The sequence below is a fragment of the Lactuca saligna genome, chromosome 1 (assembly GCF_052625555.1).
Source record: "Lactuca saligna cultivar CGN05327 chromosome 1, ASM5262555v1, whole genome shotgun sequence".
Lineage (NCBI taxonomy): Eukaryota > Viridiplantae > Streptophyta > Magnoliopsida > Asterales > Asteraceae > Lactuca > Lactuca saligna.
The window spans coordinates 165,051,018-165,123,106 of NC_136417.1; positions in this window are offsets into that span (position 1 = coordinate 165,051,018).

The window sequence follows — 72,089 nt, forward strand, 5'->3', positions numbered from 1 at the left end:
GAAGGTAGTATTAGGCACGTACAACTGAAAGCACATGATACATACTCGGATCGGAGAGAGTTTTGGAGATTCTAAGAAGCTTGTGGGATGAGAATTCTTGTGTATATTTGGATCTTATGCATCCTATTTAATATTCGGTATTGAGCACTTAGGATTGGGGGTCAAGTTCTGGTTCTGGATCAGGTCCATGTACTGAACCGGTCAATGCATGGATGCGGGAGTTCATCTCATCGGAGATTAATCGCGGTATTTTGGAATGGACCTCAGTGATCTTTAGTTCAGTCAAGGAAGGAGGGTCATATTTTTACTTCTTGTCATTGGGATCGGAGGGGATTTTTCCACCATGTTCTGACGATGATCAAGATAATTCAGTAGGAGGAGGTTAGGATTCCTTTAGGTGCTTTTCCGGATATGTTATCTTATGTCTTCTTCTGTGTTGTTATCGGGAATTTGTATTGCTTTGGAATTTTTTCTTAGGTTTGACTAAGTTATATCTCAGGTTGATTTTCTGCTATTGTCTTAGTTATACTACCAAGGATTGTGATATGTCATTCTGCATGCCAAGAGTCTTCAATGAATCATTAGTAGGTCGTATCTTGTTGAGCGGGTTTCAGTGTGTTCAGTTGTTGTTTCGGGTCTTTTTCGGGATCAACTCAGGGGTATTGCTTGGAGGATCTTTGGTCAGGGTTAGCGGGTTAGTTCTCTAGTAAAGTCATGGTTTATTTTTTTTCTCTTTTGATCTGGTTGGATCGGCAGTCGTCTATGAAAGAACTTTTGGGGTTCAAACACTAAAGTTGCTAGGAGAGGAGCGGTAGCAGGAAGATCATGGTGTATGTTGCATGATTTGTTTGATCATTAGAAATGTCACAGGAGTTTTATATTCGCATTGGTTGTAGATGGTTAGAATTCAATGATTCCTTTAGAATGGAATTTGGGGTAAAGATTCATCAGCCAGGGAAAGGATTATGGTTTTTAGTCACCAGCATAAGAACTCAAGGAATTGGTTTGGTATTACGAGAGGTGATTGGATTATCAGACTGGTTAAGATTTCAAGAGTACTCTTTAGGACTTTAGGAGTTGGGCGATCATAGAGTTTGGCTAGTAATGGAATGCTAGTATTGATTAACGCAGGTTATATGCGGTTCATTCTATATGAGGTTAATGGGTTGGGAATCCATCGAATTTAAGAGATGAGAGAGCTTCGTCGAATTCAAGTGGGGGAGAATCGATAAGGATTTTCGGGAATTAGGAAGGGTGTGGACCTAGGGCAAGTTTCATATCCTGGCCAGGAGGAGAGAAGACCTAAGTGGCTGTTTAGATCGAGGTTGTGTAAGTGGTAGTTTAGGAAACTTTCATGTAACATCCATAAAATTCAGGAAAATGTAAAACTTTTTCAAGCATTCAAAAACCATTAATTATTACAAAATGTTTTCAAAATAGTTTCATATCATAGTATCCCAGAATTGAAATCATAAAAATGCAAGGAGGTGCACGATCACGCCTTCGCCTTCCGCGATCATCCGAAGTACCTGAAACAAAATCAAAAACTGTAAGCCCAAGGTTAGTGAGTTCCCCCAAAATACCAATGCCATAAACCATAACCATATCATAGCAACTAAGCAGCACGCATACTGAGCCATCAGCCTGATTGGACCGCCTCATAAGGCTATCAACCTATTTGGACCGCTCTCTGAACTATTGGCACGTTTGGACTACTTCACGGACCTTCAGCCTATCCGGACCGCTCGTCGGGCCTCCGGCTTGACTACTACGTCCTTACCAGGTCTATAGTCTATCCAGGCCTCCCTAGTTATGCTATCCTAGAGCACAAAGCAGAGACTACCTCAACCTATCCCCAATCACACAATCAACACATAAATACCAAATGCTAGCATATGCAAACAGTCAAACCGATCTAACACATCACTAATCATAGCATCGTCGTATATACCAGGATACTGACCTAACAGGTCACTAATATAGCATCATCCTATATACTAGGATACCGATCTAACAAGTCACTAAGCATATAAAAATGTAATAAACCCAGATACAAATTCGAAAAGGGCCGGCATTGGTGCCTTTGAACCTGTTAGTATAGTGAGGACAACTCACCTCATAATGTCAAACTGTAGTGAAAGATCAAACTCCCAAATCACAGCCACCAACTCCACCCCCTATAACCACCATAGGACCAAGTCCATCAACATCCCAAATTACCAAAATACCCTCAGAATTCCTACCACTCAACCCTTGGTCAAAGTCAAAGTCAATGGTCAAGGTCAACAGTCCATGTGGACCCAACTTATCGAGTGCAGCTTACTGACTCATCGAGTTCCTTCAGAACTCAAGGAATCATGAAAAACCCCAGTTGACTCACTGGATTTCTAGACAACTCGTCGAGTCCATGTAGTGCTCAAAAAGTTGGTAAAACCCTAACCAACTCATCGAGTTATCTCCCTAACTCTTCGAGTTCATGAATAATCTAGAAAGCGAGAAACCCTCATCCGAATTTTCAAGTTGGCTATGCAACTCATTGAGTTCCTTCAGTCATTTTCTCATTCAGATGCTTTTTAGTGAAACCAAGGATCCAAACTGTAGATCTAGCCTTCTAGGGTGTAGTTACCACGTAAAGTTGCAAACTTTACGTGCTCCATGAAGCTAAAACAATAAATAATATCCTTAAGAAGAGATCTTGGACATGGAGGATGGCCAAAGCTTCATAAAGCTTGAGGCTTTATGTCCATAAGGCCAAGAGAAGTCCAGATCTAAAACCATGCCCTTGTGTCAAGCTCAAATCCGAAAGTGACTCCAATTTTACACCAAAATGCCCATATACTAACATAAGAATAGATCTAAGAAATGGAAAGCCAAAGTAAGGACTTTTTACCTTCAACTGGATGCCAACACAATGTAGATACTAGATCTACATGCTTCTTCTCATTCCAAGCCTCTTTAAGAAATGCACCAAACACACACTTTTAGCCTCACACACACTCAAAATTGGCTTAGATCGATTAGGGTTTTCTCTTGGACGTGAAAAGTGGCAAGGGTGCATGGGGGAAAGTACTTAAGGTCCTTTAAATAGGGTGCAACCCATAAAAATTAGGGTCTTCAAACACAGCCTCTACTCGTCGAGTTGGGACCTAGAATCCATGAGGCTTTAACCTTCTCCACACGACGAGTTCAGACATCCAACTCATCCAGTTGGTCTAAAAACATGGATATAAATCTTTAAAATTTATACCTGGGACTCGAGGTGTTACATTTTAACCTTTGGTCGGCGTCTCCTTTATTACATATAAAAGGCTTGTGGTTGAGTGTAGATTGAGGGCTTTGGATTTCGAAGCATGATCTGAACAACTGATCGGATGCAGTTGGATGCAGGTTGCGGCTCAGGACGCATGGGGTTGTGATGGTTAGGGTGTGGTAAGCCGATGGTTGATTATAAGTTTTTTAAGACTGCAATGATATCGTAGAATTCACTAGTTCGAGATAGACTATTATTGGAGGTGGTCTTGAGTGCAACGGGGGAATCATTTCGTTCCATGGGTATGTCGATCAGGAGTGTCGAGGAGTATTACTTTATTTTACATTGAGGACCATTCGGGTCTGAGGCGGAGTCAGGCCTGTGTAGCTCTAGATGGTTAGGACCTGTGGGCGAAGCCACTCCTTGGTATAGTGGGGTGGGACCTGTGGACGAGGCCCATGTGACTATGGAAGTACAGGTGGGAAATGGCGGAGATCTTTGGGTCAAGGTATTGGATCTTGATTTGAAGGATTAAGTGGGTGGTCAATGTGTGATGTTGACGGGTTTATAGGTTAGGTAGCCTTGTTATTTGGACTCTTGGGAACCTGGTTGTTGGAACAGGTGCAAGACTGGTAGTCTCAGCAATGGTTTCGGAACCTTTATATATCAGTCTAGTGGGGGGTTTCCGTGAATCATAAGGTTTTTAGTGAAATGCAAGTGTAGATCCACAGATCTCGGGTTATGAGTTGAGTATCAGGTTGGTTTTTGGGGAAGATCCCGATTTAGGAATCGTGAGTGTCTAAGTACAGGATTTTCTTTTCGGTGGGATAATAATTAGGATATCTATATGCCGAGGGCATCAATCAAAGGGTTCAGGGGTAAGGAATAGATTCCGTTTTGATGGCAGATCAAGCCCTTGTGATCCTGTCTTGGATTGGTTCTATTTGTGAAGGGTATCAAGATAAGTCAAGGCGGTATTATTGATTTGGAACTCTTGTGTGGAGTCACTTTTTATTCAGATAATATGTTAGGTCACTTGAAGTTTAGATTAAATAATATCAAATTAAATGATTTGACACTGTTGCACAGCTCTCGTCTAAGTTTAACCGTTGCAGGAATGAGTCTTCTACACGAAGGATTATCTGAGCCTTATGTCATGTATAAGTGTTTTGCAGCAATAATTGGTATATGATTATGTTTTCTGGTAGGAACCTCAAATTATCAAATGTTCAGTAGTTAATTGGGAGATAAGTGGACTGGATTTAGTAATGGTTCAATATGGGCAGTCTGTCAAGGAGTCAGACCATCTCTAGACTTCAGATTTCAGGTTGTGCAAATGTGGTTGTTTTGCAAGGGATTATTTTAGGTTGAGAAAGGATTTGTTCATCTTCGGGTTAGAGAGACCTGTTAGAGTTGGCTTCAGTTTCCATGGGAAGGATGTGGTATGCCCATGGTTGTGGTTGTGTTGGTCATGTTGTCTGGTGTATTGGGAATTGTAAGGAATGATTTCGAGGACGAAATCTTATTTAAGTGGGGGAGAGTTGTAACTCCCTCTTTCGTATCGTTTCCCGTTTTGGGGTGGTGATCACGGAATGGGTATTAGCAGACTTAGGACCCTTGAAGAATTGAGATATGGACTCATTATGAGGTGGATGATTCAAATTGGATGATATGGGTATTCGATTTGTGTTTTGGGGCCAAAGGGTATTTCGGTATTATGTCAGCTCAGGCTTTTATGGAATTTGGATGTTTGTTCGAGAAATTTTAATGAAACTATGAATGGATTAAAGTGTAGAGCTTCTCGTTACCATGGATATAAGGATCGGTGGAATCAGATTTATAATGAGGAATTTATGGCCTTCGGAGTGCTTTAGGGTTTAAGAGGAAACTCTAGGGAGTATGTGTAGCATACCTAAGGAGTACGCGGGGCGTACTAGTGTGAAGGTTGGTACATGAGGCATAATGTGGTGTATGCTTAACATACTACGACGGAAGGATCAGGGGTGCGAGGCCTCGTACGCTGTGCGTACGAGGAGTACGTGGGGCGTACGAGGTGTAAATCAAAACCCTAATTTAAGATGATGTACCCTATATAAGCACTTTAAGTCTTTAGTGTTGGCCTCTTTACCAACCTCCAAGTCCCGAAAACCCTAGAAATCGTCCCTTAGCCTCCATGGTGGTGTTTTTGAGCTTATTGTGTGCATCCTGGTGTGTTTGGTTCATATTCATGAAGATGGAGTTTGGTGCAAGATTGTGGATCAAGGAAGAGCTTGTGGATCCTGATTCTCTACTTCATTTCCAGCTAGTTTGAGGTAAAAACCTATGAACTTGTTCATTAATGGATTAGATCAATGATATATGAGTTTTGGGTCCTTTTTGGTCCCAATAATGAGATCTAGTGGTTTGATACCACTCCAGGAGCTATGAGTTTCCACTCTTGGTTTTTTTGAGCTTCTAGATTGTGTCGATTTTGTGAAAGTATAATTTTATATCATGAATTTGGGTTCTTTTGGGGCATGAAAAGTCACCAAGTGAGTGCCTTTATGGTTCTAGACATTTATTAAGAATTCGATCTGTGGTTTGGGCTTTTGGTCTTAAGCATTAAGTTCTTAAGGAAGGATTTGGCTTTTTGGATGAGTAGGTTGGGTGTACAAGTCTGTACCCATAGCGTACAAGCCATTTAGCCTATACACTTAACATATAGCTATGTACACCGCGCATACTCAGTAGTATTGGATTTCCATATTGGGCTTTGGTTTGGGCGATCTTTTGGGCTTGGTTGTCTTAGGCCCTACTGGGCCATTAGGTTTTTGGCTGATAATTATTTGTGACGGCCCATAATGGGATTTGGGCACAATTTGGAAAATTAGGCAATGAATTGGGCCATGGATGGCTAACTTGGTATATGGACCTTTTGGATTATTAGGTTTGGGCTTAAGTCCTCATCCAAACTAGGTAAGGGCTAAATTAACCATTTACCCTAGTAATGGTTTGATGGTTTGGATGGGAATCCAGTTATTAATTGAATGTTATTTGATATTGATAGTTCCGGGATCTATCAGCCAGCAACCATGGATTATATGTGTGATTTGGCAGTGTGAGATGAGTTTCCTCACTGGGTTTAACGGGTCGAAGGCACCAATGCCGGCCCATGGTTTATATTTTAGGATGCTAGATGTTTTCTTGACTCTCGCACTTGGTATATATGGTATACTTATCGGGCAAGGACCGATGCTAGGTGGGGCCTGATTAGTCTATTATATGCTAGTTATCAGTGTGTGTTTTTATGCATACCGGGCAAGGCCTAACGTCGGGCAGGGCTTGATGATTGTATGGTATGCTATAGTCTTTATGATTATTGCATGTGATATTAAGGTTATACGTTTATATGATTATATGGTGATATTATTAATTGATTATGTGTCTACCGAGTGGGGCCCAATGTCAAGCGGGGCATGGTGATTGACAGATCTCTAATCTGAGCGGGGCTCGAGGCCAAGTGGGACTCGAGACCGGGCGAGGCTGATGGAGGCCGAGGTCCAATATGTGATTTATGTATGTGCGATATGTGGTATCTTGGGGAACTCACTACACTTTGTGCTTATGGTTTTTAGTTTATGTTTCAGGTACTCCGGTTTTCAAATGGAATAGCTCAGGACGATTGCAAAGCACACACCACATGCTTCCACATTCTGTGATTTACTCTGATTTGATGATCTTTTGATAAATCTTGATTACCTTGGTTTATGGAAATGATATGTTTTAACGAATTATTAATCTAAAAAAGAAAAATCTATGTCATTATTAGTGGGACGTTATAATGTACTTGTGGTTCCAACTTATCTAAAAAACAAGCAGGATAGTGAAACAAGCATTGGAGTCTTCAATGTAGCCTTGAATTTTATGAAGGACTAGATCGTTGAGTTCGGACAATCAGATATCAAATTTACTCCTATTTTTAAAACCAAAAAACTCCTTGCTCCAGATAACACCTCACTGCAAGAAAGCGACTTGCTAGATAAAGGTCCCGTCTCTGAACCAGAACTTGGATAAATCAAAAAGAAGGAGAATTCAGATAAGAAATATTTCTTCAAAGCTGGACAAAAGCACTTGGTTCACACCACTATGCTTCAGAATACAATTTCCAAGATAGCAAAGTCAAAAGGTTTCGAACAAGCAAAGCAGCACTTGATCAAAAAACTCAAGTGGAGGATTGAAGTCTAGAACTGGATGGGAACTGCTTATTTGTTTGTTTTTGGATATCAGGTCTAGAAGTTCATTGATTGAAAAGATCACTTAGGGGGGACATTTTTTATTCATATCAAGTGATCCATGTCAATCCGAAGTTCCCCAAATCCGAGCTAGTGTTTGCCAGAGGTGTTGAAGATTCAGATATGATTGGCTTTCCGAAGATGTTGAGCAAAATATGTTGTCAGAAGATTGAACGATTTTGTTGTACTATTTTGTCTTGTTTTTTTTGTATAGTTGCATGAAGTCCATAATGCAAAACCTTCATGCGTCAACTTGATAGTAACTTGTATTTGTATTTGATTGGTCTTAGGTTAGTATAAATCGGACCACCCCATGTTTGTTGAAAAGAACCTTTTTCATCTTTTACCTTGTGATATCAAATTAAGAATCATTCAAGTCATTTCTCAACATTCATCTTGTTCTTATTATAACTTATCATATCATCTTGAATACTTTGTTGTTTTATCATCTTCAACGCTTGTGTAACATCCCAAAATTTAAGACCAAAAATTTCATTTTTAGTTTAATAATTATAAAACCATTTGTCGAAAAACATCCAAAACATCAACTCATAACAAAACCAATGTATCAATAGTCAAAACATGTCGTGATAAAACCACATCAGATTATAATGTGATGCGCTGCAATCATGTCGGTTCCTTTCCCTTCGAAGAGGAAGTAGCTGAAACCAAAACTATAAACCATAAGCACAAAGCTTAGTGAGTTCCCCCATCATACCACGTACTACACAATAACATACTTCCAATCATATATGGATGTTGTCCTACCCCTTCGGTCTCTTTCAACCGGTAACCACCTAGCATATCAGGGTGCTTGCCTACCCCTTCGGTCTCTTTCAACCCGTAACTGCCTAGCATATCTGGGTGCTAGCATACCCCTTCGGTCCTTTCAACCGGTAATGGGGACTATTTCACCCCTATCACTACCACATATCATCCTAGGACATAAACACATAAGTCACATACTGCGTATCATATCTGGGTGCTAGCCTACCCCTTCGGTCCTTTCAACCGGTAACGGGGTCTATCCCACCCCCTCATACCACCTATCAATTAATATCATAGCATAATAGCACATAAAGCATAACAGATAGGGGCATACCAGGCAATTATCACAAAGACAATCATCTCTACTATATTCAACTACTAGTGGGCCGGTATTGGTGCCTTCGACCCACTTCTACTAGAAGGTAACTCACCTCGAATTGCGGAAAGTATCTGAAATCCTCAGATTCGACAATCAACCCAACTCAAGCTCCTATACATAAAAGATTTCCTTAATTAACCTTTCATACTCATGACCCTTTAAGGGTCCACTCTGGTCAAGGTCAAATTCAAAGTCAACACTCTGGTCAAAATCAACCTTCTAGGTTGACTCAGCTCGTCGAGTTGTTCCAACAACTCGCTGAGTTCCATAAATCATAAAACCCTGAAATCACGATCCAATTCATCGAGCTCTTTCACGAAATCATCGACATCATCCAATAAACAGAATCGGGACTTCCCAAATCAGCTCGTCAACTCCGTCCTAGAACTTGTTGAGTCCTTCCTTTTTACAGAATTGGGACACTCCGACCCAACTCGTCGAGTTCCTCTATGAACTCATTGATTTCTTCAATATGGTAAGCTTTCTTAATGTATTAAGCCATTATTACGTTGAATCTAAGTCCCATATTCCTGTTTTAGGCCGAATACACCTCTAGGAGGGTAAAGTTTCCGATATTACCCATTAAGATGCATCCTAAAAGAAATGAGCCCTAACTCTAACTCAAAATTGCTTAGTTACAACTTCAAAATCCATCAAAACTTCAATATAAGCCATGGGATCATAGATCTGGACTTTGGGGAAAAATTAGTCTCGTAAAGTTCCCATCTTTACTTGCATACATGGACTACTTGGCTCAAAAGACCGAAAAGATGGTCCACAAGTTGCATGGGACTTCCGTGGCCATAAAGTTAGCAGCTTTATGCCATCAAGTCCCCTAAAGACCCTAGATCTGAAGGGTTTACTCACATGGGACATCCAAATCCAAAAACCATCATTCTTGGACCAAAACATGAAGAAAGCAACCTAAAACTAGATCTAAGCATGCTATAGACAAGGTAGGAGCTTTATACCTCAGATGAACCAGAAATGAATCTCAACTTCTAGATCTACTCTTCTCCTATACTTCCTTGCTCCTTCTACAAGTATCTTCTTCTTCAAAATCACAAAGAATGCATAAAAATGCCTCAAAACTCTCAAAAGTGAATCAGGGTTTTGTGGTTAGGGTTTGGGAAAATGGAGATTGTAAATGAGGTCAAGTTATGGAGGTTAAGGTGTTTAGATAGGGTGCAAAACCCTTAAAATTATTGTGTCATTATGCCAGTTCTAATCGTCGAGCTGAGGCTTCTCAACTCGTCGAGTAGACTTCATATCCCGTGTCCAAATCCGTCTCTACTCAACGAGTTTGGGGCCTTCAGTTAGTCGAGTTTTAATACAAAAATGAATAAATTAAGAGTTAAATATATACCAAGATTCATGGATTATAAATAACCCGAACTTATCTCATACTTCGTCTTAGAAGTTTTTTGCATCTAGAAATAGATCTGGGTAGTGCTCCCTTATCTCCTCCTCCAGCTCCTATGTCTATTCATAGCCCTTACGGTGTTGCCACTACACCTTCACTAACTCCACGTTCTTATTCCTCAGATCCTTCATCTTCCTGTCGAGGATGGCTACTAGTCTCTTGATGTAGTTCAGGCTATCATTCACCTGAATATCCTCTAAAGGCACCACTAGGAAGTCATCTACTGAGCACTTCCACAGCTGGGAGACATGAAAGGTGTTGTAGATCTGACTAAGATCGGCTTGTAGATCTAGTCGATATGCAATGCTTCCCACCCGGGCAAATACCCCAAATGGACCAATATATTTGGGGCCTAACTTTCCCTACTTAATGAGCTAGAGGACACCTTTCCAAGGTGACACCTTCAGTAGGACCATGTCTCCTACCTGAAACTCTTGGTCTGATCAACGAGTGTCGGTATAGCTTTTCTTCCGACTCTAGGCCATCTGGAGTCTACTCTAGACCTGTTATATCTTCTCTATCATCCTGAGTACCACTTTCGTACTCCCCATGAATCTTTGTCCAACCTCACCCTAGCATATCGGGGTCTGCACTTCCTCCCATAAAGCATCTCGAATGGAGGACGGTCGATGCTAGCATGGTAGATATTACTATAGGAAAACTCTGCCAAGGGAAGGTAGGTATCCCAGCTACCACAGAAGTCTAAAACGCACATCCGTGACATATCCTCCAAGGTCTGGATGGCCTGCTTGCTCTGACCATCGGTCCGTGAGTGAAAGGTCGTGCTAAAGTGCAAACGAGTACCCAACTCATCATGAAATTTCTTCCAGAATCTAGAAGTGAACCGTACATCCCAGTCAGAAGTCACGGAAACTAGCACCCCATGTCGAGCTACTACCTCTCTGATGTAGATGTCATCCAACCTCTCAGCTGAAATGATCTCCTGAATCGGAATGAAATGGGCACTCTTGGTCAACCGATCCATGATGACCCAAATTGAACCTACTCCCTGTGCAGTCATGGGAAGCTTCGTGATGAAATCCATAGTAATATCCTCCCATTTCCACACCGGGATATCCAACGGCTGCATCTTTCCATGAGGTCTCTGGTGCTCATCCTTGACCTCCTTGCAAGTCAAGCACCTCTCAACGTACCAAGATATCTCCGACTTCATGCAAGGCCACCAGTAAATAGGACAAAGATCTTTAAACATCTTCGTCGCCCTGGGATCGATGGAAAATCTTGAATTTTACGCCTCCTCCACAGGATCTGACACACACCGTCAACGTATGTGTCACACACCGACCGTCAACAGAAACACCGGGCAGTGTAACGTCACTTCTCGTATCATAGTTATCAACTGTTGGGTTATGAGAATTCTAACACTCCTAAGTCTACATGCAACCCTAAATACCTTGGATCTATGTTTTCTCTATTATACATGCAAATATCAACTTTCCAAGGTATTGTTCTATTCTAGCATACTAAACTTTGAATAACACAAGTTAGAATAACATACCTTTTGTTAGTGCTTGTCTTCATGAAGCTTGAGTTCCTAGTGCCCCAAGTGTGACACCTCAAATGGTTCACACAACACCATAAGCACTTGGAATAACTTAGAGAGAATTCTACACTTCTTGAAATCAGCTATCACTCTATAGAATGATACTAGTACTGATTTTGTCAAGAATAATATCTTTATATAGTGTTACAATTAGGGTAAACCCTAATTGTCATTACTTTCCATTTCCTTGGATCCATGGGTTCAAATACACCATGGAGCATCCATGGACCATCCTATGGGTTTTAGCCCAACTTGATTATCCATGGAGCATTAGTCCACTATACAAGTATGGATGATTTACACAATCAACCCATATATTTAATTAGTCTTCTTTTGATCACTTAATTAATCCTAGATTAATTCTTGATCAATACTAATTAAATAATCTTATTATTATTATTATTAATATACTAGAACTTATAATATATTAATAACCATAAGTGTCTTATTTCTCTCATTATACTCTATCCAAGTGCATGATGCCATGCAACCCAAATGGACCATGTCGGGTCGGGTCAAGTCTTACCAATTATAGTTATGGACTGAGACATAAATCCAACAGTCTCCCACTTGGATAAGTCTAAAACTATTATTTTGTATGACTTCAGGAACCAACTGGAAATCGTAGCTCTCAAAAGCTTCTGTCGAACTCTGACCTTGTCGATAAACTCTGACCTTTGTCAATGACTTGTCCATTAGATAAGGGATCATATATTCCTCCATTCTAGATATCATATGGACTGAGACATGGATTATAATCATTCTGTTTGTCCATTTGTTGTTTCCTGATTTCCGATTTATGACGACTAACTAATTGAACAAATCAAATCAGTCCTGGCCCGGCCGAGCACTTCCATTTGTCATCATCAAATCATCGAGGGGCCCACAGATATCGCTTTTATCCCGAAGGTAAAAGGAATGGATAAACCTTGACTCATATGGCTTGTTCTACTACTTGTTGAATCATACACAAAGACACATTTTATAGCACCGAGTTACCAAATGCGGTTTCGTGCAATCAATGTACTATCAACTCATAGTAACGACTCATATCTCTAGGTTTGAAGAATATAAGATATTATCGTTTCATGATCACTCGTGATAAAATCCATGAAGTGATTCCAATGAGCGTGGGTTGAATCCAATACTCAGAACTTATGAGCACTCATGAGTGTTGTAGCCCTTTGTCCAACACCTTAGACCTCTACAAGCCAACCCATGACAGTCTTAATTCATATCTACTTCCAACATATGACCGACTGTGGATGGTTTGAATAACTTAGTCATTCCGGAAGAATAACCTAGTTTATTCGGGAAGTCAAAACATGCAAATTGAAACACAATAATAATTAAATCCAATATGGTATCAAAACCTATGAACATAAATAAAACACCTTTTATTTATCACCATATGATTACACATTATTCATTGTATACTATTTCAGCTATCAACTTTATTCTTGAATTTCAAACTATAGTTGTCCCATGCTCGAAGCATGTACACTATGTTTTTTTATTTTAAACACTAGTCATGCCATACACCAAGTATGCATACTATGTTTGTCTATGATCTTTACTTTGTGAACTAGAACCATCGAACATAACTTCAATGATTCTCTTTTCACACTCCCAAATCCTTACTTCAAATACAAGAATTCCAAATTCATGTCATTTACTGAAATCTGTTAGATTCTAAACTTATATGCATTGATCCTCTTGTAATGATTACGCACAAAGTCACAAGGACTCGACAACAAACATTACAAAGTATTCCAAAGGAGATCAACTCCTTGGAAACATCCTTCTTGCATTAAGTTTCCTTAATCTTACACAGATTGAAATCTTTGACTTTGAAAGATATCAATATTCATTTTGACTATCACTTCTGAACAAGAGTTGCCTCCTTACAAATTATGCCAATATGGTCCTTCCAGAATTATCACTATACTTCCAATTGTCCTTGAGCAACCAATCTTTGGTAAACCTTAGATTGTCCTCGACAATTGTTTAATCCTTTTAGTCATATCCAATTCTAAACCTTTTTCATTCTTATTGCCCCAGGCACTTGGAAACTTTTAGAAAGGATGAATATAGCACATGTAATCGATCCTATATCCGAAGCATATGGGACACGATTCATGATGTCTCACATAAAGACTAAACTAGTCTTTTGCTATAACATTTCCATTTCTATTTGCCAAGTTCTCATAATTCAGATTATGAAAAGGGATGCCGTAATCATAATCGAATTTAAGAACGCAAATAATGGACCCATATACAGAATTTCCTTATGTTGAGCCATTCCAACATGAAATTCATATATATTTCCTTGACTAAATGATTAAAACCTCATGATCTAAGCTTATAGATTTGAGATGAAGTATAATTTCCTCTCCCTTAATTATAGCAAAACAACTTTTTCCCAATTGAAACCTTTTGTTTTCTATAATTAACATTGCTAACTTGCAATACTTATCATAATTATCATGATCCCACTAACATGATGATTATTAGCATAACACTTGTGCTCCCACTAGCTTTGACATATACTCAGAAATCAGCTGACTTTCTTACGAAAGTTCAAATTTCTAATACTAGATTGTTTTGATAAAAATTTATCAAAAACATACACCTTCCCTTAGATAGCACACTTGTGTGTCTAAACAATTATGAAGAGGGATGCCGTAATCATAATGGTTAGACCTTTTTGCCACTTCTCACAAGTCCAGGTTAGTGTGCCGGTAAACCACACACGCTCCACTAACGACTTTGAGAATGCAAATATCACAATTGCTATCTTAGCTAAAATCTACTTAGTGAAAGTGTTTCCTCACCATCATTTTCATGAATCGGAGAGAAACCTTATGACACTTAGATTTAATGGTGTATGTGTTCTTATCCATGTGAATTGTCAAAACCATAGTCACAATACAAGGATAATGAGAAATCCAAACTTTTATGGACTGAACTCAATCTTAACTTCTTGCCACCTGGCAGCTCAAGGGCCTGCCATTGCTTCCAAGTTGTTGTGCAACCAATTGAGAACTCTAAGAACTCATATGCAAAGCCAACTTTAATTGGAATGGGCACAAAGTATGTCAACACGATAGGTTATAAACCTTAAGTCGTGTGCTAGTGAAGAACTTTAGGTTTTATTCTTGATTAGTTCTTGAGTCTTTCAAGACCTTTAAGACTCCCACTGTCCTCTTGACCTATAAGGCTCCCTTATCAAACATCCAAGAGATAGTGTGGATTCTAACCAAGACAAACACTTCACACAATTGGCCTAAGTTGGTCTTTGTTTTATCCAAAACATCACAACTTACCAATTTCAAATGTACAAGAGTTGAAAACTTTTACTCTTACATTTGACAAGTGTTTTAAACCTTCTTTGAGACATGTCACTCAAGTTACAATCTTGGAGTATGAATCTAAGAATTGTTTTTGGAACGAAGTATGAATCAACTTCTTGATTTAACCACTTCAACAATTCATAGTTCCTCTTCTTAGCTATAAGAAAGCACTTAGAGGATGAATTGTGATAAGGTCTGTAAATCATTAAGATGATCATAAAAACTGATACGAAAGTACTCTCCTATCTTTTCATATTTGAGAAACTTCTATCCTTCTGCCTAATTTGATTCTTCTTATTTGCTCTGCCTTACATTGGAACCTTTTTTCAATGTCTCAGAATTACACTTAAGCTTGTAAGTATAACCATATTTACTGAGCTTTAGTAAACTATGACAAATAGTCTTATCAATCTTTTGTGGTGGACTTAATCAGTCCACATGACTATGTATTCGATCTCTTAGTCCATTACTTGACTCACACATCCATGTGAATAAGTAGTTAGTCTTAATTTTCCAATACTTGAATGTTCTCATTCATCATGCTATACAACTTGCATGATTCCAAGTCCCGGTCCAATTGAGACTTTGGATGATGAGAATCTTTCCTTATTTGGTAAATATAGACATTACCACAAATGAAGGAATCAATTTCATATTTCCACTCTTGCTATTAATGGAATCATATAAGCAACAATTTTTCCTCAAATGCCATTGTAAGGATATTTTAAAATAAATAAAATCAAAAATTTTCTTTTATTTTAAAAACTATGCGGAAAAACTTATCCTTACAATCCATATGAAAACTTGTTGCTATCTATTCCTAAGCAATACCTCATAACTCGTAAGAAGTAGCTCAAGAATCCGATCTTCAAACTACGCGATAGAAATCCATCTATGCGATCAGATTCAGCATATTCTTTCTTTAACTTCCTTCACTTTTCTTTGATTCTTAAAACATCAACATGTGACCCAGTCACATCATGTAATAAGAATCTTAGAATAGAAACTTAGCAGAGTTAGATAGTGGACTTTACCTGAAGTAGAGTCAAACTTATTGACTTTAACATCCTTAGGTAAATTTGGCAGCTTCGCAACTAATGACCCTTTCTTTGGCAATATAAACATATGGACCCTTTGATAATGGTACACGGGACTATCACAGACTTAGCTTTTCTCTTTACCATTTGTTGAACCGAGTTGACTATGGCCGATCTCTTTCCATTGGCAAGAGAATGCTTTTCTAGATTTCCTGTGTCACTATTGTCAATGTCCATCAAGTTTTGAGGAAGTTGATCTTAACAAATAGATAAGATCATTAAGGGTCTTGTCATAGTCTTTTTCATAGGTGTTCCAAAAGAACTCACTATGTGACTTAGAAAGTGATTGAACCACCAACTTTCTCAAGACTTTGACACCCAACTCTCCCGGCTTGTCAATATGTGACTACATCTCCAAGATGTGACCACACCTAGACCTTTACTTGCCAATAGGGCTCGAGTGACCTTAAACTTTTCAAGAAATTGTGGGGTAGGGAGAATAATTGGAGGAGGTGAAAGAAGTATGATTTCCATGGAACATCATCTTCATTTAGGAAAGCTTGTTTCAAGAGATTTGGGAAGATCATAAATGTCTAAACCAGACATGTTTTGGGAGATATTCAAGATAGCTGATCTTAAACTCCTTAATATGACACCCAATATGAAATATTAAGGCTAGGACTCAACAAACTATTTTATAACTTAGAAGAGGGATGCCGTGATCCAAGCTATAAAATATTTGAAGGTAGGTGAATGACGATTCACCAATTTCCACTAAGATAAACGAAATGTATTATTAGGTTTTAATTGGATTTGAAACTCCTAGATCTTTGAGATTCATTGAACTGTTCAATGGCATGTTTCAATCTCGAGTGTGCCCTTCGGGTTTTGTGACTGGGATGCCGAGGATCACAAAACAAGGTGTGAAGTAACCATGCAAATTACTTGGTACCCTTAAGTGTTTACCCCTCAATCGATGTGCCGGTTAACCACACACGCTCCATCAATACTATGATAAACATTAAGTTACCCTTTCCCTACCTTGTTAAATACGAGTTAGTGTACCGGTTAACCACACACGCTCCACTAACCGACTTAAACAAAGTGCAAAGTGTAATTTCATAGATTAGCACCTTATTCACATTTTAATAAGTAACTAAGATTGGGTATTATTAAGAGTTTACTTACTTAGTATTTATCATTAATACTTTTAATTAAGGGAGAATTATAGTTCTGTTAAACCCGTTCGGCTAACGACCCTCCACCGGTCAAGCAAGCAGTGGGTGAGAGTGGACACCCATTAAGTTGCCATTTTATAGGCAACAACCTTATACCCACCTTATAGACCGGGTTCGTGAATGAGGCGTACTAGCGGTAAGACTGACTTTACTCTTATACATATATATATATATATATATATATATATATATATATATATATATATATATATATATATATATATATATATATATTATTAACTTATAATATTATAAAGTATAAGGGTTGAATTTTAACTCTTTAAAATTCTAAGGGCTAACTTGGAATTAAAGTATTCATAAGAGAAAACTTTACAAATTCCAAAACTTGAGGGCAAGTTTTGAAACTATTCAAAACTAATTAATTCCATAACTTATGTGTTTAAAGTAGTTTTAATCCAAAAAAAAAAAAAAAACTCTTCAAGTTCCATAACTTGAAGACAAGTTATGGAAGACTTTAAACTATTAAAAGAATTAACTTTTCTTTTATTTTATAACTTATAGAATTAATTAAGGTTACACTTATTTATTTATTTATTATGTAATGAAGAGACTCTTGGTCCTCCATAACTTGAGGACAAATTATGGAGTCATAACTCCAATTAATTAGAACTAGACTCTTCATTCTGTAACCTTTGCCAACTTTTATGAGTTTTATGAAACTTAAATGTGACTTTTCATATAACTTGAGGACAAGTTACAAAAACACATTTTAGAATCAACTCTTAGATTAATTTGGATTGAAAACAACTATTTCACTCAACTTTTCTATTAATCTAAGCAACTCATAAGAACAAGATAATTCAAATCAAAATTTTTCATGTAATTAGTCTCACCTTTAAACTAATACAAAACATGAATCTATTGACAATTATCTTTGAAATTGGATTAGCTTGAACATTACCACGTCAAAAACATGTTTAGAAGTTCAAAAACATCTTAGGGTAATGTTCCTAGTCCAATTCCAGCCAAAAAAGTCGAATTTATACTGTCTGGGGGTCCAACTCGACGAGTGCACTAACCAACTCGGTGAGTTGGATGCTTTTTGCCTTGGACTCGTCGAGTCCCTTCATGGACTCGGCGAGTCTGCTGGGCAGACAGCATCAAAACTCGATTTTTCAGCTCCATTTGCAAGTATAACAAGAAAACAAGCCTAGGCTCTGATACCACTGTTGGGTTATGAGCATTCTAACACTCCTAAGTGTACATGCAACCTTAAATACCTTGGATCTATGTTTTCTCTATTATGCATGCAAATATCAACTTTCCAAGGTATTGTTCTATTCTAGCATACTAAACTTTGAATAACACAAGTTAGAATAACATACCTTTTGTTAGTGCTTGTCTTCATGAAGCTTGAGTGCCTAGTGCCCCAAGTGTGACACCTCAAATGGTTCACACAACACCATAAGCACTTGGAATAACTTAGAGAGAATTCTACACTTCTTGAAATCGGCTAGCCCTCTCTAGAATGATACTAGTGCCGATCTTGTCAAGAATAATATCTTTATATAGTGTTACAATTAGGGTAAACCCTAATTGTCATGACTTTCCATTTCCTTGGATCCATGGGTTCAAATACACCATGGAGCATCCATGGACCATTCTATGGGTTTTAGCCCAACTTGATTATCCATGGAGCATTAGCCCACTATACAAGTATGGATGATTTACACAATCAACCCATATATTTAATTAGTCTTCTTTTGATTACTTAATTAATCCTAGATTAATTCTTGATCAATACTAATTAAATAATCTTATTATTCTTATTATTAATATACTAGAACTTATATTATATTAATAACCATAAGTGTCTTATTTCTCTCATTATAGTCTATCCAAGTGCATGATGCCATGCAACCCAAATGGACCATGCCGGGTCGGGTCAAATTTTACCAATTATAGTTATGGACTTAGAATTAATCCAACATCAACTTCCTGAAAACACATGCAATTTAAAATACGTCAACATAAAGTTGATGAGTTCATAGGTTTTGACTCCATATGAAAAATAATACTTTTCATAAGTTCAAAAGTTTAGTTTTGAAAGTATTATTTTGACTCTCCAACATTTAGTATATATATTATGTATAATGGTTTACTTATTAAATAAGTGATATACCTATAAGTTTCACATATTATGAATAAATGAATGTAATCCCATACAAACTAAGTTTGCTACGTCTAAATCTTATTTCAATTCTATACGAGCAAAACTGCTACATATAAATCTATTTTAATTCTATACGAGTAAAACCGCTACGTATAAATCTATTTCAATTCTATACGAGTACGACCGCTACGTATAAATATATTTCAATTCTATACGAGTAAAACTGCTACGTATAAATATATTTCAATTCTATACGAGTAAAGGTGCTAGGTATAATTGTCTACTTAATGAGCAAGTAGTATACCTTCAAGTTCCTTGTACTTAGAGTATAAGTCTTTAGGAAAATTATACTTAACATTCATACTTGTATATCGACAAAGTATAATGCTTCTAAAGTTGTGCTACCATGAGTCCCTAACCGCTGCTAGACAAACAAACCATTGATTAAAAGACATCCCGCCAATGGTTCCTCCATTGGTGCCACAATAAAACTACCATTGTTGCTATAAAGGATTCCACCAAGGTAAATACTTCCCCCGTACGCTTCATCGACGTCGGGTCCATAACAATCAATAGGACAGTTCATCACTGGCAGACTGTTGGGTTGTAGCTAGAAACCACGGGTGGGGTCGTCAACCCGCATAGATCTATAGTCCACCGTAAAACCAATTGGGTTGTAGACAACAACCACGGATGGGGCGTTAACCCACATAGATCCATACACAACTTCCTCACTGACACGGGATTAATGGTTACAGGTCAGAGGATTTCCACTAAGATTCCCAATCTTAGTTGATGAATGAGGTTGCTCATGTAGACTTTGTCGGCTTCCTATAATTCTAACAACATAATATTATCGTGTATACAATATTTAGCATGCCTTTCCCATCAAAAATATTAGAAAGTGGGGTCGTGAAACTCACCTTAGTAGCATGATCTATAGAATCTAAATGGTCAGAGGCCCATCGTTGTCATACTCAGGAAAGGAAACGGAATTCGGAAATGAGAGAGAAAGAAAGTAGAAGGTGTAAGGAATGAAATGGTCTTGATCGCTATTTATAGGCTCTTCTGGGCCATTTCACGTTGTGGCATACCTAGGGTCATGTTGTGGCCATCCATGAGTCACCCTGTAGGTTCAACACGTGTTTTCTAGCCCCGATTAGTGTCCCAGATACATTTCACGTCGTGGCCTTCATGTCCACGTCATGGCCTTCATGTCCACGTCGTGACTTAAGGCAGCTAGGGTTTCTGCCACGTGTCATGCCCTTAGATAGCTGCATCTTCGGAAGGTCATAACTTTCGCATACGAACTCCGTTTTTGACGTTCTTTATATCTACACATAAGTATTTCTGAGTACTACAACTTTCTTTTAGAGATTTTATTGTGTTCGGTTTATCATAACTTCTTCACGCAAAGTCAGATTTAGATGTTCTTTATATTTTTGGAATCGTATGGACGTATACTTTGAATTATCCTATAAAGTATGTATGAAAGTTCATAATTTAACATGAATTACATAGTAAGTTTATCAAATTACTAGTTTAAAAAAATCACATTACATGATTGGCATAATCACATGTGATTGTTATTCACCTATTTTGACTGGTGTTATAGTATGGAACCCACACTCTATGATGGAGTGTCAACAGCCCATAGCTATCAGAGTCGAAGGAGGAATTTAACCCATGATATGCTCACTGTATCATTGTTCCTCCTTCATTGCCTCATGCTGGGTCTCTCGGATCCGCTCTAAAAGCGGAGTCACTATTATCATCCTCAGAAAGTTGTCTCTGATCGGGCATTGAATGCCTTGCGGCTAAGTGCATCGGACACAATGTTGGATTTCCCCAGGTGGTAAAGAATCTAACAGTCGTAATCCTTCACCACGTCCAACCATGGTCACTGTCTCATGTTCGGATTTGGCTGGTCCATCAAATACCTCAAGCTCTTGTGGTCCGTGTAAATGATACAATGGACCCTATTGAGGTAGTATCGCCATATCTTGAGGGCGAAAACAACCGACCCCAAATCCAGGTCGTTCGTCGGGTAACTCGCCTCATGAGGCTTCAGCTACCTCAAGGCATAGGCGATGATGTGCCCCCTGTGTACCAACATTGCACCCAAACCGGAGATGGACGCATCACAATACACTACAAAATCCTCAACGCCCTATAGCAAGGCTAAGATCGGCGCCTCACACAACCTCTGCCTCAAAGTCCTGAACGATGACTGTTGTGTAGGCCCACAGTGAAAGACAACAACCTTCTTTGTTAGTCGGTTCAGGGTTAGCTCTATCTTAGAGAAATCCTAAATGAATCTCTGGTAATAGCCTACTAAACTGAGGAAGCTCTGAATCTTAGATGGAGACTTCGGAACCTCCCATCTCATCACGACCTCCACCTTGGCTGGGTCAACCAGAATACCATTCTAGTTTCCAAGGTGCCCCAGAAACTACACTTCGCGCAACCAGAACTCGCACTTGGAGAACTTTGCGTACAAGCTCTCCCTCCTAAGGGTATCCAACACCTCTCGCAAGTGCTCCTCGTGTTTCTCCAACATCTTGGAGTAGACCAAGATGTTGTCAATAAAGACTATCACAAACTGATCCAGCATCGGTCTGCATACGCGGTTTATGAGGTCCATGAACGCAGTAGGAGCATTGGTAAGTCCAAAGGGCATCACCACGAACTCATAATGACCATAGTGTGTCCGGAAAGCAATATTATGTACATCCTCATCTCTAACTCTGATATGGTAATAACCCAAACGAAAATCAATCTTGGAAAACCAATATGCCCCCTGAAGTTGGTCGAAGAGATCATCAATCCTCGGGAGTGCGTAACGGTTCTTATCATTACCTTATTCAATTTCAGGTAGTCTATACACATCCGATGTGACCTGACCTTCTTCTTCACAAACAGAATCGGGGCTCCTCAGGGAGAACTGTTGGGCCTGATGAATCCCTTGTCTAACAGCTCCTACAGCTGTATAGACAACTCCAGCATCTCGGGAGGAGCCTACTGATATGGTGCCTTGGCTATTGGAGTGGCACCCGGAACTAGGTCAATCCTGAACTCCGCTTGCCTCTCCGAAGGTATCCCAAACAACTCCTCTAGGAACACGTCCGGATACTCCCGCACAACTATCACATTACTCACAGTCTCCTTACCCCCTTCCCGGGTATCCATAACATAGGCGACATAACCTATGCAACCTTACTTAAGGTAACGCCTAGCTCTTACTGCTTAACACAAATTCAGCCCACGGTGCCGCCTCTCGCTCTGAATCACCAACTCTCCGCCCTTACAGTCCTGACACGAACCAACTGTTGCTCACAGTCGATCACCACCCCATTAGGTCTCAACCAATCCATGCCTATGATGACCTTGTTCTCACGCAAAGGGATGGGAACCAAATCCACGAGGTAATGCTCGTCATACATCCTTAGGACACAATCTCCGTAAACCTCTGACGCCCAGATGAATCGGTCATCCACAATCTCGACCTCTAAAGGATAATCCAACATGCTTGAAGACTCATCAAACCTCTTGCTGAGTGCTACAGATACGAATGATCAAGTTGCCCCCAAGTCAAATAACACCTGTATTGGGATGCTGTTTACATGGAACAACCCTAACACAAAACACATATAATATAAATATCAAAACTAACATGTAATAGAAGTTAGGGAGAACAAAATATACCTATCACCCTTCGGTGGTCAACTGGAAGGCTCGGCTCCTTACCACTGCAGCATCTGACTTGCCCTGTCGGCCGTAGGGTCGTTGGAGCTGGCGCCACTACTGGCGCTCCTGATGTCAATCTTGGGCAGTTGGCCTTTTTATGGCCCTCTTGATTTCAATGGAAGCAAACCAAGTCTGATTTGTGAATGGTGGGGTAGGGGCAGTACACTTCCTACCAAAGTGCCCAAGATTTCTAAACTTATAGCAACCCGATCCCCCTAATCTACAAACCCCCTCATGCGTCTTTCCGCATTTCCCATAACGGCTCCAGTCCTTCTGGCCCTTCGACCTCTAGTCGAATCCCTTGGGTTTCTTCCCAGATACCCTAATCGCCTGCCCAGTCTCCGCCTTCCTCTTCCTGATGTGCACTATACCAATCTCTCTCTCCCTCTACCTCTCTATCATCTCATCCAACGTCGGGCATACCAAGTAGTTGACATATTTTTGAATGTCAGCTCTTAACATATCATGGTATCAAGTTTTCTTCATCTCCTCATCACTTTCATACTGAGGCAACAGTAAGTCCCTCTCCAAGAACTTGGTGGTAATCTCTACCACTGACTCTATATTCTGTCTCATATCAAAGAACTCACTAGCTAGCAGCTGGATCTCCACGGTTGGTGCAAATTTGGCCTGGAATCTTGTCACAAAGTTCGACCAGGTCATAGCCTCAATGGTTGGGGCTCCCAACATGTCACTGACTGCCTCCGACTAGTCTCTAGCCTGCTCTCTCAAACAACCTGGAGCAAACCTAACCTTCGACCACTCAGGGCAGAAGCGTGTCACCTGCGTAGACTTAATGTCCATGATCCATCATCTTGCCACAGTTGGGTCCTTCACCCCATTGAAGTCTAGCGCTACGCATCCGCTAAATTCGTTGAAGGAGAGTATGCGAGTCTCTGACTGTCCAAGTGCCATGTCACTCCTGAATTCCCTAAGTCGATCCTCCACCAGCTTAATGATACCTTCCTTGATCGACCCAAAAATCACTGGGGTCGCCTCAAGGATGCCTATCGTAATCTCGGATGTAATGAACTCGTGCAACCCGTCATCAACTGGCTCCGAAACATGTACCCGAACCCGACCCAGACCCTGAACCTCCTGCTCTATGTCGTGTCATCACCATTTTGAAACAAACCACATAATCATCAAGGTCATAAATAACATCGAGAAACGTCAAGCTTACTACAAGTTCCCAGGTATAATCTCAGCTCTCCTTGATTCAAGTACGGATCCTCTATTTTCAGTAGTACAAGCCCATACAACCTTCCACATCGATTTGTACTTTTCTTAAGAATTTCCTTGACTCCACCAAGTCCCTTTCATTACTACTTCTCATTGTACTAATCTCATCCTAGCCTTACCCTACGGTAATCTCCAACACCCTCTTCGTCATCAGCTGCATAAGAAGTCCTTGATATCTCTCCCTAACTAGCTCGCGAATACCATTACATATTACTACGACGAGATAATTCTTCAAATGAGAGATCCTACCCTACAATGATTGGACTCAGACAAGAGCTGCGAAATAGGGTTAGACCTAACCTTCTGAAATTTTTAGTCCTCGTAATATGTAACTTAACATATTCGTTTATTAGTTTGTTAAATATAACTAGGACTCCTAAAAGCACAATGCAAGCACCATTCAGGAATTGAATAACCAAAACCAAGCATATCCTAATCAGGCCATCATATCACTAACAAATCAGTACTATCATAAAGTTCAATAAGCACATACATGTCACACCCCGAAAACCAAAGGCGGAAACGTCCCCGGGGTTGACTCCAAGTTGTGTATCAAATCCAATGTACATAGTAATCACAGTAAACAAACATTACATTACATATATATGAAAGTTTACATTTGTTCAAAATTAAAAGTTATACAAGATATACATATGCATCATATAAACAAAAGTTGAGACGAGTCTTCCACGCACTCCGTCTTCATCAAAAGAGATCACCAGGTACCTGTCTAACTTGGACCTGAGAATACAAGCGGTTGGAAAATCAGCATAAAGCTGGTGAGTTCATAAGCGGTTTTGGTTTATGAAAATGTATCGATTTCCTTTAGTTTCCGAAAAGATTTGTTATCCAAGAAAATCCCATATTTTCTTATGTGAAGTTGGTTAAGTTATCATTGGTTACCAATTCGATTATGTATTGTATTTTTCCCTAGGAAAATCCCATATTTTCCTAATTGTAAGATCGGTTGTATGACACAAAGTATAGTTTAACACCCAAAACTATATAATGAAAATCTTGGGATCACTATCCCGAAAGACATATAAGATAGTTTGACACATCTGAAAGCATAGGTTTAAGATCATGGGACTATCATCCCGTACTAAACACGAGATAAGTTGATGTATATATGTAAATATAGATTTAAGCCATGGGATCACTATCCCGAATAAGATACAGATTTGGAAAACCATGGGATCAGTATCCCGTATAAGATATAGGTACAAATCCTTGGGATCATTATCCCGTATAAGATATAGATTTAGAAAACCATGGGCTCACTATCCCGTATAAGTTATAGATACAAAACCTTGGGATCATTATCCCGTATAAGATATAGATTTAGAAAACCATGGGATCACTATCCCGTATAAGTTATAGATACAAAACCTTAGGATCATTATCCCGTATAAGATATAGATTTAGAAAACCATGGGATCACTATCCCGTATAAGTTTTAGATACAAAACCATGGGATCACTATCCCGTATAAGATATAGTTAAAGACCATGGGGAAAGACATCCCGTACAAGTTATAAGCATAAAACCATAGGATCACTATCCCGAACTAGATACAAAATAGTTTGGTTAATACCATGGGATCACTATCCCGAAAGAGATTTAGATATAAACCATGGGATCACTCTCCCGTATAGGACATAGATATAAAATAGTTTCATAATACCATGGGATTACTATCCCGAAAGAGATCTAGAAACAATACCATGGGATCACAATCCCGAAAGAGATATAAAATATAAATGCAAAACCATGGGATCACTATCCCGAACGAGATGTAGTTTCTGAACCCAAACTGTGAATAAGCTGGTATTAATACATATTGTGAGTCGGGTAACCATACTAATACGACAACGTGACCTCCTTGATGTTTGTCAGACGTCGAACGATATCCAGAAATTTGTCACCCTAGGCGTGCCCGCCTAACTGTAGCTAGCAGTTAAGGTGTGGGATTGTCAGTCCCGAATAGATCTATTCACAAATTCCGCGCTCTCCCTCCAGGAGACTCTGGTTACACTTCCGGGGAGGATTTACTGATCATCCATAAAGGGTAGTGACTATCTCACAAACTAGTACTAAACTATTCACAGGGTTCTTGTAAGATATCGATATACAGAAGATTATGAAACATAGTACAGCAAAGTATAGATACATACATGAAATTATCTGACAATACATTAAAATGATACGGAGATAAACTGAATCAGACATAGTTTATCTAATAACTTGATATAGACATCAGTATATGATAGAAAGAATAGTAAAGACCCCCAAATTATTCCCATAATAATTTGATTAGTTTGATTGTTTCCTTAACTAAAATCCATTTAGTTGAAATCGAATAGTCATTCCTTATGCTCAGCATAATACATAAGGAGTAAAAGAGTTTATAGGTTTGTCAGATATTGTTTGAAACACATCAATGTTGTGATTGGAAAACAGTTATAGTTTGCTTGTATTCCCCCCCTGAAAACATTGAAAACAGTGAAAAAGCCGTAGGGGTATGAACTCACCGGATGAGATACGAGACGGTTTGGATGCTAAGAGTTGATCCGGAACTTGTAAACACACGAGGTTCCTAATTATCATGTAAAGATACACATTTGTATCTAATTAGGACTTAGATTGATTGTTGGATAGGGACAAATTCTTCAAGTCGCGATAACACTCCGATACAAGTGTTTGGTGGGACCCGGGTGGCGTTTAGTGACATGAATGATACAAAGGACTTGGGAAATGAGTTGGGACATCAAAGGAACATCCCCCTTTAGGGAGTTTACAGCCAAAACACCCATCCCCATGAGTTTACGGCCGTAAACTCATGATGAGTGATTTATGGTGCAATTTGGACTTCCAACACTTAGGGGATAATTTCTAGACTTGGTTTAAGGACTTGGAATGATTACAAAACATCAAATAGACCCCCTTTATGGGATTTTATGGCCTAGCATGGCTCCATGGCCGTAAACCCCTATTTTTCCAAGAAAATGATGTTAAATGGTGCTAGAACAAATCACATGTGATTGGTAGAATTTATCCAAGGCCTATCATGAGTTTGCAAGGGACTTTTGGGGAGTTTATGGAGTTTACGGCCCATGAGACCCCCCTCATGGCTGTAAACTCTTCTATAGGGTGCTACAAAGTGTTTCAAGGCTTAAAACTTGCATGGAAGGACTTCTAAAATTCATCTAAGAGCCTTAGGGGTGTTTAGTTTGCATTCTAACACCAAAAATATTGGAGTTTACAGCCCAAGAACAAGCCTTGGCTGTAAACCCTTAGAAATCCCACAAATGATGTGTTTTAGGCCCTCAAAGTATTTTTGGTTGGTCCCTTGATTTATTCCAAGGCTTTTGGTGGTGTTGGATGGCTTTCTAACACCTTAGAATTGGATTTATGTCAAGTTTTGGGGAGTTTATGGCCCAAGCACTCTCCTTGGCCGTGAACTCATCTAAATCCCCCAAAATTCATGTTTCAAGTGTCCAAATGCTAGAATCAAGGTCCTATAATTCATATCTAGGCCATAGAAGTGATTTGGAAGGGTTTAAGGGCATGAAAACCCTAATTATATGAGTTTACGGCCCAAGAATGATCCTTGGCTGTAAACTCCTTCAAACATCACAAAAATTATGTTTTACATGTTTAGAGTCCATATCTTGAAGCCATTTAGCCTTATCTAAGTCCCAAACTTGTCAAGGAGGGGTTTAAGGGCTCAAAAACCCACTTATTGTGAGTTTACGGCCCATGAATGCTCCATGGCCATAAACTCATGTATGTGGTCACAAATTATGTTTTGAATTCGGATTTGAAGGCTAAGAAGGTTACAATACAAGCCAAGGAATGTACCTTAGAGATTTGAAGCCTTAAATTTGAGTTTTGGACCCTTAAACTTGGATTTAGGAGAGAGGTTAGAGAGAGAGTAGTGAGAGAAGGAAAAGCTTCAAATGAAAGCTGAAACACGTTTATATAGTTCCTAAAATTTGCATGCGGTGGAATTCTACCCGATACCGACGCTAAGCGCGGCTTTTGGTCGCACCCGATTGAGTTTCCGTCACCCGACGGGAACATTTTAAAAACTCATGAAATAAATGTTTTTGGGCTAATAACATAAGTTCCTGAGTGATTTGGACACTCATTAGAATAAAATAAACATATAAGTTTATACAATTAATTCCAAAGAGAAAACGGAACGAATCCGATAACGGCGACTTTCCGGGTAGAACGGGTTTTGGCGACGTACAAATTTCGGGTTGTTACATTATCCCCCTGTTAGAGGGAATTTTGTCCCAAAATTCAAATAATAAGATATGGATCATGAGTTTGAAATGAGACTCGAATGGATTTGCTACTTCGGATCTTCACTTTCTCATGTGGAAATCGAGTCTCTACTGGGCGTTCTTGTGAATCACTAGTGTTTCGTTGGGTAGGAACTTCTAAGGATTCAAGACATGATGTACTGGATAGATGTTAACAAGTTCTACGACCATCCAAACCCTGAATATTGTAGAATCAATCTCTACAAAGATCTTGAAAAGTACGATGTGGAATTAAACTTTAGACGTTCGAATGAAATTCCCGGAAACTCTTCGGGACAAACCTTTAGTAGAAAGAGCTACTAACTTCTCGTTTCCCAATGATCACGGAAACGAGGAATGTGGTAATTCGTACCAGGAAAACTCTTGAGTTTTAAAGCATGAGACAATACGAAAGTTGGATGCCGAAGATCATGAGAGTTAGGTCGAGGAAAGAGATATTGACAAGCGACCCTCTCGAAATCAGGATGACAACATGAATGAGACTCCGTCATTCCATGTTAAACGTAGCATCAAAGTATTTTCGCGAAAGGTTTCTCATTTAACCAAATCGAATAGAATAGTCCTCTGGACCGAGGATTCAATCTATAGGCGCGAAGTTAGTGTTCTCAATCTCATTGGTTAGTTGTCTCTATGATGCACATTTCGATCGCATACGAGGAATTGAGCTTAGAAAACATTCAAATAGATAGATAACAGGTTTCCTTCCAAACACGGGAATCGAAAAAAAAGTTGCAGGTATAAGAGTTATCAAAGAGAAGTATACATGCGGCGACAGAGGGATCAGTGGTTGTAGTTGCTTTGGGGCAATTCCTTTTGAAGTGCCCTGCTTCACCACAATTGTAGTAGGCTGGGCTGATTCCTGCTCCCGATGATTGGTTTGTTGATTTGGCTGGTTTTCTGCAGATTTGAGACAGATGGCCCTTCTTGCCACAGTTGTCGCAGCTCCTTTCGCGACATGGACCAGGAATGCGGTGATGGTAGTTGCACTTACCACACCAAGGAAGACTGCAAGTGTATCCACTGGTGGGAGTTTGGGCTGTAGAACCGGCAGTTGAGATAGCAATAGGGGCAGTAGCAGCATGGACTGCTACCATTTGCTGTTTCTTGGAAGACCCTTTCGTACTCGGGGCCTTTCGCTTGTTCCGAGATTTCTTTTTGCTTTCACCTCCACTTGTGTCTGACTCGGGAGTGGTAGTTTCCTCATCTGAATTGTCTTCGTGATCGATAAAGATTTTTGCAAGACATTTAGCGTTGTCGTACGTGTCTGGCTTCGCAGCCAAGACATTCCCTTTTGTTGGCTGGGTCAATCCCCAGATGAATCTCTCGATCTTTTTACTCTCCGGGGTAACCATTCCCGGACAGAGTAATGTCAGGTCATCGAATCTTGAAGTATAAGCTGTTATATTGGAACCCTTCATCTTAAGGTTCCGGAGTTCGTGTTCCAGTTTCTGAATTTCGCCTCGAGGACAGTATTCTGCAAGCAGAAGCTCCTTCATAGCTTCCCAACCCATGGCATTTGCTACGGGTAAGGTTAAGGATTTGACTCGGCCGTTCCACCAAGTCAGGGCTTTATCAAGGAAAGTGCAGGCGGCAAACTTGACTTTGTCAGACTCTGAACAGGCACATATTTCGAAGATTGACTCGATTTTCTCGAACCATCGAGTCAAGGAAATGACACCTCCAGTGCCATCAAAGGTTGTGGGCTTCGCGTTCATGAAGTCTTTGTAGGAACCCCCTCTTCGGTGTTCCTGGCTGTCTTCTGGATTTTGGTGTTGGGGACCACCTCCGGAGCCACCGGGATTCATTTGAGACATAGTTGCCACCATTGCAGCAGTCAGAACTGTTTGAATTGATGCGAGATCAAATTGAGGAGAAGATGGTGGCGGAGGAGGATTATCGTTGTTCTTCGAGCTGGGTCTCTTTCTCGGAGGCATCTTGATCTAAAAAGATCAGGAAAGAGAGGATTATAAGTCCTCTGAATTGAATCAAGAGATATTGAACAAGGGATATCTCATCAAGACAGATATAGCATCATACTAAGCGATAAAGCAGGAAGGAGTTATCAAAACAGAACGTTTTATCGCTAGTGGAATGATCAAGTAACATCGCGTATACGAGGATTTTCTACGAAGTATTGGCTCGAGAAATACTCCCATAGTATTTCATGGTATTTTGCCATACGACAACTTATTCTTAATAGAATCTTATCTGTTCATAATAATGTCAATATGGTCCATCCAATACCATACTTCCAACTACTCACAAGCGACCAATCCTCAGCGAGCTTTGGATCGTCCTTTGATAGTTGATTAATTATTTTAGTCAAAACTGATTCTAGACCTTTTTCCCTCTAAATGCGCTAGGCATTTGGAAAATTTAGAATGGTCAAATATAATAGCACTAGCAATCAATCCTACACCTGAAGTGTATAGGACACGATGCATAATGTCTTACATAAAGATAATATACTTTATCAATCTTCTGCCATAATATTTTATGTGTCTCGTTCTTACCATTCGAACTATGAAGAGGAATATTGTAATCATAATCGAAATTTAAGAACACACTATGTATCCTTTGACTAAATTTATTAACATTCCACAACATAAGCCTTTAGATTTCAAATGAAGCATAATATTCCTGTTGGGTTATGAGCATTCTAACACTCCTAAGTGTACATGCAACCCTAAATACCTTGGATCTATGTTTTCTCTATTATACATGCAAATATGAATATCCAAGGTATTATCCTAAACTAGCATACACAACTATCAATATAACAAGATAGAATACATACCTCTTTGATGGAGCTTGTCTTCATGAAGCTTGAGTGCCTAGTGCCCCAAGTGTGACACGTCAAATGGTTCACAATCATCAAAACACTTAGAATAACTTAGAGAGAATTCTACACTTCATGAAAATCGGCTAGCCCTTTCTTACTCTCACTAGTGGCCGATTTTTCCTCAAGAATAAGATGCTTATATAGTTATACAATTAGGGTAAAACCTAATTGTCATGACTTTCCATTTCCTTGGATCCATGGGTTCAAATACACCATGGAGCATCCATGGAGCATCATATGGGTTTTGGCCCAACTAGATAATCCATGGAGCATTAGCCCACTATACAAGTATGGATGATTTACACAATCAACCCATATATTTAATTAGTCTTCTTTTGATCACATAAGTAATCCTAGATTAATTCTTGATCAATACTAATTAAATAATATCATTATTCTTATTATTAATATACTAGAACTTATAATATATTAATAACCATAAGTGTCTTATTTCTCTCATTTAGTCTATCCAAGTGCATGATGGTATGCAACCCAAATGGACCATGCTGGGTCGGGTCAAGTCTTACCAATTATAGTTATGGACTTAGACATTAATCCAACAGTCTCCCACTTGGATAAGTCTAAAACTATTATTGCGTATGACTTCAAGAACCAACTGGCAATCGTAGCTCTCAAAAGCTTCTGTTGAACTCTGACCTTGTAGATGAACTCTGATCTTGTCAATGACTTGTCCATTAGATAAGGGATCATATATTCCTCCATTCTAGATATCATATGGACTGAGACATGGATTATAATCATTCTCTCTGTCCATTTGTTGTTTCCCGATTTCTGATTTATGACGACTGACTAATTGAACAAATCAAATCAGTCCTGGCCCGGCCGAGCACTTCCATTTGTCATCATCAAATCATCGAGGGGCCCACAGATATCGCTTTTATCCCGAAGGTAAAAGGAATGGATAAACTTCGACTCATATGGCTTGTTCTACTACTTGTTGAATCATACACAAAGACACGTTTTAAAACATCGAGTTACCAATGCGTTTTCGTGCAATCAATGTACTATCAACTCATAGTAACAACTTATATCTCTAGGTTTGAAGAATATAAGATATTATCATCTCATGATCACTCGTGATAAAATCCATGAAGTGATTCCAATGAGGGTGGGTTGAATCCAATACTCAGAACTTATGAGCACTCATGAGTGTTGTAGCCATTTGTCCAACACCTTAGACCTCTACAAGCCAACCCATGACAGTCTTAATTCATATCTACTTCCAACATATGACCGACTGTGGATGGTTTGAATAACTTAGTCATTCCAGAAGAATAACCTAGTTTATTCTGGAAGTCAAAACATGCAAAATGAAACACAAGAATAATTGAATCCAATATGGTATCAAAACCTATGAACATAAATAAAACATCTTTTATTTATCACCATATGATTACACATTATTCATTGTATACTGTTTCAGCTATCAACTTTATTCTTGAATTTAAAACAATATTTGTCCCATGCTCCAAGCATGTACACTATGTTTCCTAAACACTAGTCATGCCATACACCAAGTATGCATACTATGTTTGTCTATGATCTTTACTTTGTGAACTAGATCAACTGAACATAACTTCAATGATTCTCTTTTCACACTCCCAAATCCTTACTGTAAATACAAGAATTCCAAATTCATGTCATTTACTGAAATCTGTTAGATTTTAAACTTATATGCATTGTTACTCTTGTAATGATTATGCACAAAGTCAGAAAGACTTGACAACAGTCATTACAGAGTATTCCAAAGGAGATCAGCTCCTTGGAAACAACCTTCTTGCATTAAGTTTCCTAATCTTAAACAGATTGAAAATTCTAACTTTGAAACATTTCCAGATTCCATTTTGACTATCACTTCTGAACAAGAGTTGCCTCCTTACAGATTATGTCAATATGGTCCTTCCAGAATTATCACTATACTTTCAACTGTCCTTGAGCAACCAATCTTTGGTAAACCTTAGATTGTCCTCGACAATTGTTTAATCCTTTTAGTCATATCCAGTTCTAAACCTTTTCCCTTCTTAATGCCCTAGGCATTTGGAAAATTTTAGAAAGGATGAATATAGCACATGTAATCGATCCTATATCCGAAGCATATGGGACACGATTCATGATGTCTCACATAAAGACTAAACCAGTCTTTTGCTATAACATTTCCATTTCTATTTGCCAAGTTCTCATAATTCAGATTATGAAAAGGGATGTCGTAATCATAATCGAATTTTAGAACGCAAATAATGGACCCCTATACAGAATTTCCTTATGTTGAGCCATTCCAACATGAAATTCATATATATATCCTTGACTAAATGATTAAAACCTCACGATCTAAGCTTATAGATTTGAGATGAAGTATAATTTCCTCTCCCTTAATTATAGCAAAACAACTTTTTCCCAATTGAAACCTTTTGTTTTCTATAATTAACATTGCTAACTTGCAATCTATATCATAATTATCATGCTCCCACTAACATGATGATTATTAGCATAACACTTATGCTCCCACTAGCTTTGACATGTACTCAGAAATCAGCTGGACTTCTAGAAATTAATACTTTATTGACTTTCTTACCAAAGTTCAGATTTCTGATACTGGATTGTTTTGATAGAACTTTATCAAAATCATACACCTTCCCTTAGATAGCACACTTGTGTGTCTAAACAATTATGAAGAGGGATGCCGTAATCATAATGGTTAGACCTTTTTGCCACTTGTCACAAGTCCATGTTAGTGTGCCGGTAAACCACACACGCTCCACTAACGACTTTGAGAATGCAAATATCACAATTGTTATCTAACTAAAATCTACTTAGTGAAAGTGTTTCCTCACCATCATTTTCATGAATCGGAGAGAAACCTTATGACACTTAGATTTAATGGTGTATGTGTTCTTATCCATGTGAATTGTCATAACCATAGTCACAAGACAAGAATTATGACAAATCCAAACTCATATGGATTGAACTCAATCTTAACTTCTTGTCACCTGGCAGCTCAAGGGCCTGCCATTGCTTCCAAGTTGTTGTGCAACCAATTGAGAATTCTAAGAACTCATATGCAAATCCAACTTTGATTGGAATGGGCACAGAATATGTCAACACGATAGGCTATAAACCTTAAGTCGTGTGCTAGTGAAGAACTTCAGGTTTTATTCTTGATTAGTTCTTGAGAATTTAAGGACCTTTAAGACTCCCACTGTCCTCTTGACCTATAAGACTCCCTTGTCAAACATCCAAGAGATAGTGTGGATTTTAATCAAGACAAACACTTCACACAATTGGCCGAAGTTGGTCTTTGTTTTATCCAAAACATCACAACTTACCAATTTCAAATGTACAAGAGTAGAAAACTTTTACTCTTACATTTGTCAAGTGTTTTAAACCTTCTTTAAGACATGTCACTCAAATTACAATCTTGGAGTATGACTCTAAGACTTGTATTGGAACGAAGTATGACTCATCTTCTTGATTTAACCATTTCAACAATTCAAGATCCCTTCTTCCTAGTCATAAGAATGCACTAAGACTTCCTTAGAGAACTAATTTTGATATGGTTTCTTAATCATTAAGATGATCACAAAACTGATACTAAAGTACTCTCCCATCTTTTCAGATTTGAGAAACTTTTATCCTTCTGCCAAATTTGATTCTTCTTATTCGCTCTGCCTTATGTTGGAACCTTTTCCAATGTCTCAGAGTTACACTTAAGCTCGTAAGTATAATCATATTTACTGAGCTTTAGTAAACTATGACGAATAGCCTTATATCTTTTGTGGTGGACTTAATCAGTGCACAAGACTATGTGCTCGATCCCTTAGTCCATTACTTGACTCACACATTCACGTGAACAAGTAATCAGTCTTAATTTTCCAATACTTGAAAGTTCTCATTCATCATGCTATACAACTTGCATGATTCCAAGTTTCGGTCCAATTGAGACTTGGGTGATGAGAATCTTTCCTTTATTTGATAAATTTAGACATTACCACAAATGAAAGAATCAATTTCATATTTCCACTCTTTCTATTAATGGAATCATATAAGCAACAATTTTTCCTCAAATGCCATTGTAAGGATATTTTAAAATAACTAAAATCAAAAAATTTTCTTTTATTTTAAAACTATGCGGAAAACTTATCCTTACAATCCATATGAAAACTTGTTGTTATCTATTCCTAAGCAATATCTCATAACTCCTAAGAAGTAGCTCAAGAATCCGATTTTCAAACTACGCGATAGAAATCCATCTACGCGATCAGATTCAACATATTCTTTCTTTAAGTTTCTTCACTTTTCTTTGATTCTTAAAACATTACCATGTGACCCAGTCACATCATGTATCAGGAATCTCAGAATAGAAACTTAACAAAGTTAGATTAGTGGACTTTACCTGAAGTAGAGTCAATCTTATTGACTTTAACATCCTTAGGTAAATTTGGCAGCTTCGCAAATAATGACCCTTTCTTTGCCAATATAAACATATGGACCCTTTGATAATAGTACACAGGACTATTACAGACTTAGCCTTTTTCTCTTTACCATTTGGTCAACCTAGTTGACTATGGTCAATCCCTTTCCTTGGGAAGAGAATGTTTTTTCTGTATTTCCAGTGTCACCATTGTCAATGTCCATAAAGTTTCAGGAAGTTGATCTTAGCAAATAGATAAGATCATTAAGGGTCTTGTCATAGTCTGTTTCATAGGTGTTCCAAAAGAACTCACTATGTGACTTAGAAAGTGATTGAACCACCAACTTTCTCAAGACTTTGACACCCTTCTCTCCCGGCTTGTCAATATGTGACTACATCTCCAAGATGTGACCACACCTAGACCTTACCTTGCCAATAGGGCTTGAGTGATCTTAAACCTTTTTTAAGAACTTGTGGGTTAGGGAGAATAATTGGAGGAGGAGAAAGAAGTATGATATCCATGGGACATCGTCTTCATTTACGAAAGCGTGTTTCAAGAGATTTGGGAAGATCATAAATGTCTAAACCAGACATGTTTTTGGGAGATATTCAAGATAGTTGATTTAAAGTCCTTAATATGACACCCAATATGAAATATTAAGGCTAGGACCCAACAAACTATTTTATAACTTAGAAGAGGTATGTCGTAATCCAAGCTATAAAATATTTGAAGGTAGGTGAATGACGATTCACCAATTTCCACCAAGATAAACGAAATGTATTATTAGGTTTTAATTGGATTTGAAACTCCTAGATCTTTTGAGATTCATTGAACTGTTCAATGGCATGTTTCAATCTCGAGTGTGCCCTTCAGGTTTTGTGACTGGGATGCCGAGGATCACAAAACAAGGTGTGAAGTAACCATGCAAATTACTTGGTACCCTTAAGTGTTTACCCCTCAATCGATGTGTAGGTTAACCACACACGCTCCATCGATACTATGATAAACATTAAGTTACCCTTTGCCTACCTTGTTAAATACGAGTTAGTGTGCCGGTTAACCACACACGCTCCACTAACCGACTTAAACAAAGTGCAAAGTGTAATTTCATGGATTAGCACCTTCTTCACATTTTCCTAAGTAACTAAGATTGGGAATTATTAAGAGTTTAGTTACTTAGTATTTATCATTAATACTTTTAATGAAGGGAGAATTATAGTCCTGTCAAACCCGTTCGGCTAACGACCCTCCACCAGTCAAGCAAGTGGTGGGTGAGAGTGGACACCCATTAAGTTGTCATTTTATAGGCAACAACCTTATACCCACCTTATAGACCGGCTTCGTGAATGAGGCGTACTAGCGGTAAGACCGACTTTACTCTTATACATGTATATATTATTAACTTATAATATTATAAAGTATAAGGGTTGAATTTTAACTTTTAAAATTCTAAGGGCTAACTTGGAATTAAAGTATTCATAAGAGAAAACTTTACAAATTCCAAAACTTTTGGGCAAGTTTTGAAACTATTCAAAACTAATTAATTCCATAACTTATGTATTTAAAGTAGTTTTAATCCAAAAACTCTTCAAGTTCCATAACTTGAGGACAAATTATGGAAGACTTTAAACTAATAAAGAATTAACTTTTCTTTATTTTTATAACTTATGGAATTAATTAAGGTTACATTTTTTTAATTTTTTTTTATTTATTTAATGAAGAGACTCTTGGTCCTCCATAACTTGAGGACAAATAATGGAGTCATAACTCCAATTAATTAGAACTAGACTCTTCATTTTTTGTAACCTTTGCCAATTTTATGAGTTTTATGAGTCTTTAATGTGACTCTTCATGTAACTTGAGGACAAGTTACACAAACACATTTTATACTCAACTCTTAGATTAAAATGGATTGAAAACAACTATTTCAATTAACTTTTCTATTAATCTAAGCAACTCATAAGAACAAGATAATTCAAATCAAAATTTTTCATGTAATTAGTCTAACCTTTAAACTAATACAAAACATGAATCTATTGACAATTATCTTTGAAAATGGATTAGCATGAACATTACCTCATTAAAAAACAAGTTTATAAGTTCAAAAACAACTTAGGGTAATGTTCCTAGTCCATTTCTAGCCAACTCGTCGAGTGCATGAACATAACTCGGCGAGTTGGATGCATTTTGCCTTGGACTCGTCGAGTCCCTTCATGGACTCGGCGAGTCTGCTGGGCTGACAGCACCAATTTCGATTTTTCAGCTTCTATTGCAAGTATAACAAGAAAACAAGCCTAGGCTCTGATACCACTGTTGGGTTATGAGCATTCTAACACTCCTAAGTGTACATGCAACCCTAAATACCTTGGATCTATGTTTTCTCTATTATACATGCAAATATGAATATCCAAGGTATTATCCTAAACTAGCATACACAACTATCAATATAACAAGATAGAATACATACCTCTTTGATGGAGCTTGTCTTCATGAAGCTTGAGTGCCTAGTGCCCCAAGTGTGACACCTCAAATGGTTCACAATCATCAAAACACTTAGAGTAACTTAGAGAGAATTCTACACTTCATGAAAATCGGCTAGCCCTTTCTTACTCTCACTAGTGGCCGATTTTTCCTCAAGAATAAGATGCTTATATAGTTATATAATTAGGGTAAAACCTAATTGTCATGACTTTCCATTTCCTTGGATCCATGGGTTCAAATACACCATGGAGCATCATATGGGTTTTGGCCCAACTAGATAATCCATGGAGCATTAACCCACTATACAAGTATGGATGATTTACACAATCAACCCATATATTTAATTAGTCTTCTTTTGATCACATAATTAATCCTAGATTAATTCTTGATCAATACTAATTAAATAATCTCATTATTCTTATTATTAATATACTAGAACTTATAATATATTAATAACCATAAGTGTCTTATTTCTCTCATTTAGTCTATCCAAGTGCATGATGGTATGCAACCCAAATGGACCATGCCGGGTCGGGTCAAGTCTTACCAATTATAGTTATGGACTTAGACATTAATCCAACAACTCCCTCCCTTAATTATAGCAAAACAACTATTCAACCCTTACGACTTTGCAAAGTATAACTCTTGTTTTCTATAATTAATATTGCTAACTTGCAATACTTGCCTTAATAATCATACAAGCACAAAATTTATGCTCCCACTATGATCATGATTATTATCATATACACATAACACTTATGCTCCCACTAGCTTTGACATGTTTTAGAAAACAACTGAACTTCCAAAAAACAATACTTATTTAATTTCTAAAGTTCATATTTCTAATACTTAATGCTTTGATAATCCTTTTTCTAAGCTTCTTAATCTGATACACCTTTGCCTTAGATAGCTCATATGTGTGTCTAAGCAATTCAGACTAATTTCCAAATCTCACAATTCGAATTATGGAAAGGGATACCGTAACCATAATCAAATTCGAGAATACAATTTCATAATCACTATCTTCTTAAAATCTCTCTTAGTGAAAGCATTTCCTCACAGTCATTTTAATTAAGGAGGGAATCTTATGACAATTAGATTTTAATGGTGTATGTGTTCCTATCCATGCAAATTTGTCAAAACCAATGTTTGCGACAAATCCAAACTCATAAGGACCGAACTTTCTCAATCTTGATTTCTTGCCTTATGGCAACACGGCTGCCCACCATGTCTTCCAAGTAGTTAAGCAGCTCACCCTTTCATATCAATGTACTTTTCATTGATCAAGGTGCTTGCCTTTTATGCTTTCAATTGAGAACTCATAGAACTCACATGCATAATTAACTCAATTGTAATGGCACAGAAACAAAATTATGTCAACACGATAGGTTGTAAACCTCAAGTCGTGTGCTAGTGATGATCGATAAGGTTTATTCTTGATTTGTTCTTCAAACTTTTCAAGACCATTAAGACTCCCACTGACTCCTTTACATGTAAGATTCTCTTGTCAATAAAGATTTCTCGACAAACTAATATTCAAGAGTTAGTGTAGCTTTTATCAAGACAAAACACTTCACAAAATCGGTCCTAGTGGATTTTTGTCTTATCCAAGACATCACAACTTTCCACATTTGATGAATGTTATAAACCTTTTTGATATTTGTCTCTCAATGTCACAATCTTAACTCTATGACTTGGTTTTGGAATGAAGTATGATTCACTTCTTGATTAAACCATTTCATCAATTCTTGATTCCTCTTCTCAGACATACAATTTCACTAAGACTCACTTAGAGGATCAACTGAGATATGGTTCTTAATCATTAAGACCTATCATAAAACATAATAAAACGTACTCTCCCGTCTTCTTAGAATAGAGAAACTTTTATCTTTCTGCCTACTTGATTCTTCTTCATTCGTTCTGCTATTTATTGAAACTCTTTCAATCAACTGAGAACTACACTTAATCTCATAAGTATAATCATATTTACTTAACCTTAGTAAATCATGAAGAATATCGTTGTTACTCTTGTGGTGGACTTGATCAACACACAACCTTGTGTACTCGATATCCTAGTCCTTCACTTGACACTTTGTCAATGAATTAGTCTAATTTCTAAATATGAAATTTCTTCATTCATCATGTAACCAAGTTGTATGATTCCAAGTTTCTATCCAATTGAAACTTGGGCGATGAGAAACTTTCCCTATTTGGTAAATTCTTGACCTTTCCACAAATAACATAATTAAGAATCAAATCCATTATTGCTAATAATAGAAGCTTACAAATATTAATTTTTCATACATGCCATTGCAAGGATAAATAAATAATATAAAATCAAAATTTATTTTATTACGAAAAAAATTTGTCCTTACAATGCAATTTAATTCAAAAAATATGTTAATACATATTTCTTAGCAATCTTATTCTAACTCCAAGTAGTAGCTCAAGATTCTAATCTTCAAGTAATGTGATCGAAATCCATTTCTTCACGATTAGATTCCACTCACTTCTTCCCTCAATCTTATCACATCATGTATTAAGAATCTAGAATAGGAACATAAAAGAGTTAGTTAATGGAATTTAACTAAAGTAGAGCCATACATTTTGACTCTCCTATCTCTTAGATCTCTTAGGTAAATAGGGCAGCTTCATCTCCAATGCCCCTTCTCTTGACAATAAAAGAAAATTGACTCTTTTGGAACAGCACATGGAACTACTTCTGACTTTGCCTTTCTCTTATGATCAAACTTTCGATCATGGCATGCCTTTCGTTGTCATTGCCTATATCCATAAAGGTCTGGAAGGCAGATCCACCAATCAACTTTGCTTTTCCAGTGCGCCAAATCATTGCTAATTCAGCAGCAATAAGCATATAGGTGAGATCGATGAGGGTTATGTCGTGGCTCATCATATAGTACTCTCTTACGAACTCACTATATGAGTTAGGAAGTGACTGAAGAACCCAATCAACAGCCAGCTCCTCACAGACAACAGATCCCAACATTCTTAATCTATTAATGTGTGACTTCATCTTTAGGTCATGTGCACACACTGACTTTCCTTATACATGTTTTCTTGCCAAAAGGGCTTGAGTGAGTTTTAATTTTTCAATCTTATGAACTCGTGGGTTAGGGAGAACAATAGGAGGAAATGGAGGAAGTGAAGCATGATCTCGTGTTCCTCGATTGAATCGTGGAATGTCATCTTCATGTGAAAGGCTTGTTCCACAGGATTTGGGAAGACCATAGTTGTTATACTTTGACATCTACAAAACGGGAGAAAAATTAAATTCGAGTTAGTTGATTGATTGAGTCCTTAATAAATCACCCAAATAAGATATTAAGGCTAGGACCCAACACAATACTCTACAACCTAGAAAAGGGATGTCGTAATCTAGTTGCAGAATATTTGAAGGTAAGTGAATGATGATTCACTAATTTCCACCATGAAAAACGAAAAAGAAATTTAAGTTTTAAATCTATTGAAAATTCATAGATCTTTCGACATTCATTGAACTTTTCAATGGCATGTTTAAATCTCGATATTCCGCTCGATTTGTGACTGGGATGTCCAGGATCACAAAACAGGGTGTGAATAACCATGCAAACTTACATGGTGCCCCCACATGTTACAGTCACCTATTCGATGTGCCAGTTAACCACACACGCTCCACCGACCTATGACAAACATTGAGTCACACTTTTTTACCTTTGCTTAGAACCATTTAGTGTGTCGGTTAACCACATACGCTCCACTAACATCTTCGCAAGGGCACAAAGTGTAATTTCATGGAATTCGGTTTTTTTGTGGAGTGGATGAGGGTCAACACTGTATTTATTGGGTTAATTGGAAATTGATTTTGAACTTATATGCTCATGGAGGTCTTATGTTTGGTAGTTTGGATTCTTTTAACCTCGGTCTTCTTTATAAATGGAAGTGGCAGTTCGGCTAAGGAACCTCCACTAGTCAAGTGTGTGGTGGGTAAGAGTGGATACCCATTCAATCGCCATTTTATAGGCAATTTCCTTAAACACCCCTTATAGACCAGCTTTGTGAATGAGGCCTACTAACGGTAAGACTGACTATTTACTCATACATATATATAATACTAGACTCTTAATGTTATATATAGTATAGGGTGTATTCTACACTTTTAACAAACTAGGTGGTCAAATTTAATAATTATACTTTTAATTTAATTAAATTGTAAACCAAAACTTTATGGATTTATTAAATCTCTTTTAATTATACACTTTAATTAATTAATAAAATCATAAGGGTGTGAATTGAACTTGTTAAAAACAATACTAGGGTTTTAGAATTTAACATTTCTAAATTAAACTTTTAATCAACTTTTAAATTCCAAAACTTGAGGGCAAGTTTTGAAACATTTCAAAACATTAGGGTTTTAACTATTTAAATTTCAAAACAAAACCTTGAAGTTCAAATTTAAAACATAAAACTTACATGGGCACAAATGAAACTTTTTCACAATGCAAGGATCAAATAACAGATAATAGAAATTAAATAATTAATTTTGTCATTATCTATATTTGACCTAATTTCAATTTCTTGCAAGATAAGTTACCCAATTAATACAAATAATCAATCTTTAATCATATAAGGAAGTTATTATCTAATCAATTCGTAATTATCTTGTGTTTTTGCAAGGATAATCTTTAAGAAACATTAAAAATCTTGTTTTATAAGTTTAAAACGAATATGGTAATTATCTTTATGCAAAACAGCAATAAAATCTGAAATTCCCTCTGTCTGACGCTCCGACTCGCCGAGTCACACATTGGAACTCGCCGAGTAGGGCAGACTCGCCGAGTCAATTCGAACAGAAGGCTGGAATTCAATTTTCAGTTAATTCAACATAGCATCACATACAATAGAAACTAATCAAGGCTCTGATACCACTAATGGGTTTTAGCCATAAGAACATCCTATGTCCTCGTGCAAACCTTAATGCTTGGATCTAGGTTTCTCTATTGTATATGCAATGTATCCAAGACTTACAATCTTAGATCTAACATATTATAAACTGAAATTAGGGTTTAGAGAATTACCTTTTATTGTTATGTAGCAATAACAATCTCAAATCCTCCTTGTAATGACTTCAGAAAGCTTAGAGTCACAAGTGTCACTCCTCTAATGGCTCACAAACACCAAGAGCAAGAGGATGAAGAATAAGGAGAGAGGAGGTTGCCCAAAATGTCCAGAAACCCAAATGGAACTCTTAGCCACGTTTTTGGGGCTTAAGGGTACTATATATATATGTAGGCTATTAGGGTTTTCAACCAGGAAACCCTAATTTGACTGCTTAAGCCCTAAGCAGCCCATAGACCCTTTTAGAATAACCCTTGGACGATTTCTAATGGGTTTCCCCATAGAATTCGTCCAACCTATTATTCCAAGGTAATCCATATTCCAAATGCACTTATATTATAATTACAGTTCCAGTCCCTTAAGTTTAATTAATCTCTTTTAGCCACAAAATTAATTATCAATTAATTCTTGACTAATATTAATTAAACATTATGATTTCTCCTTTAATATATTATTCTCATAATATATTAATAAATCATAATTAATCTTCTCTATCCATAATTCATCCTATCAAGTTTCTTTGGAGAAGGCAACCCAAAAGGACCATGCACCATCGGGTCAAGTACATACCAAAATAGTTATGCACTTAGACACTAATCCAACAACTTACTCGTCGAGTTCCTTCAAAACTCAAGAAATCATGAAAACCCCAGTCGACTCACTGATTTTCGACACAACTCGTCGAGTACATACGGTATCCAGAAGGTCGGGAAAACCCTAACTAAATCGTCGAGTTAACTCTGTAACTCGTCGAGTTCAAGAAGAATCGAGAGAGCGGGAAATCCCCATTCAACTCGTCGAGTTGACTATGCAACTCGTCATGTTCCTTCACTCCATTTCTCCTTTAGATGCTTTTAAGTGAAACCAAATATCCAAATTCTAGATATAGGCTCCTATGGTGTATTTATCACATAAAGTTGCTAACTTTACGTGCATGCAAGGCTCCAAGAAGCTAAAACACTCATAACTAGCCTTAGAACAAGGTTTTGGACAAGGAGGAGGCCCAAAGCTTCATAAAGTGTAAGTCCCCAAAATTAAGGATCCAATTTAGTAATCAATGAAGTTAATTGCAATTAGATTTAGATTGAGAAGAAGAAGAAATTGAATCAAGCATGCACACATTTAAATCATATAAATGTCAGGTACACCTTGGGAAAACACACACATACATCACATACTCTAGCCCAAAAAGTATAGACTGACACACCTCAGATGTTATTTATAGTACTCCTCCTACCAGCACAAGAGTGTGCGGCCGCACACACATGTGTGGCAGCACACATTACATGACAATAAACAAAACACTGCAAAATGACTCAATTAACTATACAAAATGATGCCTAGCTCAAACCACAAATTATGTTCTTTCAGTCTCCCCCTTGGTTTGAGACTAGCATAGTCTTGTCGTTATTCCTTTGGCTCCTCATCAGGCTTCTCAAACAGCCTCAGATCTGATCTCCCCATTGAATCCATCCACAACCTTCCATTTATGATTGTAGCAATCATTGCAGTGTATTCTTTAGCGGCAGCTTCCATTACTTCTTTTCTACAGATTATCTAGTGATGAGCCAGAGTTCGTATGTCCCTTTCTCGAAAACGAAGAAGATCTTTTGCATTGATCAGCCTCAAAACATGTTCTTGATCCTTGAATTTGATGGCAGCAGTTGCAGTTTCGTCATCGTATGCCCAAAATTCCATATTGTCAAGATATCCCTCCTGGAAATGATGAGGGATTGGAATTTCTTTTTGCTTCTTTGTAGCAAGCCATAATATAATCTTCATAGCTTTGCATGTTTCTGGGTCGATAACATCCTTATCCTTTCGATAAAGGGCTTTGGCAGTCTTCATGCTGGGAAAATTTTCTTTGACCTGCCTATTAAGGAACCTTTTAAAATTTTAAGCACTTGGATCTTGCGAGGGATTGTGAAAGGGAACTCTAGATAATTCTGCTAGATCCGTCTTAGTCCAAGAATTGAAATCATGGGTGCTTTTGTAACATTCAGAAATTCCTGAATTTCGCTTCACCACCCACAAATTCATTTCTGGATCGAAAGCCCACATACGGTTACCAGATCTGTCACCATACTTATTGCCAAAATTTCTCTTTTTCAAATCTGTTACAGTCAGGGCAGGTTCTTTTGCTTTGCGATTTTCATTTGAATTTTTCATAAACATAAGTCCCTCGCATTGGTTTGCAGTCACAACTCTTTTGCCCTGTTTAATTGTGATTCTAGCTCTGCTTCCTTGTGGTTCTTTTTCAAATCTGTCTACAATGATAGTTGATCTTGGAGCAGGTGGGTCAACATGAAGATCATCAGTTGCATGAGGTGATTGAGCTGAAGGAGGATCATCTACTCCATGAGGCTGTTGCAAGAGAGCTTTAACTTTTTCACCAAAAGCATCATACAATACGTTTTTGAGATTAAGATAACTGGCTAGAACGGATCCAAGATTTGTTTGTAAATCTTTGATTTGTTTGGTCTTTTCTTCATCCTTTGCCCTGAGCTCCAAGACATATGCAGAAAGTTGATCCATTTGAATTGATTTTTCAATGAGCTGTTGGCGGAGAACTCCAACTTCCTCTCGAAGATCAGATGAGGTGAATTTGTCATCATCTCTCCAACCCTCGTTAAATGATATTCCTTTCCCGCGTTAAGAGGTTGGACTTGATTGAGCCAAATGTCTTACTAGTCTGATAGAAGCTTCATCTAGAGAAGGTCGAGTTGGAGAATAATCTGGAACATAAGAGGATCCACCAGTCTTGAACATTGTGCTTGGACCTTCATTAGACTGCTTTGGAGGAGAGTGAGCAAAGGTTGCAGTGATTGTTGAGGTAACTTGAGGAGCATTTTTTACAGCGAGAATATCCAGACTTTCAAGAGATTGGCTTGTTCTTAAGGAAGTATGAGAAGTCTGAGGTTCAGATAAGTCGGAAATGATTGGAGCTGATGTTGAGACAAATGACACAGAGGGAGGAATCTCTGATGTCACATCCCCTTGGCTTGTTGTGACCTCCAAGGGCTTTGAGGTGGAGAATAGAATTTTGAGAGAATCTTCTTCAGCTCTAGTCTTGGTTGCTAGAGAAACAACTTCATTGACTTTATTTGCACTGCTGCTGGTGATACTGAGAAAAGGATCAAAGTCTTCATCATTGAGATCAAACTCTATGTTGGTTGGAATGTCATCGTTAATTCCAGTAAAGTCGAATTCATTCAAAAACTGTACGCCATCATAATTATCATCGTCATCATCACCTCGAGAAGACTTTGAATCATTTGTTTTCTGATAATCATGTTCATTAGCTACACATGCTCTGGGAGAATCATGAATCTCCTCCACTTCAGGCTCGGAGGGAGAGTGATGAATATCTTCATTTTCCATTGGCATCGATTGTTCTTCCGATTCATCGATATCATCTTCTTTAAAGATTCCAAATTTTATCAATGGGAATTTTCCTTCAAAAACAAATTTCCCACCTCTCTTCTGTTTCATTAGCCCAAAAGCACTTGGACCAATGGATTTAAAATCTAAGACATCATTTCCTCTCTGCAGCTCGGCGTGATTCAAGTTGAGAATGATTTGCAGAAATCTTGGATACATCCAGAATTTATCTCTTTTGTTCCCTTCAAGATTCAGGACCATTTCATTCAGAATGAATTTTGAGAAATTAAACTCAAAACCTGCGGCCAATGTTGCAATTGCACCAGTGTTAGCAAGAGAAATCTCATTAGCTCCAGATCTCCTGCCGGAAATACAGCTCACGAACACATGAGCCAAATACTTCCAACACGGAGGAAGAAACTTCTTGATTGTAGGGGGAAATGTTCCCTCATAACCCATATGCTCCAAGACATCCTGAGTCTGATGAATATTGATCTCCATGGTATACTCAGGTTTGTCTGATATTTGAAGGGATTCTCTTATGATGCTCTCCGTTACTTGAATTTTCTTTTCTTCAATTGTTGCTTCAACAAATTTGTCACCCTGACCATTTTTCTTTATGACAGCATTTCTCCAAAATTCTTTGATCAAACTCTGGTAGATAGCAGGACTAGTTGTTAAGGCATGAACTAAACATGATTTCTTCAATCCATCCACAATCAATTTCATGTCTCTGTGGGTTGCAGGAAGGTCTTCAAGAAAAATTGCAGAGTTGTGAGCTTTAGCAAATTCCTGGTCTCCCATTTTAATCTGAAAGTAAACACATGAAAAATTAGGGCAACAAGAAAATGTTCAGCTGCACATTCATAAAATCATGTTACCGCACACGGTCAGCCGCACACGCTTGTGTGGCAGCACATGGTCAGCCGCACACGCTTGTGTGGCAGCACACGGTCAGCAGCACACGCATGTGTGCGGCCGCACACGGTCAGCCGCACACGCATGTGTGCGGCCACATAAACATCTTTATTAAAATCAAACAGCAAACCATGGATAATTTTTTTTTTAAAAAATGAAAAATTCAACCGCACACATAAGAATTACCGAGTTCGAGCTTGTTTTTACTGAAACTTGAAGGAAACTTCCAAAGAAATTGAGAGAGTAAGTATGTGTGTGCGGTTGAGGCAACAGTAAATGATGGTGAAAAAGCCTCACCGCACACACACACACACACACTATATATATATATATATATATATATATATATATATATATATATATATATATATATATATATATATTCATAGAATTTACACATTCTCCCCCTTTTCTTTTAAACATTTATTCTAAAACCCCTTTTTGCACACAATTTTCTTAAGAAATTGTTTTGAGGATTAACAAAAATAAAAATAAAATAAAATAAAATTTTAAAAATTTATTAATCGACAAGAATCAATTTAAACCTTTATAAATTCCTTTAATCTGTTGAGGATTAGGGATCAAAGTTTTTAGACGACCGTTATCTGCTTGTCGGTACATTTCATATTCACATCTTTGTCTGGTCGATTGTCGGTATTGTTGTCCACTTAAGCACGAAAAATTGTGACAAAAATAGGACGTATTGCAAATGATAAGACAAAGTGATCCTGAGTTCCTAGATATTATATCTGATCCTAAGTTTCTAGATACTATAGCTTAAGGACCATTCAGCTAACGACGACCAGGGATATTGTTGTCCACCTAAATTGAGCAGCGAGATCTAAAGACAATCTGTATATGTTCAATTTTAAGTGTTCTAGAATGTGTTTCCTGCTTTCTGATATGCCCCAGCCATCAAGAACTTCCAAAGTACTCCTTACACCGGGTGAGCAGAAAACCATTCAGAGAGAGAAGAGATACAGAGTTCTTCAGAGGGGTTGAGAATAAGAAGGTTGCATATGCTGTGTACCAGGTCGGATTAGAAGTCGCACAAAGGAGACAGCATATGGCTAACAGATAAGAAGTTTTTCACACATTTCACACACACACACACACACACACACACACACACACACATATATATATATATATATATATATATAGCTTGCAGAGAAATAGACTTGCATATGTTGTGTACCAGGTCGGATTAGAGATCGCGCAAAGGAGACAACATATGACTAACAGAGGGAAAGAAAGAAAATGATAATTTACAGACCTAATTTATCGGAATTTACCAGTCGCCCCATCCAACCGGAATTAAGGATAGAATCCGCACATCGAGGCAAAGTTAAACCATGGTTCCAAGTACGGATTCAATTAATGTGACGAGTAGATTCCCGTATATATCTCCCTGCTCAACCTATCCAAGCGTCGTATTGTCAGGCTAAACGGAACTATCTAGGTCAAGATTTGTCAAGTCATTTGATTTCCTAAGTTCAATTCTGCCTAGTCATGTCCGTTTAGAATCTTTCGTGCCTACCGACACATCAAATCAGAGCATAGACCCTTCAACTTTGTGTACGTTACACAGACTTAGGTTGCCTGTTATCATATGATCATATCACTTCCCAATAACATCTCCCTCAAGCATAATAAATTTTATTTTCTGATTTTCTAATAATTTTTTTTTAATTTTTCTAGTTTTCTAATGTTTTTGGTTTTTCTCATTTTTAATTATTATTTTTTTTATCATTTTTGGTTTTTATCATTTTTTTTTTAAAATTAATCCTCAAAACGAATCATTTTTAGAAAATTAACCAGCACATCGAATCGAGCTTTGTTAAAAGGCTTGGTGAACAGATCTGCTACATTATTATCAGAGTGGACTTGTTCTAGCCGAATAAGGAAACGTTCATAACATTCTCGAATAAAATGTATTTTAATGTCGATGTGCCTGGTTTTTGAGTGCAAGACCGGATTTTTGGCAATTTGAATCGCAGCCTCATTGTCACAAAAAATAGGGGTTTCTTGAAAATTCAAACCGTAGTCCAACAATTGATGTTGGATCCAGATGACTTGAGAACAACAAGCAGATGCAGCAACATATTATGCTTCTGTTGTTGAGGTTGAGACTGTGTGCTGCTTCTTGCACTGCCATGACACCAATCTATCTCCCAGAAATTGGCATCCTCCTGAAGTCGATTTTCTATCAAGCTCACACCCGCCATAATTGCTATCTGCAAAAGCATAAAGATCAAATTCGGGACTTTTCGGATACCAAAGACCCAGTTTTGGGCACCCTTTGAGATACCGAAAAATCCTTTTAACAGCAATTAAATGAGAGAGTTTAGGATTAGCCTGGTAGCGAGCACATTGACAGACCGCAAACATGACATCTGGACAACTAGTAGTAAGATACATGAGTGATCCGATCATTGATCGATAATGAGTTTGATCTACGGATTCACCCTCAAGATCAGGAGTCAGAAGAGGCCGTTCTGCCATAGGCGTAAGAGTAGGTTTTGCGTCTTGAAACCCGAACTTCTCCAGTACATCTGCCACATATTTTGCCTGATGAATAAGGATTCCGATTGAAGATTTTTGAACCTGAAGCCCCAAAAACGTTGTCATTTCCCCAAGAGAGCTCATCTCAAAACGCTTCTTCATCACCACTTCAAACTCCTTGCAAATTTGTTGGCTTGTCGACCCAAAAATGATGTCATCCACATAAATTTGAACGAGAATTTGATCTGGACCAACATGCTTGAGAAATAAGGTTTGATCAATGGAGCCTCGGGAATAGCCGTGATTGAGTAAATGCTGAGTAAGAGTAGCATACCAAGCTCGCGGAGCTTGATGCAATCCGTACAAAGCTTTGTCTAATTTGTAAACATGGTTTGGAAGAGAAGAAATAACAAAACGCGGTGGTTGGTCAACGTAAATCTCCTCCTTGACTTTGCTATACAAGAAAGCTGTCTTGACGTCCATTTGGTATACAGTAAAATTCATGTAGGAAGCATAAGCAAGGAAGATACGAATGACTTCCAAACGAGCAACCGGAGCATAAACTTATGTATAGTCAAGACCCTTAACCTGTTGAAACCCTCGAACCACCAATCTTGCCTTGTTGCGCACAATGACACCTGAATCGTCTTGTTTATTTCGAAATACCCAACGAGTATCAAGAGATTTCTTTCCTTTTGGTAGTTCCACCAATTTCCAGACTCCGAGTTTCTCAAATTGATTTAATTCATCATGCATGGATTCAACCCAGTTGGGCTCATTCAGAGCCATCTCAACAAATTTAGGTTCTATTTGAGATATGAAGCAAGAGTATAGACATGTATTTACATCCCCACTTTTACTTCTCGTTTGAACCCCGTCGCCCAACTGACCAATGACGTTCTCTATTGGATGATCTCGCTGAATGCGTGAAGGGATCTGATAACTAATATCATTGACGGAAACAGGAAGATTATGAATGTTAACCGCTCCATCATTTGTTGTATGGTCTGTAGAGGATGAAAAAGGTTCGTTAGAAGAATCCGCTACAAACTCTTCTGTAATATTTTCTGGAAAAAGAAGTTCCATCAAAGTTGAAGTTACAACGGAAGTCTCGTGATTCATGAACTCTTTTTCTATTGGAGTTAAGGGAGTAGCAATGGCATCAGGAGAAGGTTGTTGAGGAGATTCAGAAGATTCAAAAAGAGTAGAAGGTACCGAGGGAGGATTAGTGGAAATCAATGGAGGTCGATAAACAACTTCATCTTCTTCGTCATCACTTGGAATCTTCGAATTGGAAGTAGATCCTTCTTAATTATCTGAAGACACATTGAATGATTTGAAAAGAGATGAGTAGTCAAACAACCAGTCAGGACCCACTCTAGCATCTGTCTTATTTTCCTCAAGCCAACGAACATCAAATGATTCTACAATCTATTTAGTCTTCTTATTGTAAACCCTGTAATCAGTTCGAGCAGCATATCCAACAAAATAACAGTCATCGGCTTTGGCATTGAATTTGGGATTGGATTCCAAGTGGAGAAGAGTGAAAGGGTAGCCAAAAACTCTGAAATGACTGACAGATGGCTTGTGTCCAAATAGAATCTCATACGGCGTCTTCATTCTGGCTTTGTTGATTAGCACATGATTTTGAACATAACACGCAGTGTTAATCGCCTCTGCCCAGAAGAATACAGGAAGCTTGGAATCACAGAGCATCGTCCTTGCAGCATCTTTTTGATGGGTTTTGAGCATTCTAACACTTCCTAAGTGTACATGCAACCCTAATAACCTTGGATCTATGTTTGTCTAATTATCATACAAAGTTGAATTCCAAGGTTATATTCCTATCTAGCATACATGGGGAACAATTTTAACTTAAAGTATAGATAGAATAACTTACCTTGTTGTTGTTTGTGTTCCTTGAAACCTTGTGAGCCTAGCACCCCAAGTGTGATGCCTCAAATGCTTCACACAACACCAAATGCTCTTGGAAGAACTTATGAGAGAACACACACTTCTCAAAATCGGCCAAGCCCTCTTGTTTCTTAGTGTAACCGATTTTAGGTGGAGAACATGTTTCTTATATAGTGTTGACACATCTAGGGTTAAACCCTAATGTGTCATGACTCTTCATTTCCATGACCCATGGGTTTGTAACTCCCATGGAGCATCCATGGAGCATCCTATGGGTGGAACCCAACTTGATAGTCCATGGAGCCTTTTAGCCCACTATACAAGATATGGATGATTTACATAATCAACCCATATATTTAATTAGTTATCTTTTGATCACATAATTAATTCTAAATTAATTCTTGATCAAACTAATTAAATAATATTATTAATATATTAGAACTTATAATATATTAATAATCTCCAAGTGTTATTTCTCTCATTTAGTCTATCCAATTGCACGGTGCCATGCAACCCAAATGGACCATGCCGGGTCGGGTCAAGTACATACCAGAAATAGTTATGGACTTAGACACCTTATCCAACAGTCTCCCACTTGGATAAGTCTAATAACTATTACTGCAAGTATGACTTCAGGAACCGATCGGCAATCGTAGCTCTTTACAAGGTTTCTTAGAACTGAGAAGATGATGGTACGCCATTTAAGATAAGTGATCATATAATCCTCTGTTCTAGATATCAGTCGGACAAATACACGGAACAATGTCTTACTTATTGTCCAACAGTTTGTTTCCCGATTTCCGATTTGTTTGACAAAGAACTTCATTGAACACATCAATTTAGTTCTGACCGGGCCCAGTACATAGGTCAAAACAAAATCATCGAGGGGCCCAGATATCAGCTTCTAATCCAAGAAGGAACAGATAAACTTTGACTCATATGTTTGTTCTACTACTCATTGAATTACACACAAGAGCGCGATTTATAACATTGAGTTACCAATGCATTTTTCGTACAATCAATGCATAACCAACTTGTAAGTAACAAATCATATCTCTAGGTTTAAAGACTTATATGATATTACCGTCTCACGATCACTCGAGATAGAATTCCATGAAGTGATTCCAGTGAGCGTGGGTTGAGTCCAATGCTCAGAACTTATGAGCACTCATGATTGTTGTAGCCTTGTCCTAAGACCTCTACAACCAAACATGACAGTCTTGATTCATATCTACTTCTGACATATGACCGACTGTGGAGGTTTGAATAATATGTTATACCAAACAAAATTATTCTGGAAGTCAAAACATGCAAAAGAAATATAGTAAACGATCGACAAGAGATAGCAACACTTTACTCATAAATAAAACACTTTTATTCATCATCAAATGTCAATTACACTTTACAAATTTCGAGGTTATCTAACTACTAAATCTAATATCATCCTTCAGCCCTATGCTCCGAGCATGCTGGAGATGCTTAACCCGAGTTAGTCCCTTCATGAGGGGATCTGCCGGATTCTCATCTGATGATACCCTCTTTGCCACGAGGAGTCCTTCTTCGATCCGATGTCTGATGAAATGGTATTTTCTGTCGATGTGTCTGGATCTCCCGTGATCCCTTGGTTCCTTGGCTAAGGCAACAGCACTTTCACTATCACAGAAAATTTCCATTGGCTCTTTAATAGCTGGTACAACTCCAAGGTCTCCAATGAAGTTCCTCAGCCATAACGCCTCCTTTGCCGCCTCGCTAGCTGCAATATACTCTGATTCACAAGTAGAATCTGCCACTGTCTCTTGCTTGGAACTCTTCCAAGAAATTGCTCCTCCATTTAGAGTAAAGACCCAGCCCGACTGAGAGCGGAAGTTATCCCTATCAGTTTGGAAGCTAGCATCACTATACCCTACAACTCTCAAGTCATCACTCTCACCGAGGGTAAGGACCCAGTCCTTAGTCCTTCGTAGGTACTTGAGAATATTCTTTACCGCAGTCCAGTGTGCCTTGCCAGGGTTCCCCTGAAACCTGCTAACCATGCTTAGGGCAAAAGCTACATCAGGTCTAGTACACGTCATAGCATACATGATCGATCCTACAGCCGAAGCATAAGGTACTCGACTCATTTGTGCTATCTCAGCCTCAGTGCTAGGGCTTTGTGTCTTACTCAGTTTGGCGTTACTCTGGATGGGCAATTCGCCTTTCTTGGAGTCTTGCATTCTGAATCTCTTCAGCACCTTATCCAAGTAGGTACTTTGACTAAGTCCAATTAGTCTTTTACTCCGATCTCTCAAGATCCTTATCCCTAAAATATAGGCAGCTTCACCAAGGTCCTTCATAGCGAAACACTTTCCAAGCCAGGACTTTACTTCCTGCAGGGTTGGAATGTCGTTTCCTATGAGTAGTATGTCATCCACATACAATACCAAAAAGCTAACTATACTCCCACTAGCCTTGACATACACACAAGATTCGTCTTCACTCCTAGAAAAGCCAAATTCCTTGACCTTTTCATCAAAGCAAAGATTCCATCTGCGAGGTGCTTGCTTTAATCCATAAATGGACTTCTCAAGCTTACACACTCTATTAGGGTACTCGTTTCTGACAAAACCCTCTGGCTGACTCATGTAAACATCTTCAGCCAACTTTCCATTAAGGAAAGCGGTTTTGACATCCATTTGCCAAATTTCATAGTCATGAAATACGGCTATGGCTAACAGAACCCGAATAGACTTAATCTTGGCTACCGGAGAAAAGGTCTCATCATAATCCACTCTAGGAATTTGAGAGAAGCCCTTTGCAAACAGTCTAGCCTTATAAGTGTGTACTTTACCATCCATGTCGGTCTTCTTCTTGAAGACCCATTTGCACCCTACAGTCTTTCGACCTGGTACATTCTCAACCAAGTTCCAAACTTGATTGTCATACATGGATTGTATCTCGCTATCCATAGCCTCTTTCCATTTAGCAGACTCGGGGCCTGCCATGGCTTCCTCATAGCTGTTAGGGTCATCTTGGCTTACTAGTGTTCCATCACTAATAAGTGTCTCACCTTCTGCAGTAATATGGAATCCATAGTAATGCTCAGGTGCACTCCTAACTCTCGTGGAACGCCTCAGAGGTACAGATTCGTCAATTGGCTCAACAGGAGTTTCCTCCTCAAGTTGAGGGCTAGATTTTGAAGTTCCATCACCACTTGACTCTTGAATTTCTTCAAGATCAATTTGCCTCCCACTGTCTCCTTGGCTTATAAACTCTCTTTCTCGAAAGACTCCTCTTCTTGCTACAAAGACCACATTGTCACTAGGTCTGTAGAAGAGGTAACCAAAGGATTGCTGTGGGTAGCCGATGAAAATACACCTCTCGCTTCGGGGTTCGAGCTTATCATGAGTCTCGCGTCTCACGAAAGCCTCGCAACCCCAAATCTTGATGTGGTCTAGTTTAGGTACTTTACCAGTCCACATCTCGTGAGGAGTTTTGGCAACTTTCTTTGTAGGGACTAGATTAAGGATATGGGCGGCAGTCTCTAAGGCATACCCCCAGAATGAGATTGGTAGCGAAGCTCGACTCATCATGGAACGAACCATGTCCAACAAGGTTCGATTACGCCTCTCAGCCACACCATTCAACTGCGGTGTCCTGGGAGGTGTCAATTGTGAGACAATCCCACATTCCCTTAGATAGTCGAGGAACTTTGAACTAAGATACTCACCACCCCGATCGGATCGAAGCATCTTAATGTTCCTGCCCAATTGATTCTCGACTTCCTGTTTAAATTCCTTAAACTTCTCGAAAGTCTCTGACTTATGCTTGATTAAGTAGACATATCCATATCTACTGTAATCATCAGTAAAAGTCAAATAATAACGATTAGCATCCCTTGTGGCATGTTTGAATGGCCCACACACATCCGTGTGTATAAGGTCCAACAAACCTTCACCCCTTTCACACGAGCCTGTGAAGGGTGACTTTGTCATTTTTCCAAGTAAGCATGATTCGCAACTATCATTTGACTTTAGGTCAAACGACTCCAAGACTCCATCCTTTTGGAGTTGGCCTATGTGTTTCTTTCTTATATGTCCAAGACGATAATGCCATAATGATGCTTTATCCAAGTTATTATTAGTAGTAGAATCAATACACAAAACATTATTTCCTGAGTTATCTACAACAGACACAACTTCATACACACCATCACAAGGTAATGCTTTAAAATAAAGAACATTATTAAAGAAAGCATCAATAGAACCAACTTCATTATTAAATGAAAAGGTAAACCCTTGTTTGTACAAAGCATGAAAGGAAATAATATTTCTTGCCATTCCTGGCGAGTAACAACACTTATTCAAATCTAAACTAAACCCACTACTTAGCGATAAAGTATAAACTCCAATCTTGGTGACAGGTGAAGCTTTCCTGTTCCCCATGATCAAGTTTATTCTTCCTTGCTCCACATTCTCACTTCTTCTTAGTCCCTGCAAGTCACAACAAATATGAATACACAACCAGTATCAAGGACCCAAGATTTAGAATGGGGTGAGTTATTAGAAATGATAGTGTAAATACCTGCATGGTTGGGTTTAACTTTCCCATCCTTCACATCCTGCTGGTACTTTGGGCAGTTTCGCTTCCAGTGAGCTTTTTCATGGCAATAGAAGCATTCAGCCTCTTTTGGGTCAGAAGAAGGAGTAATGAAACCTTTCTTGGTTCCACTTGAAGAAGAGCCATCAAGGGTCCGAGCCTTGGTACCCTTCGAAGATCTCTTTTTCTTCCTCCCTCGACTTTTCCTGATTGCCAAAACCGGAGTTGAGTTTGGAGTAGGAGTGATAGCAACCGACTTCCCCTTAAGACCTGTTTCTGCGGTCTTGAGAAGTCCTTAAAGTTTGCTGAGGGTGACCTCTTCCTTGTTCATGTGATATGTCATGCGGAATTGATCATAGCACGATGGTAAGGAGTGCAAAATGATATCTATTGCAAGCTCCTCAGGGAAGTTCACACTAAGCTTCAGCAAACTATCCACATACCTTTGCATTTTCTGCATGTGGCTCGTGACGGAATCTCCGTCCTTCATCATGGTTGTTATCATGGAGCAGATGATTTTGTACCTCTCTTGTCGTGCACTTTCATGGTATCTTTCCATCAAATCTTGGTGCATTTCATAAGGGTAGAAATCCTCATAAGACTTTTGGAGTTCAGCTGTCATTGTGGCCAACATGATGCAAGCCACCTTGGTTGCATCTCTTTCATGAGTATGAAAGTCAGCGATCTCCTTGGGAGTTGCAGTGGACTCATCAATTTCCTTAAGCTCCTTGTCAAGGACATATTCTTTGTCCTCGTAGCGGGTAATCATCCTGATGTTTCTGATCCATTCATTGAAGTTGGATCCATCAAAGGTGACTTTCCCACACAAACTCATAAGAATAAAGGAGCCATTAGGATTCGAGCCAGAAGCATTATTTGAAGACATCTTAAAGAGAAGAACAAGTTTAGTATAGATTTAAGAGAGTCCTTAATAAAACACCCAAATGTAATATTAAGGCTAGGATCCAATCACAATATAATATAACTTAGAAGAGGTATGCCGTAATCTAAGCTATACTATATTTGAAAGGTAGGTGAATGACGATTCACCAATTTCCACCACGAAAACCGAAATATTAGATATTAGGTTTTATTGGATTTTTAGAAATTCCTAGATTCTTTGAGATTCAATGAACTTTTCAAAGGCATGTTTCAATCTCGAGAGTGCCCTCCAAGTTTTGTGACTGGGATACCGAGGATCACAAAACGAGGTGTGAAGTAACCATGCAAATCACTTGGTACCCTTAAAGTTTATCACTCAATCGATGTGCCGGTAAACCACACACGTTCCACCGATACTATAATAAACCTTAAGTCACCCTTTACCTACCTTGTTAAGTCCAAGTTAGTGTGCCGGTTAACCACACACGCTCCACCAACGACTTAGACAAAGTGTAAAGTGTAATTTCATGGACTAGCACCTTATTCACATTTTCCTAAAGTAACTAAGATTGGGAATTTAATAAAACATTTAGTTACTTTATTATATTCATCATACTTTGAATGAGAATTTATAAGTCTTTGTCTTACCCGTTCGGCTAACGACCCTCCACCGGTCAAGCAAGCAGTGGGTGAGAGTAGACACCCATTAAGTCACCATTTTATAGGCAACAACCTTATACCCACCTTATAGACCGGCTTCGTGAATGAGGCGTACTAGCAGTAAGACGACTTTATTCTTATACATATATATATAATTATTAAATCATCATAATATAAGTATAAGGGTTGAATTTTAACTTTTAAAATTCTAGGGGTTGGAACTTAAGGTTTTAACTTAACTTTTCTTGTTCCAAAACTTGAGGGCAAGTTTGGTAACTTTCAAAACTTTTCATTTCTTGTAACTTATGAGTTTAATAGAGTAATAAAATGAAGACTCTTCATTTTTCTAACTCTTGTGTTTGTTTTAATGGTTTTAATTCAAGTGTGACTCTTGGTTTTTCCATAACTTAAGGATAAGTTATGGACTCCCTTAAAACACATTATGATCAAGAATTAATCGACCACATAGGTTACAAATAATTCCTATGATCATCTAAAACATCATAAGAACAAGAACATGAATATGAACACAATCAAAAATTACATTTAAAACTTTGTAATTTTGATAACTAGTTGTTGTAAATGAATTAGAAAAGACATTACACCACCAACCTTCGCAACCTACGCAACAAATTTCTGAACCAGAAGTTGAAGGAGGTGCCTTTGGGGGGATACTTGATGATATTCCTTTTGATTCAGATGAAGAAGATATTCCTGATCATATGCTGATGACAGGAAAACATTTTAAAATACTGAATTAAAAGTTGAAGACCATAATTCAATCATAGGCTGATTCAGGTCGAATGTCGTCAATAGCTGCCATGGAGGTTGATATCATGATTAAAGGAGCAGAAAAAAAAATAATGGAGAAAATTGCTCAGTCTGATAAAAACAATGCTCAAAATTATGTCTCAAGGCAATAATTTTAATTCTGTAGTTCAGGATCTTCGGGCAGTTACAAAAGAACGACATGTTCTTTTTGTCCAAGATGTTAAAAAGGTTCGTGAAGACGTCAACTTCAAAATTCCGGAGTTGAAGTCTAAACTTGCGAAAGATCTTCATGATGTCCACCACAAACAAGATGCAGTTCAACAACAAATTGTGGACATTTCTGCTCAGCTTCAAAAGCTACACAATCTTCCTGGTCTTGCAGATCACAAAGCCGAAATCTTGATAAAATTTGATCAGCTCATCCAGTTGGTCACTGATCTCAAAACAGCTCTTTCGCATTCTTCATCATCTCAAATTCTTACTCCAGAATTCTTATCTCTAAAGATTAATACTTTAGAACAAGCTATTCACAAAGCCCTTACTCCACTCACCAGTTTTACTTCTTTACTTCCAAAGGGTGCTCCGCCTGTTTCCACAGGGGTGCAAGGGGGAGAAGAAAGACGAAGCAAAGAAGAGGATGCGAAAACTGTGGGAAAAGTGATATCAACACAGCTTGTTGCTACTCTTCCAATTCATTCTAAGCCGATTTCTGCAACAACAATCACTACAAGAACAATTACTAAGGGTATTGTTATTGGAAGACATGAAGGTGGTTCAAGCTCAAAACCCCAACATGATGTTGTAACAAGAGGGAAAGGAATTTTATACGAAAAATCAAAAGAAGAGTTGAAAGCAGAGGCTGAGGCTGAAATGGAAAAGATGAGGCAAGTCCAGAGCATCATGAGGCAACGGGCAAGTGATCCTCCTTCCATGAACAAAGGAGATCCCGCAAAACTTTACTCTTATGAAACCATAGAGTCAAAGGTTGTTTGTAGGGAAATGTATGAGTTCGAGAAAAAGCCGAAAAGAAGTTATGATATTGCGAACTCGGATCACTGCAAGTTGGACTTCCCAATTAATGAAATGCTTTTAATCAATGCACAATACAAGATCAGTGAGATATTTGATAATCCGAATGATTTCACTCAAATGAAAATCAGATTTCATGCTGTCTTGGGGAAGGAACCTGATGAATTCTGGTCGTTAATGAAGATCAAGAAGGTTGTGACAATAAAGAAAGATATTATGTTTGAAGAGATGTTACAGAATTTCAGATACTTTGTTATCAGAGTTGACAACAAACAATATGACTTCACAGTTGCTGACTTTCCTCTGATGAAATGCAATGATTTGATTCAAGTAGAACTGATTTTGAAGCATGTGGAAGAAAAAAATCTCAAAGGCTCTGATACAGATGTGTTCAAAGCTGGCTTCGCACATGTGAAGAATTTCATAGACAATTACTTCAATTGTCTAGCCCTTACTGATGATGAATTGGCACATGTTGTGGGAAGGGAAGTGAAAGTTCCATGGGAGGAGACTTTGACACAATCTGCTTTGTCAAAGTATGCTGTTGGAGAAATTTGTCTCAAACCTTTTGGTATGGTGTTTTCAGGAAGAGACACAAAAGGTAATCCAAATAAATTTTTTTTCCAGGTCTAAGAGGTTGAAAGATATAATTCTTCGCAATATACGCACTTCATTGTACGTATGAACAATTGCAAGAAAAATAACGAAGGAGACAAGAAGGATTTGAAGAAGGTGATCTCCTGGTATGGAGAGGTGCGAAAGACAATTCACTCTGCAATTCAAAAGCTTATGAATTGAATTGTATCGACTGTTTACAAAGGGGGAGAATGTTGATGTATATTGTAAAAGTCGAATAGAGTGTTTTGTATAGTTTCGCATTTTATGTTATTTTACTAAGTCATTTTTATGCGAAGATAAAATGTATAGACTTAGTATACTTTTTGATGGTTCCCTATAAATAGGGACTTAGGCTAGAAGTTGTAGGACGATGCTTGAACTCACTTCTGCTTAACTCTGTAATCAGACTTTATCAATATTAGATCTGATTAAGATTTACTCTCTGTATTCTTCATCTTAAATCATTCAAATCTACCTTTTCTGTTCTAAATTCTCGATAACAATTCTCATCAATATATCATCTAATGAAACCATTGCCTCCTCGTCTAATATGCACCTCCGCAACTGTGAAACATGGAATGTGTTGTGGATCTGACTAAGCTCCTATGGAAGATCCAGTCTATCCGCCACTTTGCCAACCCTGGAAATGATCCTGAATGTCCCTATGTATCGGGGACCCAACTTCCCCCTCTTTCTGAAGCGAATCACACCCTTCGAGGGTGAGACCTTTAGGAGTACCATGTCACCAACTTGAAACTCTAACTTAGATCGGCACCGGTCGGCGTAGCTATTATGCCAACTCTGAACAGTCTGCAAACGTTGTCTCATTTGCTGGATCATATCGGTAGCTTGCAGGACTACCTTGGTCCGACCCATCACCCTATGACCAACCTCACCCCAACAGAATGGGGTGCGACATCTTCATCCATACAACATCATATAAGGTGTAGCACAAATGCTATAGTGAAACTTATTGTTGTAGGAGAACTCTATGAAGCGTAGGTAGGAGTCCCATCTCCCACCGAAGAAAATAACGCAAGCTCTCAGCATATCCTTGAGGGTCTGTATAGTCCGCTCACTCTGACCGTCTGTCTATGGATAATATGATGTGCTAAAATGTAGTTGCGTACCTAGTTCCTTATGGAACTTCTGCCAGAAACAGGAGGTTAACCGGACATCAGGGTCTGACACGATAGAGACCGAAACTCTATGGCGAGCAACAATCTCGCGAATATGCACGTTGGATAGCTTCTCGGCTGATGAGCTCTCCTGGATGGGCAGAAAATGGGCACTCTTGGTCAGTCGATCCACGACAACCCATATTGGAACATATCCCATAGCCGTCCTCGACAGCTTGGTGATAATATCCATCGTGATCTGCTCCGATTTCCACATGGGAATCTCCAGAGGCTGCAGCTTGCCATGCGGCTTCTGGTGCTCGGCCTTGACCATCCTGCAGGTCAATCACCTCTCAACATACCAAGCGATCTCTTGCTTCATGTACGGATAGCTTAAACTCAGATCCCGGTACATTTTGGTGGCCCCGGGTGATAAGCGAGACTTATGAGCCTCCCCCAGTACAATCTGTCTGAACCTACCCATACCCGGCCATAACGGGTCATCAATCCCTGGTTATCCTACACAAATCGGGTGTTCTCACCCCTGATCCTCTCAAGCTTCTAGTTCTCCTGCTGCATACCCTTAGCCTGAGCTTCCCTAATCAAGCTCACGAGTGGAGAATCCATTGTTATCCTCATACATACAGTTGGAACAAAAGATCCATCTGACTTGCAGCTGAAGGTATTTGCAAACACCTTCTCTTTACCAGGATGGTAATGGATTTCAAAGTCATAGTCCTTCACTATGTCAAGCCACATGCGTTGTCTCATGTTTAGCTTCGACTGATCCATGATGTGTCTCAAACTCTAGTGGTACGTGTATATGGTATAGCAGAACCCAGAGAGGTAATGTCTACAAATCTTCAGAGTGAATATCGCCGCTACCAACTCAAGATCGTGTGTCGGATATCTCGTCTCGTGCGGCTTCAGATGTTGTGATGCATATGCTATCACCTGTCCTCTTTGCATAAGGACTGCTCCCAACCTGGTGATCAATGCATCAAAAACTAGTACAAAATTCTCAACTCCCTCACAGAGTGTCAACACTTGCACCTCACAAAGTCGTTGTCTTAGTGTCTCGAATGCAGTCTGTTACTCAGGGTCCCACCAGAAATCCACCCCCTTCCTTGTCAAATGAGTGAGAAATACTGCAATCTTGGCGAAATCATGTATGAATCGCTGGTAGTACCCTGCCAATCCCAAGAAGCACCTGATGTCTAAGGGAGATTTCGGAACCTCCCACTACATAATTGTCTCGATCTTGGACGGATCGACCAAAATCCCCTCCTATTTGACAATATGTCTAAGGAACTTAACCTCCCATAACCAAAACTCGCACTTCGAGAACTTAACATATAGTCGCTCTCGTCTCAGAACCCCTAGTAGCTCACGGAGGTGCTCCTCATGCCGGTGTTTGGTCTTGGAATACACCAAGATATCATCTATGAACATGATGACCGAGCGATCGAGCATCGGTCTGCAGACCCGATTCATCAGGTCCATAAACACTATCAGTGCGTTGGCGAGCTTAGACGGCATCACCACGAACTCGTAATGTCCATAACGATTCTGGAACACGGTCTTCTCCACGTCCTCCTCCCTAACACTGACCTGATGGTAACCGGACCTCAGTTTATTTTCGAGAACCAATATGCACCCTCCAACTAATTGAAAAGATCATATATCCTCAAGAGTGGGTAACAGTTATTCACCGTCAACTTTTTCAACTCCCGTTAGTCAATGCACATCCGATGTGAAGCATCCTTCTTCCTGACGAATACAATTGGTGCTCCCCATGGAGAACTGCTCGGACGAATGAACTGCTTGCCCAAAAGTTCCCACAGTTGTGATGATAGCTCATGCATCTTTGGTGGTGCCAATCGGTACGGCACCGTGGCGATAAGGGTTGTACCTGGCACTAGGTCGATCCTGAACTCGACCTGCCTCTCCGGAGGCACTCTGGGTAACTTTTCCGAAAACACATCAGGAAACTCATTGACAACTGGAACATATGGAACCAAGACCTAGTCCCTGACCCATGTATCCAACATATATGTTAAGTAACCCACACACCCATGTTAAATATACTACCGAGCCTATATGAGGAAACACTGATCCTAACCTGGTGCCCTCGCCAAAGATAACCAGTTCTCCTCCACTTGGGATTCAAACTACCACCCACTGACCCTCGCAGTTGATCATGACACTGAAGCAACTCAACCAGTCCATGCCCATAATCACACATACATCCCCCACGCAAATTGGAATCAAGTCTATCGGGAAGGATACCCTAAAGACAGAATGCAGTTCCGATAGACTGAAGAAGCAGAAATCTCTTGTTTGTTTGTGATAGAGACTTGCAACGGACACTCTAGCTCACTTACAAGAACACTGAACTCCCTACTGAACGATCAGGAGACAACAACCGACTCGCCCCCAAGTCAAATAACAACAAAGCATGTAAGTAGTTCACTAAGAACGTACCTAATCATATGTACAAACACATAAGCATAAAACATATATAATCAGTAAGATAAAGGATAGAAACATACCAACGACCACATCTGGTGTTGTGCTGGCCTCCTCGACTGTAAACTGGAAGGCACGTCCCCGAGCCTTCGGAGGCTCTGATCTACCCTGACTCCCATCAGTAATCCTCAATGTAGCCGACACTGGAGCCTGCACCGGCTAGCAGCTTGTAGAGGACACTAGGCCTTCATATGGCCCACCTGCTCATAATGGAAACAAAGTCTGACCCTAAAGGCTAGATTCTACTACCTACAATCCCTAGCAATGTAACCCTTGTTGCCACACTTGCGACACCCGCTACTCGATCGACAAACCCCCGAATAAGCCTTCCTGCACCTCCCACAAGTGTGGTCGGGCTGACCTCCAAACCTAGAATCAGCAGTGTTGGACCACTTTGGCGCCGGTTGTAACTTTGTTGGGGCCTACCTCTACTCCCGTAACTGTGACTCAATCTCAAGCTCATGTCACCTAGCAGCCTCATGTAACTCCATCAGTGTATCAAAACACTGGGTAGTAACAAACTGACGGATATCGGTCTTGAACATGCTCAAATAACACGTAATCTGAGCCTGCTCAAAAGAAAACCTCAGGCAAAACATCGCCCTCTCAGTGAACATGCAAGTGATCTCCATCACCATCTCCTTACCCTATCTTAGATCCCAAAACGCCTGTGACATCCACTCGCGCTCGACCCGTGGAATGTAGCGAGCACGGAATATCTCCCTGGACTATTCCCAAGTAACCACCACTCTCTAATCATCAGTATACGACCCATTCAACAACCTCCACCAGTTCTTTGCTCCGGGCCTCAATAGGTTCAGAGGACACATGACCTTCTAGTCAGTAGGACATCAGCTTGTGAAGAAGCATCCCTTCACGTCAAACAACCACCTCATGCCTATGATCGGATCCTGAGTTCCATCGAAGGTCGGGGGATTCGGGTTATCGAAGTCCCAGTACTAAAAAGCCCACAATGTCCCCGTACCTGCAGCCGCCACGGCTGCAAAGGCTGCAACAACTACAGTCTCAACAATGGTTGTGTATATGTCATCAAAATACTCCATCATGCCAGTATTGATAGACCCAAACATCTTCGGAATCTAAACCCGGACAATCTCGAACACCTCCTCACGGATCATCTCCCTGACACGGTCCTCTGTCAACGCTGGCCTATCCTGGCTACCAGCTCCTGATCCTGATTCAGATTCGGTCTCAAATCGCCTCATAACCACGATACTGAAAATACACCAGAAAGATATCAGATAATCCACATAAACAATGGGGAACCAACTCCCAACTATACCCTAGGGGTTGTGACTTCCTTGTTGCGCGTATGGATCATGTGCTTTTAGTAGTATGGGCCTATATTGTTGGGTTTATGTACTATAACACTCATATGGTGCACATAAACCCCTAATGCTTTAGATCTAAGTTTTCTCTAGTTATACATGCAATAAAATCATCCAAATCATGAAGCCTACAACTAGCATATAATTTGATACTTGAAACATAAAATCGAGTTAGATGAATACCTCTATAATGTAGCTTAAAGAATTTGGACTTTCAAGAGCTTAGCACCTCAAGTGTGATGCCTTAAACAAGTTACAAACACCACGAATAAATGAAGGATTATGAGAGAGAGGTTAAGCGCATCAAAATCATCTAGGGTTCAACTAGGAATCATTCAACCAATTTTAGGTGCATTAGCGGTTACATTTATAGTGTGGAATTCCTAGGGTTTCAACTTGAAAACCCTAATTCACTTCCTTGGGCCTAGAATCCAATAATCCATATGATAATCCCTTTGGACTAACTCTTATTCCATTCTAATCAACATGGATCATTTTCCCAAACTATATGTAATACTGATTTACCAAATCAGTCCCCGTTAATTTAATTAGTCTCTTTTGATCACTAAATTAATTCCAAATCAATTATTGATCAATACTAATTAAATAATATGATTTATCCATTAATATATTATACTTATAATATATTAATAAAGCACAAATAACCTCTTTCTCAAATATCCATTCTATCAAATTGTTCTAGTGAAGGAAACCCAAAATGGACCATGCTACGCTTGGGTCAAGTACATACCAATTATAGTAACAGTCTACCACTTGGATAAGTCTAATAACTATTAGTACAAGTACGACTCCAAAATCCGATTAGCAATCGTAGCTCTCAAAAGCCGTTGTTGAACTCTGATGCATCCATTAGATAAAGGATCATATATTCCTCCATTCTAGATATCGTATGGACATAAGAAATTGATTATAATCATTCTCTCTGTCCATGTGTTGTTTCCCGATTTCCAATTTATGACGACCAACTAAGTGAATAAATCAAATCAGTCCAGGCTTGGCTAAGCGCTTAGGGTGTCATCATTAAATCATCAAGGGGCCCACATATATCGCTTTTATCCCTCTTAGGGTAAAAGGAATGGATAAACTTTGACTCATATTCTTGTTCTACTACTTGTTGAATCATACACAAAGGCACGTTTTATAACATCGAGTTACCAATGCGTTCTCATACAATAAATGTATAACCAACTCATAGGCAACAATTCATATCTCTAGGTTTGAAGAATATAAGATATTATCATCTCATGATCACTCATGATAAAATCCTTGAAGTGAGTCAAATGAGCGTGGGTTTAATCTGATACTCAGAACTTATGAGCACTCATGAATGTTGTAGCAACTCTTACTATGTCCAATACCTTGGACATCTACAAACCAGCTTAATGACAGTCTTGCCTTAATACATATTTCCAACATATTATCGACTGTGAATGCTTTAAATAACTTAGTCCTTCAGGAAGAACGACCTAGTTGTTCTGGAATTCGAAACATGCAAATTGAAACACAAGAATAATCAAATCCAATATGGTCTCAAAACTTATGAATATAAATAGAACACCTTTTATTTATCACCATATTGATTACACATTATTCATTGAATATTGTTTCAAATTATCAACTTTATACTTGAATTAAAACAATAGTTATCCCATGCTCCAAGCATGTACACTATGATTTCTAAACACTAGTCATGCCATACACCAAGTATGTACATTATGTTTTTCCAAACATTAGTTATGTCATACACCAAGTATGCACACTAAGTTTGTCTATGATCTTTACTCTGTGAAATAGATCGATTGAACATAATTTCAATGATTCTCATTTCACAATCCCAAATCCTTACCACAAATGCAAGAATTCCAAATTCCTACCATTCACCGAAATATGTCAGATTCTAAACTTATATGCATTGATCCTATCGTAATGACTATGCACCAAGTCATAAAGACTTGTCAACAGACACTACAGAGTATTCTAATGGAGATCATTCCATGGAAATGAAGTCTCAAATTCAAAGTAAAATGCTTTGAACATCCTTCTTGCATTAAGTTTCCTAATCTTACATGGATCTAATGAATAACTTCCAGCTATGGGAACATTTCCACATTCCCATTTTGAATATCACTTCTAAACAAGAGTTGCCTCTCTTCAGAATATGGCAATATGGTCCTCTCCAAAAATTCACACCATACTTCCAACTGTCCCTAAGCAACCAATCTTTGGTAAACCTTAGATTTTCCTCGATAATTGCTTAATCAAATTAGTCATATCTAGTTCTAGTACTATTTCCCTCTTAATGCTCTAGGCATTTGGAAAAATTTAGAATAGATGAATAGTATAGCACATGCAATCGACCCTATATCCGAAGCATATGGGACACGATTCATGATGTCTCACATAAATACATGATACCAGACTAGTATTTTGCTATAATATTTTTATTTCTATTTGCCATGTTCTCATAATTCAGAATATGAAAAGGGATGTCGTAATCATAATCGAATTTTAGAATGCAAATAGTGTTCCCATATATATAGAATTTCCTTATGTTGAACCATTCCAACATAACATTCATATATATATATATATATATATATATATATATATATATATATATATATATATATATATATATATATATATATATATATATATATATATATTTGACTAAATTTGATTAAGATCTCACGATCTAAGCTTTTAGAATTGAAATGAAGTATAATTTACTCTCCCTTAATTATAGCAAAAGAACTTTTTCCCAATTGAAACTTTTTGTTATCTATAATTAACATTGCTACCTTGGAACACTTATTATAATTATCATGCTCCCACTAACATGATGATTATTCGCATAAAACTTATGCTCCCACTAGCTTTGAAATGTACTCAGAAATCAGTTGGACTTCTAGAAATCAATACTTTATTGACTTTCTTACCAAAGTTTAGATTTCTGATACGAGATGTTTTGATAAAACCTTATCAAAGTCATACACCTTTCCTTAGATAGCACACATGTGTGTCTAAACAGTTATAGAACTATGAAAAGGGATGTCGTAATCATAGTCTCAATTGTTTAAACCTATGTCATTCCTCACAAGTCCATGTTAGTGTGCCGGTTAACCAGACACGCTCCACTAACGACTTTGAGAATGAAAATATCACAATTTCTATCTACTTAATCACAAGATAAGGTTAGTGACAAATCCAAACTCATACAGACTGAACTTGTGCAGTCTTTACTTCTTGCCACTTGGTAGCACAAGGGACTACCATTGCTTCCAAGTTGTTATGCAACCAATTGAGAACTCTCAGAACTCATATGCAAATCCAACTTTAACTAGAATGAGCACAAAAATAGGAATATGTCACCACAATAGGTGATAAACCTTAAGTTGTGTGTTAGTGATAAACTACAGGTTTTTATTCTTGATTCGATCTTGAAGCTTTTTCAAGATCTTTAAGACTCCCACTGTCCTCTTGACATATAAAACTCTGTTGCCAAATATTCAAGAGATAGTTCGGATTCTTTATCAAGACAAACACTTCACACAATTGGCCTTAGTTGGTCTTTGTTTTATATAAAACATCACAGCTTACCAATTTCAAATGTACAAGAGTAGAAAACACTTTACTCTTACATTTGACAAGTGTTATAAACCTTCTTTAAAGATATGTCACTCAAGTTACAATCTTGGAGTATGAATCTAAGAATTGTTTTGGAACGAAGTATGACTTATCTTCTTGATTTAACCACTTCAACAATTCATGACTCCTATTCTTAGCCATAAGAATGCCCTAAGATGTCCCTAGAGGATGAATTGGCATATGGTCTCACAATCATTAAGATGATCACAAAACATGATACTAAAGTACTCTCCCATCTTTTCAGATTTGAGAAACTTTAATCATTCTGCCAAATTTGATTCTTCTCATTCGTTCTGCCATACATCGAAACTTTTCCAATGCTTCGGAATTATACTTAAACTTGTAAGTATAACCATATGTACTAAACTTTAGTAAATCGTGATGAATAGTCTTATCGATATTTTGTGGTGGACTTGACTAGTGCACAAGAATGTGTACTCGGTCCCTTAGTCCTTCACTTGACTCACATATACATGTGAACAAGGAGTTAGTCTTAATTTTCCAAAGATGAAGATTTTCATTGATCATCCTATACAACATGCAAGACTCCAAGTTTCACTCCAATTGAAACTTGGGTGATGAGAATCTTTCCTTATTTTGTATATTTAGACACCACCACAAATGAAAGAATCAAATTCATATTTCCATTATTGCTAGAAACATACAAACATAAATGTTATTGCAAGGAGATATGAAATAAAGTAAAACAAACTTTTATTTATTTATAAACGCGGAAAAACTTTTTCCTTACAATGAAACTTTAAATGAAAACTATGTTATTACATATTTTCTAGCAATCTATCATAACTCATAAGTAGTAGCTCAAGAATACGATCTTCGAACCATGCGATTGAAATCCATCTTCGCGATCAAATTCAGCATACTCTTCTTTTAAGATTCCTTTCCTTTGCATGATCCTGCCATACATCAAAATGTATTAAGAACCTTCAAATAGGAACTTAAGAGAGTTAGATAGTGGACTTACCCAAAGCACAGTCAAACTTTTTGACTTGACCTTCCCTCAGATCTTTCAGATAGTTAGGGCAGCTTCAAAACCAATGCCCCTTCCTTTGGCTATAGTACCATATGGACCCTTTGGTAATGGTACATGGGACTATATCATACTTAGCCTTTCTCTTTACCATTTGGTCAACCGATTTGACTATGGCCGATCCCTTTCCATTAGGAAGAGCAGGCTTTTTGGATATCCAATGTTACCATTGTCAATGTCCATGGAGGTTTGGGAAGTTGATCTTCTAATCAAACTTGCTTTACCAATCCTCCTAATCATTGTTGATTCGGTAGCACCAAGCAAATAGATAAGATCATTAAGGGTCATGTTATAGTCTGTTTCATAGTATTCCCAAAGGAAACTCACTATGTGACTTAGAAAGTGATTGAACAGCCAACTTTCTCAAGACTTTGACACCCAAATCTCCCGGCTTGTCAATATGTGACTTCATCTCCAAGATGCGAGCACACATAGACCTTGCTTTCCAATAGGGCTTGAGTGACCTTGAACTATTCATGAACTTGTGGGTTAAGTAGAATAATTGGAGGAGGTTGAGGAAGTGAAGTATGATTTCCATAAGCCAACCATGGGACATCATCTTCATTAGGAAAGCTTGTTCCCTGAGATTTGGGAAGATTATAGTTGTCTGAACCAAACATTTACAATGGGAGAAATTCAAGTTAGTTGATTTAAAGTCCTTAATATAACACCCAATATGAAATATTAAGGCTAGGACCCAAAAAAAATATTCTATAACTTGGAAGAAGGATGTCGTAATCCAAGCTACAAAATATTTGAACGTAGGTGAATGACGATTCATCAATTTCCACCATGAAAAATGAAAAGGGAATTAGGTTTTAATTGGTTTTTGAAACTCCTAGATCTTTTGAGATTCATTGAACTTTTCAATGACATGTTTAAATCTCGTTTGTGCCCACTCAAGTTTTGTGACTAGGATGCCGAGGATCACAAAACAAGGTGTGAATATCCATGAAAATATACTTGGTACCCTTGATATTTATCACTTAATCGATGTGTCGGTTAACCACACGCGCTCCACCGATGCTATGATAAACATTAAGTTACCCTTTTCCTACCTTGTTAAATCTAAGTTAGTGTGCCGGTTAACCACACACGCTCCACTAACAACTTAAGAAAAGTTCAAAGTGTAATTTCATGGGTTAGCAACAAATTCACATTTTCCTAAAGTAACTAAGATTGGGAATTTTATAAAAGGTTTAGTTACTTTATATTTATCATTATACCTATAATGAAAATTATAGTCCTTGTCCTACCCGTTCGGCTAACAACCCTCCACCAGTCAAGGAAGTGGTGGGTGAGAGTGGACACCTATTAAGCTGTCATTTTATAGGCAACAACCTTATACCCCCTTACAGACCAGCTTTGTGAATGAGGCCCACTAACGGTAAGACTGACTTACTCTTATATATATATATATATATATATATATATATATATATATATATATATATATATATATATATATATATATATATATATTATTAACTTATAATAATATAAAGTATAAGGGTT